Source organism: Hippopotamus amphibius, chromosome 2 (assembly GCF_030028045.1).
Source record: "Hippopotamus amphibius kiboko isolate mHipAmp2 chromosome 2, mHipAmp2.hap2, whole genome shotgun sequence".
In the NCBI taxonomy this organism is placed as follows: Eukaryota; Metazoa; Chordata; class Mammalia; order Artiodactyla; family Hippopotamidae; genus Hippopotamus; species Hippopotamus amphibius.
In genome coordinates, this window is record NC_080187.1 from 119,075,889 (window position 1) to 119,147,977 (window position 72,089).

Consider the following 72,089-nt stretch of genomic DNA (forward strand, 5'->3'; position numbering starts at 1 on the left):
TATGGAAATAAAATCAAGAATAAACAAATGGGACCTAATGAACCTTAAAAGCTTTTGCACAATGAAAGAAACCAGATATACTTTAGAATCTCTCAGTTGACATCCACAAAATAACATGCTGGCATTTTAACAGGGATTGCATTGAAACTATAGATCAAGTTACGAAGAACCAACATCTTGACAAAATTGAGTTTTTCCCATCAATGAACATGAAATATCTCTACACTTTAGTTCTTTTTTATTTGTTTCATCAGAGTTTTGTAGTTTTCCTCATATAGATCTTGTATGTATTTTGTTAGATTTACACCTAAGGATTTAAATTTTTTGAGTGTTAGTGTAAATGGTAATATCTTTTTAATTTAAAATTCTACTTGTTTATTGCTGGGATAAGGAAAGTGTTAACCCTTTGTACATTAACCTCATATCTTGCAAACTTGCTGTAATACCTTAGTTCCAGAAATTTTTTTGTTAATTCTTTTGAATTTTCTGTATAGACAATCATGTCATCTATGAACAAAGATAGTTTTATTTCTTCTTTTCCATTCTGTATAACTTTTACTTCCCTTTTTTGGTGTTATTGAATTATCTAGATCTTCTGGTACGATGTTGAAAAGGAGCGGTGAGAGAGGACATCTGCCCTGTTGCTGCTTTTAGTGGAAAAGCTTAGTTTCTCATCCTTAAGTATAAGGTTTAGCTGTCGATGTTGTGTAGATGTTCTTTATCAAGTTGCGAGTGTTCCCCTCTATTCCTAGTTTGCCAGAAGTTTTGATCAGAATGAGTATTGGATTTTGTCAAATACTTTTTCTGTATCTATTGATTATGATTATGTGATTTTTCTACTTTAGCCTGTTGATGTGATAGATTACATTAATGGATTTCCAAATGGTAAACCAAATTTGCATACCTGGGATAAAGCTCACATGGTCATGGTGTATAATTATTTTTACACACTTTTGGTTTTGATTTGCTAATATTTTGTTGAGGATTTTTGCGTTTGTGCTCATGAGAGATATTAGTCTGTAGTTTTCTTTTAAAGACCATCTGGTTTTGGTTTTAGGGTAGTACTGGCTTCATATAATGAGTTAGGAGGTTTCCCCTCTGCACGTATCTTCTGGAAGAGATTGTATAGAATTGGCATAATTTCTTCCTTAAATGTTTGAATTCACCAGTGAAACTATCTGGACGTGCTGCTTTCTGTTTTGAAATGTTATTAATTATTGATTCAATTTCTTTAATAGATACAGGCCTATTCAGAGTCTTTTTCTGTTTGTGTGAGTTTTGGCAGATGTGTCTTTCAAGGAATTACTCCATTTAATCTAGGTTATCAAATTTGTGGACATAGGGTTGTTCATAGTATTCCTTGACTCTACTTCTAATATCCATGGGATCTGTAGTAATGTCCCTCTTTTATTTTGGGTCTTACTAATTTGTGTTTTCTATCTTTTGTTCTTAGTTAGACTGGCTAGAGGCTTATCAACTCCATTGATCTTTTCAAAGAACTAGTTTTTTTTTTTTTAATTGAAGCATAATTGACCTACAACACTATATTAGTTCCAGGTGCACAACATAGTGATTTGATATCTTTGTACATTAGAAAATGTTTACTATGATATGTCTAGTTATGATATATCACCATACAAAGATATTACAATATTACTGGTTATATTCCTCATGCTGTACATTTCATCCTCATGACTCATTTATATTGTAACTGGAAGTTTATACCTCTTGATCTCCTTTACCTATTTCACTCAAACTACCACTCCCTACCTTATTTCTTCTCACTATTTCTTCTTTGTATCTGAGTCTGTTTCTATTTTGTCCATTTTTTCATTTGCTTTGCTTTTTAGATTCTACATATAAGTTAAAATCTTACATCATTTTTCTTTCTCTGCCTGACTTATTTCATTTAGCATAATAACCTCTAGGTCAATCCATGTTGTCACATCAAAATCTCAAAAGATTTCATTCTTTTTTATGGCTAAGTAATATTCCACTGTGTATACTATACCACATCTTTATCCATTTATCTATCAGCAGACACTTAGGTTGTTTCCATATCTTACCTCTTGTAAGTAATGCTGCAGTAAACACAAGGATGCATATATCTTTTCTAATTAGTGTTTTTGTTTTTAGAAAAATACCCAAAGTGGAATTGCTGGATCATATGGTAGTTCTATTTTTAATTTTTTGAGGAAACTCCACATTGTTTTCCAGTTTGTACCATCAAACAGTGCACAAGGGTTCCCTTTTCTCCACATCCTTACCAACATTTGTTATTTCTTGTCTTTTTGTAATAGCCATTCTGACAGGTGTGAGATGATATCTCATTGTGGTTTTGATTTACATTTCCCTGATATTTAGTCTTTTCATGTATCTATTGGCTGTGTGTATGTCTTTGGGAAAATGTCCATTCAGATCCTCTGCCAATTTTTCAATTGGATTGTTAGTTTTTTTTGGTGTTGGGTTATATGAGTTCTTTGTATATACTAGATATTAACCCCTTATTGGATATTATTTGCAAATACCTTCTCCTATTCAGCATGCTGTTTTTTCATTTTGTTAAAAGTTTCCTTTGCTATACAAAAGCTTTTTGGTTTGATGTAGTCCTGTGTGTTTATTTTTACCTTTGTTTTCCTTGCCTGAAGACACACATCCAAAATAATATTGCTAAGACCAAAGAGTGTACTGACTACGTTTTTCTAGAAGTTTTATGTTTTCAGATCTTACATTTAATCCATTTTGAGTTTTTTTTTATGGTGTGAGAAAGTAGTCCAGTTTGATTCTTTTGCATGGAACTCTCTAGTTTATCCAACACAAATTATTGGAAACACTATCTTTTCCCCACTGTATGTTCTTGCCTACTTTGTCATAGAGTAACTGCTCATAAAAGTGTGTGTTTAGTTCTGGGATCTCTATTCTGTTCTAATGATTTATGTGTCTGTTTTTGTGCCAGTACCATACTGTTTCGATGACTGTAGCTTTGTAATAGTATAGTTTGAGATCAGGGAGCATGATACCTCCAGCTGTTTGTTCTTCTTTATCAAGATTGTTTTGACTATTCTGTGTCTTCTGTGTTTTCATACATATTTTAGAACTATCTATTGCAGTTCTGTGAAAAATGTCTTTGGTATTTTGAAAGAGATTGCACTGAATCTGCAGATTGCCTTGGGTAGTATGGTCATTTTTAACAACATTAATTCTTCCAGTTCATGAACACAGTGTATCTTTCCACACAAAAGAGCTGAATAGCCAAAACAATCCTGATAAAGAAGAGCAAAGTTGGAGGTATCATGGTCCCTGATTTCAAACTATACTAAAAAGCTACCATCATCAAAACAGTATAGTAAAGGATGATCTTTTCAATAAATTGTTCCAGGTCAATTGAATATCCATATGAGAAAATAATGTGACTTGACACTTACCTCATACCATACATAAAAATTAATTCCATATGAATTGCATACCTAAATGTGAAGAAAAAACAATTAGCCTTCTAGAAGAAACATGAGAACCATTTCATGACCCATGCAAAAAAAGATGGAAAAAGCATGTGTTGGCATGAATGTGGAGCAACAGCAAATCTCATACATTCTTGATGTTAGCATAAACTGGTCCAACCACTTTGTTTCGAATACTGTTTGGCAGAGTCTACTAAAGCCAAACACATGCATATCCTATGACCCAGCAATTCTACTCCTACATATATATCTGTCAGAAATGTGTAGATATACTCACCAAAAAACACATGCTAGAATATTCATAGCACTAATCATAATAGTCCCAAGCTGGAAACTAAATACCTGTTAAAAGTGGTGTGGCGGAGCATGGAGGACTGGAGAGAAAAGATGGCGGCGAAGTAGAGAGACGTGGAGTGCATCCCTCTCCACAGATGCATTGGGAATGCACAGAAGGATGCAGTAATAACCACAGAGAACCAGCTGAACACCAGCAGACGGCCTCAGACACCAGAAAGGACCGAGGGGAGCCTGACACAGCCGGTAGGGAGGCATCTACGAAGGCTCAAAGAGGGTGAAGCGGCGGAGCTGTGGCAGACGGGAGGGAGTGAGAAACATACGGAGGGTCCGCAGCGCAGCTCAGCGTTCCCGGACCGAGACATCGATCCGCGGCTGAACAGAGGGTCCGGGAGTGGGAGTGTGGGAACCGGAGAGCTGGTTCAGGGGGAGAAATATTGTTGCCGGTAGGGTGACGGACCGAGAGGACAGGAGGGAGGAGGTCCGCGGAGAGGAGTGCCCGTCCCAGAGAGCTGCCCGGCCATGATGGCGGCTGGAGGCTGCAGGCTCACAGGCAGGGGGGGAGGAGCCGCACGCATAGCCTCTCTCTCTCTTTCGGTGCCTCTGCAACAGGCAGTGGAGAGACGCTCTGTGGGCCACCTAAGGTGCTCAGGGATAACAAGCACCCTCAGGCACTCAGGCAGGGCTAGATTAAAACCCCTTGCAATGCCAGCAGCAAGGAGGCTGATGAGAGAAAACAACAACAACAACAACAGCAACAACAAAAAAAAACCCCGAGAGAGGCCCAACTCTAAGACTTTCTGTTTATGCCTGAGCCACTAGTGTCCCTCTGCAACAGGCACCTCCAAGCCCAACTGAAACAACAGTGCGCCACTGCTCACTCACTCCCAGGAGAAGGAGCCACTATTGTACCCTCTCCCTCCCCACACACTGACGCTTACAGACAAACAATAAAGGAACCTCTGCTGGTCACAGAATAATGCAAAAAAGTGGTGTGGCTAAATAAGATGAGACACAATAAAATACTGTGCAACAATGAGAATCAATTACCTATAACTATATGTAGTATGGATGAATCTTCCAAATACAATATAAAGGAAAATAAAACTATAGTTGACCCATGAACAACATGGGGGTTAACCCATGTATAACTTATAGGTGACCCTCTATATCCATGGTTCCTCTGCATCTGCAGATTCAACCAACCACGGACTGTGTAGTACTATACTATTTACTATTGGAAAATATCTGCATATAAGTTAACCCATAGTTCAAATCAGTGTTGTTCAAGGGTCAACTGTATAATACACCATATAACATACCATATGATTTCATGCATGCAAAGTACAAAAAAAAAAAAAAAAAAAAGCAACACTAATCTATGTTCTCAGATGTCAGGATAGTGATTACCCTGAAAGGTTCAAGACTATAATGAAGCTGAGAGGGCTTTGGGGGTCCCGGCATTGTTCTCTTTCTTGATTGGAATCCTGATTTCATGAGTATGACCAGATCTTGGTATTTCTTTAGGTTTTATGCATGCAATATTGCACTTTTCTGTATGTACACTAGTTGTCAATAGAAAGTTAAAAAAATGTTTTCACAGCATGGATGTGTCATAATTTATTCAAACATTTGTGTATTTATTGGTCATTCAATTTGTTTCAGCTTTTTTCATCTATAAATAATGTTAAATAAACATCTCCATATGTTTTATACATACTGGTCTCCTTTTAAAAAATAAATCCTTCATATATTCAGTGGTTGAAGTCTTCACATTAATATATATTGTGATATTTCTTTCAAAAAAAGCTGTAAAAACTCAGATTTTCATTTTCACTAGCAATGTTTATATTTTTCCTCTTATATTCTTATTAGAATTTTTGTGTCTTTTTTTCACTTTGTATATTGAGTTCTTATCTTCACTTACAATTGATTGTCATTTTGCTTTCCTATATGTTGCAAATACTTTTCCTAATATAGCTACTCTACATTGAATTTGTTTATAGTTAGACTTCTGATAAAATTTATGGTGATTTAAAATATGTCCACAAATACTCCAGTACCATTCCCTTGAAGAGATGGAGTTTAATTCCTCTATCCTTCAGCATGGACTGGACTTTAATGACTTCCTTTTAATGAATAGAATGTGGCAAAGTGACAGTGTATGACTTCTGATACTAGGTTATGAAAGGCATTGCACCCTTCTCTTCCTCTCTTTAATCCTTCACACTGGAGGAAGTCAGCTATCATGTGGTAAGGAAACTCAAGCAGCCCTGTGAAGAGGTCCACATGGTAAGGAGCTGAGGCCCCCAGCCAACAAGCTTGTGTGTCAACTTTCATGGAAGTGGATTTTCTGACCCCAGTCAAGCCATGTGACTATAGTCCCGGCCAATGGCTTGACCTCAAGGCCACCCAGCTAAGACACTCCCAAAACCTGGCCTTCAGAAGATATGTGAGATAAATACTTGCCTACTTAAACTTTTGAATGTTGTGGTAAATATTTTTATAACAGGTAAGTAATACACATTTTAAAAATTTTCATTGTTAAACACAATATGTGCAAAGAGGTAAACAAAACATAGATGTACAATTTAACAAATTATTATAAAGCAAGCATTGATGTAATTACTACCCAGTTTAAGAAATAAAAAGTTACAGATCCCCGAAAAGCACATGAATGTTCTTTCATGATTAAAACCCTCTTGTTCCAGTTTATGTGCAATCACAATCTTGATCTTCATGATGATCATCTCTCTGCTTAGCTTTATGATTTTGTCTCCTATGTTTACATCTCTAAACAATACATTTTAGTTTTGCTTATTTCTGAGCTGCATATAAATGGAATCTATGCCCTAACACCATACACAAAAATAAACTCAAAATGGATTAAAGACCTAAATGTAAGACCTAAATGTAAGAGTTTATAAAAACTCTTAGAGGAAAACATAGGAAGAACACTCAGCAAGATCTTTCCACCTCCTAGAGTAATGGAAATAAAAATAAAAATAAACAAGTGGGACCTAATGAAACTTAAAAGCTTTTACACAGCAAAGGAAACTACAAACAAGATGAAAAGACAATCCTCAGAATGGGAGAAAATATTTGCAAACAAATCAACAGGCAAAGGATTAATCTCCAAAATACATAAACAGTTCATTCAGCTCAATATCAAACAAACAAACAACCCAACCAAAAGATGGGCTAAAGACCTAAATAGGCATTTCTCCAAAGAAGACATACAGGTAGCCAAGAGGCACATGAAAAGCAGCTCAACATCACTAATTATTAGAGAAATGCAAATCAAACTACAGTGAGGTATCACCTGACACCAGTTAGAATGGGCATCATCAGAAAATCTACAAACCATAAATGCTGGAGAGCATGTGGAGAAAAGGGAACCCTCTTGCACTGTTGGTGGAAATGTAAATTGATACAGCCACTATGGAGAACAGTATGGAGGTTCCTTAAAAAACTAAAAATGGAATTACCATATGACCCAACAATCCCATTACTGGGCACATACCCAGAGAAAACCATAATTCAAAAAGATACATGCACTAAATGTTCATTGCAGCACTATTTACAATAGCCAGGTCATGGAAGCAACCTAAATGTCCATCAACAGATGAATGGATAAAGAAAATGTGGTACATATATATAATGGAATATTACTCAGCCATAAAAATGAATGAAATTGGGACATTTGTAGCGACATGGATGGACATAGAGACTGTCATACAGACTGAAGTAAGTCAGAAAGAGAAAAACAAATATATATTAACGCATATATGCAGAATCTAGAAAAATGGTACAGATCAACTGGTTTGCAAGGCAGAAATAGAGACACAGATGTAGAGAGCCAACATATGGACAGCAAGGGGGGAAAGCAGGGGGGTGGGTTGGGGCAGGATGAATTGGGGGATTGGGATTGCCATATATACATTACTAATAAGAAAAAAATATCAAATTGTACACTTTAAATATATGCAGCTTATTGTATGTCAACTATATCTCAATAAATACAATTTTATAAATAAATACTCTATGTCAACTATATCTCAGAAAATGGAATCTCTGGAATCATAGATTTACTTTTTTATGTCTTGCTTCTTCTATTCAAACTTTTGTAACATTCATCAGTGTTGTTACACGTAACTGTAGTTTATTTGCATTGCTGTAGAACATTTCTGCTGTATGACTCTACTGCAGTATATTTATCCATTCTACTACTATGAATACTTGGGGTGTTTTCTAATTTGGGACTACTCTGCTTTCTTTCATGACCAATCTTGTTCATACTGTCATGGTTCTCACGTGCAAGAGCTTCTCAAAGTTATATATTCCTGGGAGTAATGATATGGATATCACCACTTTACCATTTAATAACAACTTGTTTTCCAAAAGGATGGATTAATATGCACTGCCTCCAATGCTGAATGAGTTCTTGTTGTGACATATCCTCAACAACACTCATAACTCTAAAGGTTTTGAATGTTTGCCACTCTGAGGGGATAGAGTGGTATCTCCCCATGGTTTAATATGGACTTCCTTGAATAATAATGATTTTAAGTAAATTTTCATATCATTTTGGCTATTTTTATTTCTTCTATTATGAAGTACCACCTATTTTCTATTCGTTGCCTGCCTTCTTATTGAATCAGAGATTTAAAATTGTATGTTTAAATTTAGAATATATATATGTATATACATTTTAATCTTTTGTTGTTTATATCCTTAGAAAATATTTTCTGACACTCCTTACTTTATCTTTTCAATTTTTAAAGTGTTTTAATGTACAGAACTTTTATATTTTAATGTAGTTAAATTATAAATCTGTTCTTTATGGGTAGTTATTTTATTACTGATTTAAGCAATCATACCACAAAGTGAAAAAAATAAAATAAAATTATATTACTCTATATGTTCCCTCTTCTAAATGTTTTATAGTTTACTTCACACATGTCATGGAATTAATTCTTGCCTATGGTTTGAGGAAGGAATACAGTTTTTCTTCTATAAGCATACCTGATTATCCTTGCACTATTTATTTAAAAAGTTGTCCTTTCCTTGAAATTTTTTAATCTAGTTAAAGGTTTGTAAATTTTATCTTTAAAAATCCCCTCTTAGTTTTATTAATTTTTTGTATTATTTTCTTGCTCTCTATTTCATTTATCTTTGCTCCGACCTCTGTTATTTCCTTCCTTCTGCTAACTTTGGGCTGGTTTGTTCTTTTTCCAGGTCCTTGAGGTGTAAAGTTGGGTTGTTTGAGCTATTTCTTTTTTCTTAATGTAAGTGTAAACCATAACCTCATAAATCTCACTCTTAGAACTACTTATGCTGTATCCCACAAGTTTTGGTATGCTGTTTCCATTCTCATTTGTTTCAAGATACATTTTCATGCTCCTTTTGACTTTGTCTTTGATCCACTGGTTGTTCATTATTATGTTTTTTCATTTCCACATATTTGTGATTTTCTAGTTTTCCTTCTGTTATTGATTTCTAGTTTCATACCACTGTGGCTAGAAAAGATAACTGGTTTGATTTCAGTCTTCTTGAATTTGCCAAGATTTGATTTGTGACTTAACATATGATATATCCTGGAGAATATTCCATGGGCATTTGGGAGAAAGCATATCCTGCTGCTATTGGATGGAATGCTCTGTATATGTCTGTTCCTTCCACTTAGTCTAAAGTATAGGTCAAGTCCCATGTTTCTTTATTGATTCTCTGCCTGGATCATGAATTCTTCGTAGAAAGTAGGGTACTGAATTCCCCTAATATTATTACATTATTGTCTATTTCTCACTTCAGATCTGTTAGGATTTACTTAATTCATTTGGGTGCTCCAGTACTGGGTGCATACATTTACAATTGTTATATTTTCTTGATGAACTGATGCCTTCATTATTATATAATGTCCTTCTTTGTCTCTTGTTACAGCTTTTGAGTGAAAGAGTATTTTGTCTGACATAAGTATAGCTACTGTTGCTTTTTTTTAATTTCTATTGACCTGAAATACTTTTTTCCTTTCCTCACTTGAAATCTATATATCCTTAAAGCTGAAGTGAGTCTCTGGCAGTAGCATAGAGTTGGGTCTTCTTTTTACATCCACTTGGACACTCTATGCCTTTGATTGGATAATTTAATCCATTTACATTTAGAGTAATTGTTGGTAGCTAAGGACTTACTAATGCCATGTTATTAACTTTCTCTGGCTGATTTGTAGTTCCTTTGTTCTTTTCTTCTTCTCTTGCTGTCTTCTTTTGTGAACTGATGATTTTCCATAGCATATGATTTTTGTTCCAAATTTATTTATTTACTTACTTATTTATTTATTTATTTATTTATTTATTTATTTATTTATTTATTATTTTTGGCTGCACTGGGTCTTAGTTGCAGCATGCAGGATCTTTGTTGTGGTGTGCAGGATCTTCTGTTGCAGTGCGTGGGCTCTTGGCTGTGGTGCATGGGCTTCTCTCTAGTTGTGGCATGCAGGTTTTCTCTCTCTTGTTGAGGAGCATGGGCTCAGTAGTTGTGGTGCACAGGCTTAGTTGTCCCATGGCATGTGGGATCTTAGTTCCCTGACCAGGGATGGAACCCGCGTCCCCGGCATTGGAAGGCAGATTCTTAACCCCTGGACAACCAGGGAAGTCCTGCATAAGCTTTGATTTTCTTCTCTTTAGCTTATGTATATCTCTGCAGGTATTTGCTTTGTGGTTATCATGAAGGCCTACATAAAACATCTTATAGATGTAACAATATACTTTCAGCTGGTAACAACTTAAGTTCAAGCACATAGAAAAACTCTACCTTTTATTTCCCCTCTTTTGTTTTTGATGTCACAATTTACCCATTTTTATATTGTGTATTCATTAACAAATTGTTGTAGTTATAGTTATTTTTATTTATTTTAAAAAAATATTTATTTATTTGGCTGCACCAGGTCTCAGTTGCAGCATGTGAGATCTTTTTTTTAGTTGCAGTATGCGGGATATTTGTTGCAATGTGCAGGATCTTTAGTTACGGCATGTGAACTCTTAGTTGCGGCATGCATGCAGCATCTAGTTCCCCGACCAGGGATCGCACCCAGGCCCTCTGCACTGGGAGCATGGAGTCTTACCCACTGCACCACCAGGGAAGTCCCTCTAGTTACTTTTAATATTCTTATCCTTTAACCATTATACTAGATTTAAGTGGTTGTTAACACATTACCATAATACAGTATTAGAGTATTCTGTATTTGACTATACTCTTATTTTTACCAGCGTGTTCATATATTCATATGTTTTCTTATTATTCACTAACATCCTTTCATTTCAGCTTGAAGAACTCCTTTTAGTATTTCTTGTAAGGCAGGTCTAGTGGTGATGAACTCACTTAGCTCTTGTTTGGGAACATCTTTATCCTTCATATCTGAAGGATAATTTTGCTGTATAAAGTAGTGTTGATTGGTAGGTTTTTTTCTTTCAATGCTTTGAATATACTGTCCTACTCTTTACTGGCCTGTAGGTTTCTGAAAAATCTGCTAGTAGCTTTATAGGAGTTCCTTTGTAGGTGATACACTTCTTTTCTCTTTCTTCTGTTAAAATTCTCTTTGTCTTTGATTTTTGACAGTTTTATTATAATGTGTTTGGAGACCTTTTTGAGTTGAATTTGTTTGGGGACCTATGATATTCATGGACTTGAATGGCCAAATCTCTTCCCAAGATTTGGGAAGTTCTCAGCCATTATATTTTTAAATAAGCATTCTGACCCTTTCTCCTTCTCTTCTCCTTCTGGGATTCCAGTAATGCTCAGATGCTTCTCCTGATGGTATCCTATAATTCATGTGTGCTTTCTTCACTCTTTTTTATCTTTTACTTTTACTTGTTCTCCTCTGATTGAATAATTTCAAAGATCCTGTCTTCTCCTTCACAAATCAGATTCTTTCTTCTGCTTGATCTATTTTGTTGTCAGTGTTCTCAATTTCATGTTTCATTTCATTTATTGTATTCTTTAGCCCCAGAATTTTAAAAAAAATTGATTTCTAGCTCCTTGTTAAACTTCTCGTTTTGTTCATGTTGTTTTCTTGATTTCACTGAATTGTCTTTCTGTGTTTTCTTGTAGCTCATAGAGCTTCCTGAAAACAGCTATTTAAAATTATTTATAAGGTAAGTTACAGATCTCCACATTTTTAGAGTCAGTCACTGGAAGATTATTTTGATCCTTTGTTGATATCATGTTTCTTTGATTTTTCATGTTCCTTGAAGTCTTGTATTACTGTCTTCACATTTAAAGTAGCAGCCATGCCTCCAGTCTTTATTGTTTGACTTTGGAAGATAAATAACTTCCATCAGCCCTGCTAGTGTACTGATGTTTTCTCAGACCTTCTGGGATATAGCTGCTCTGCACTTCTTGCTCCCTCATTGTGGCAGAATTCTCAACTTGGGTGACTTCCTTTGATCCTGCAACACACCAGGCTGGGTGTTGATGGCTTCTCTTTTGTTTCCCAAAAGCAGTGCTAAAGCTCTAATTTGTGATGTCTCCCTTGCCCACAGATTTGGGCTGGCTTTCTGCACATGCTTACCAGCTGCCTGTCAAAGTTTGCTTGTTGCCATTGGAAGCTCACACAGGGAGCAAGCCACAGGGTATGGGTGAGATGCATGGTGTGCTGGGGATACTTGTGGGCCAGTCTGGGGGATCCATGGGCAAGGCATTCTCAGTGGCTCAGGGCAGGTTTCTTGCTGGAGTTCACAATGCAGTTAATAGGATCTACATCCCTTTACTGCCCACTGAAAGTCCAGTTTTCCTCTACTAGCCCCCAAGTTATGCAGCTCACTATTCAGTACCCTGAATGGGGCCAGAGAGAAATGGACCTCTTTAGCAGCATCCTGCATAGCTGGAGAAGCCAGGTGCTCACTCATATGCTCCCACTTTCCCCATAGAAGAAATCATGGGCTGAGAAAATCTATCTCGAAACTGAGCTGTGCTGTCTTGGGAGAAGGTTTATGTGAGTAAAATCAATTGGTTCCTCTTACTCTCTCCGATGCACCCAGTCTCAGATTTCTCTTGCTCCAATGGTGTGCTACAACTTCTCCATTGGACTCCTGGACCTCTGCAAGGTCATTAGGGTTCTCCAAGGCCTTCTGTATTATGGCCAAGATGGAGCTGGAGCCAGTTTATGGGCCACTGCAAGATCCATAGGTGGTTCTGAGTTCTGTACTCCTGTTACCTGAGACCACAGTGAGCAAGACTCCTCTCAGGTCCTTTGCATATGGTGCTGGATCCCACAGCAACAACAAGGGTACTTTCGTCCATGAATGGATGTCAAGTTTTTGTTGTGGGAGGGGGTATGTGTAAGAGATATCTTATTCAGCCATTGTGCTGACATCACTCCAGTCTTAGCTCTTTGTATTGGCATATAAATTTTAGAATCAGATTGTCAAGTTCCAGAGAAAAAGTATGTTGAGATTTTGTTGGGATTACATTAAATATAGTTATTTATCTTCACCATTGAGCCTTTTGATCAAAAACAAAACAAATTCTGTATTTACTTAGGTCTTCTTTAATAGATCTAAGTAAAGACTTATAATTTTACCTGAAAAGATTGTACACACTTTGGTACACTTATTTCCAGGTACTTTTAACTTTGTTATTCCATTATAATTAATATCTATTTTATTTTATAAATTGCTGGTATGTAGAAACACAGACTTTTATCTTTTCATTTTTTTATCCAGCAAAGTTGCTAAAATATCTTATCAATGTTAGTAGTTTATTGTAAGCTCATTTTGAATTTAGTACATACATTGTCATCTTATTTCCAAAAAGGATATACTGTTCTTTCATTTGTCCAATCACTATGCATTTATTTTTATTTACCTTATTGCTCAGGCTCAGTTTTCCAATAAAAATGTTAAACAACAGAAGTAATAGTGGATTGTTTTGTTCCTGGTTGCAAAGGGGAAGATTTCAATGTTGCATCAGTAAGGATGCTTTGTGGTAGCTTTTTTTATAGGAACATTTATAAAATTAACAGTTACCTTTTATTTCTTGTTTGCTAAGACTTTCTATCAACATAAATGGATATGAATTCTAGTAAGTCATTTTTCTGGATCTTTTGAGGTCATATGATTTTTATCCTTTTATCCATTAAAGTGGTGACTTACCTTGATAGATTTTCTAATCTTATGCCAACCTTATATTCTTAGGATAAATTTGTCTTGACTATGATATATTGTCTATTTTTAAACTATATTATTGGACTTTCACAATAATTTTGCACCGGTGTCATGAAAACCACTGATAAACCTAAACTAAAATGGGAACGAGAAAGACATACCAACATCATCATCATTGGGCACATAGATTTGGGCAAGTCTACTGCTACTGGCCATCTGATCTACAAATGTGGGATTGACAAAAGAACTATCAGGAAGTTTGAGAAGGAGGCTGCTGAGATAGAGAAGTGCTCCTTCACGTATTCCTGGGACTTGGATAAACTGAAAGCTGAATGTGAGCATGGTGTTACTATTGATATTTCCCTGTGGAAATTTGAGACCAGCAAGTGTTACGTGACCACCACTGACGTCCCAGAACACAGAGACTTTATGAAAAGCATGATTACAGGCACATCTCAGGCTGAGTGTGCTGTCCTGATAGTTGCTGCTGGTGATGGTGAAGTTGAAGCAAGTATCTCCAAGAATGGGCAGACCCATGAGCATGCACTTCTGGCTTACACACTGAGTGAGAAACAATTAATTGTTGGTGTTAACAAAATGGGCTTCCACTGAGCCACCCTACAACCAGAAGAGATATGAGGAAATCATTAAAGATGTCAGCACCTACATAAAGAAAACTGGCTACAATCCTGATACAGCAGCATTTGTCCTAATTTCTGGTTGGAATGGTGACAGGATGCTGGAGACAAATGCTAACATGCCTTAGTTCAAAGGATAGACACTCACATGTAAAGATGGCAATACCAGTGGAACCACACTGCTTAAAGCTCTGGATTGCACTGTCACCAACTCGTCCAACAGACAAGCCCTTGCTTCTGCCCCTCCAGGATGTCTACAAAATTGGTGGTATTGATACCGTTCCTGCAGGCTGAGTGGAGACTGGTGTTCTCAAATCTGGCAACGGTGGTCACCTTTGCTCCAATCAAAATAACAACTAAAGTCAAGTCTGTTGAAATGCACCATGAAGATTTGAGTGAAGCTCTTCCCGGGGACAGTGTGGATTTCAGTGCCAAGGAGATGTCTGTTAAAGATGTTCATCATGGTGGTGCGGCTGATGACACCAAAAATGACCCGCCAATGAAGGCAGCTCAGGTGATTATCCTAAACCATCCAGGTCAAATCAGTGCTGGATATGCACCTGTGCTGGCTTGCCACGCAGCTCACATTGCTTGCAGGTTTGCCAAGCTGAAGGAGAAGATAGATCATTGATCTGGAGAAAAGTTGGAAGATAGCCCCAAATTCTTGAAATGTGGTGACGCTGTCATTGTTGATATGGTTCCTGGCAAGCCCATGTGTGTTGAGAGCTTCTCTGACTATTCCCCGCCCCCAGGCTGTTTTGTTGTTTGTAACATGAGACAGACGATTGCTGTGTGTGTCATCAAAGAAGCGGACAAGAAGGCAGCTGGAGCTGGCAAGGTCACCAGTTGTGCCCAGAAAGGTCAGAAGGCTAAATGAATATTACCCTCAATACTGCTACTTCAGTCTTAATCAGAGGTGAAAGAATGGTCCCAGAACTGTTTGTCTCAATTGGCCATTTAAGTTTAATAGTAAAAGACTGGTTAATGATGACAATGCATTGTAAAGCCTTCAGAAGGAAAAGAGAATGTTTTGTGGACCATTTGTTTTCAACCCATAAGGTTCCCTCATGCCACCATGTATTTGATCCCCTCTCCTTGCCCTCAGACTCAAGAAACCACTGATTTCGTTTCTGTTCCTATAGTTTTGTGTTTTCAATAATGTCCTATACGTGGGATCATAGATATGTAGCCTTTGTGACTGGCTTCTTTCACTTAGCATAATACTTTTAAGATTCATTCATGCTTGCGTGTATCAGAATTTTGTTCCTTTTTATTGTTTCAGTAGTATTCCACTGTGTAGATGAACCACAATTTGTTTATCCACTCCCCAGTTGATACACATTTGGGTTGTTCCTAGTCTCTATTATCAGTAAAGTTTCTATAAACATCCTTGCTCAAGCCTTTGGGTGGATATGGTGGTCATCCTGCAAAGGTATATTTGCCAAGTTTGCTTTGGATGTCGAGACTGATAATGCCACCCATACACCAAGGAAAGACTGAGTACATTATGAGGTTTCCTGGGGAGAGCAGGATAGCTACGAAGCCATTCTAAAAATGGCTTGAAAGACGAAGGAAAGGAGCCAAGCTTGGAGTTTTTATGGTGGTTGTTGGGTGGGGCAAGGGTGAGAGTTCCAAGCATGGGCAGGGGCTTTTGTGGTTTAAGCCTCCCATGATCAAGGGAGAGAGCACCTGAGCTGAGGTCTTGTCTTCTTGCTCAGATGTGGACAGAGGGGAGGAGAGAGGTGTTAGGCTTAAAAGCTATCAAACATCAAAAGAACAACAACAAAAAGTTAGACTCCTACAGTGCATGTATAACTTCATAAGAAACTAGCAAACTCTTTTCCAAAGTGGATGTACCATTTTGCATCCACACCAGCAGTGTATGAGAGTTCCTGTTGTTCTACGTCCTTGTCAACGTTTGTCATTTTGGGGATTTTTTTTTCCTTTAAAATGTTTACCTATATTAGTAGTTGTGGTTTTAATTTTCATTTGCCCAGTGACTAGTGATCCTGAGCATTTTTCATGTGCTTATTTGCCATCTATATATCTTCTCTGCTAATTTTTGTGGAAACTCTCAACTCTGTTCAATTCTGTTTTTAATGAATATAGGACTATTCAAGTTCCCTGTTCCTTTTGGTGGGTAATCCTTTCCTAAGAATTTATCCATGTCATCCAAACTAAAAATTTACTAGCATATAATTATTCATATTTTCTGTTTTTCCTATTATTATAGTATCTTTAATGATGTCCCTTACTTTCCGAAAATTGGCTTTTTGTGATTTTTAAAAAAAAATGTTCATTAATCTTGCTAGGGAGTTGTCAATTTGTTAGTCTTGTCAAAGAACAAAATTTTAACCTTTGTTGTTCATTTTATTATGTACTTTTTCTATTTTATGAACTTATTGTTTTTATGATTTCATTTCCTGTTCTTTTATTATTTATTTTCCTTTTCTTTCTTTTTAACAGTTTTAGATGGATGGAGGCTCATTAATTTTCAGCCTTTTTTTCCCTCTGAATATAGACACATAAGACTATAAAATTTACATAATACTAGTTTAGCTGCATTCTGCAGATTTTGATAATACTTTTTCATCATTTAGTTCAAAAATTATCAAATTTCTCTTTCAGTGTATTCTTAGACATGGTTATTTTGTTGTATGCTTCTTAATTTCAAAACATATGGGAACTTCTGATTATATTTTTGTCATTTACTTCTAAAATAATTTTATTATGGCCAGAGAACATAATTCATGTAATATTAGTTCCTTGACATTTATTGAGAGTTTATTTCCAAGTATATATTTTCTTTTTCTTTCTTTTCTTTTTTCCTTTCTTTCTTGTTTTCCTGTGTACTTGCAAAGAAAATATATTCTGTAGCTGTAGAAGTGATGTCCATGTTGGGATGGAAACTCTGTGTACCTTCTTAGATTCTCTATAACTCCTGCTTCTTTCTCTCTTGGTCAACGACGTACCTGAGATTAATTTCCCCTCTAGTACTTGGATGAAATACAATATCTTGTCATTTTACAAAAAGTAGATGACAGCCACCTTTCAACTTAAGCTATTCTCTGAAAACCAGAGAACCTTATCTTCTGCAGCCACAGGGCAGGTTGCTGAAAATCGGGCTCAGGATCTGATTATAAAAGTGGCAGAGCTGCAAAAGAGACTAAATGTACAGTCTCAGCAGGTCTCATATAAAAATTAGGCCCAGACATGGAAAGAATAAGACTCTAAGATTTGGAGTTGGGATATTTGAGTGAACAATCTGAGAATCTTGAACCCACCCCCAAATTTCCCTGAGCTCTTCCTGATGGCAGAAACAGCCCCTTCCACATTATCAGGGATGATCAGCCTTACCTGAGGTGGATGCCTTGCAAGATGATGTTGGTTCTTCTCAGGGCCTACTCCTCATTACTTCTAGGGTTATATCAAGAGCCAGGTACCAGCAAAGCCCAGACTGAGAAATACAAACCCTGCCTCAGAAAAAAAAAATGCCTTCATAGCAAAATAATTATAGGACCTGCCTAATAATAGGACCTGGGAGCATGCGTAAAAGTGGATCTTGGTGTAGGACAACGGAAGGCAGAATTTAAGACTGGAGATGACACTGACATAGGGCACTCATCTTTGAGGATTCTTAGTGGGGTAAAAACACCTGAAGCCATCCTGGCAAGCTAAGGACCAGCAGGCTTGGAGTGGCAATCAAGGTGGTTTGACCTGCAGGATCTGAAGTGGTGGTTGATACATCACAATTCCCTAAATGGAGAGCCAACTAGGGCGCTAGTATACTTACATAAACAGAGAAAAGTGAGAATGTGTGAACTGTCTTCCACCTCAATGGAAAATTAAGGCCCCACACCCAGTTTCCAGACCTAAATGTACAGATCCAGAGCACCTGATTGAAAAGGTCGTTCCACTTGAGTCAAGTGCCTGTAACTCCATCACAAATATATGCAGTGAATATCCCCGCAATCCTTTCTCACAGGAACAACCTGTGACCATATGCCAGAGTAACCATGCCCCAAGCAAGGTCTAGGGCATGTCAGGATGTTTCCCCTCAGGTGAAGGACACGCTCCTGCACCTCAAATATCTGAACAGTAAAACAAAAACAACAGAAGGCACCTGGTGGGCCTCTTGGGCATTTGAATTTGGAGGAAACAAGTACCAAATTTTGAAATACTTCTCTGATTCAGTTATTGAATAACCCCAAAGGCTGCCAAATTTTTAGGGGCCTAAAGCAAGAGACGGCTGTACAATCAGATCCACAACCAGATCCTCGTTGTGGCACAAGTTTCCCTCTTTCTTGGTCATATAACCCAGCAGGTCAGATGATGCTAGAGATATCTAATGGGAAGGAATCTAGAAAGTTCCAATAGGGGAAAGTTTCAGTAGGGAGCCACAAAAAAGACCGTTATAATTTGGGAGTAAATCTACACCCTCCACAGAAGAAAACCAGTCTTCATTTACAGAACATCTCTTGTGCCCTGGTAGCAACAAACCACCCCGTCACATGACACAAAGTGACAGTTGATACGAGTTATACCTCATGAGCTGGATGTGATCTATTCCAATGAATCATAAGATTTGGTGTGCACCGCAGTGATCTATTGTGCAAAAGTAGTGGCCCATTTGGAGCTGAGCTTGGACAGGACCACACGGCCCAAGTAAATTACCCAGACTCCCACATCACCTGCCTCTGCTGCACTGCTGCCTCTCCCTCGACCAGCACCAGGCCTCATGGCCCTACAACTAGCCAGCACATGAGGAAAGGACTCAGGTGCAGATCCTAACTAGGTCGCCTCATTATGTGGGCTTTTGCTGAAAATGGTTGCCCGCTGCACTGCTGCCTCATCTCAGCACCACTTCGGGATATCCCTGAAAGGCATATAAAAGGAGGTCCTTCACATGGGCCAAAATCAGAGTGGCTCAGTCATTCATTCATATGGAAAGAAAAGTGGTTGGAGGTACAGATATATGCTTTTGGCAGTGGCTAATGGCTTTGGCTTCTCAAGGGCTTGCAAGGATCAAAACTGAAGGTCTGAGGAAGAGGTATGTAAGTGGGTGAACAGTACGCAGATGTATTTTACCTAAAAGATCAACAGAGACCAATGCATTTCAGAGAAAGCTCTCAGTAGTCAGGAGGATGGGATGGTGGTCCTCTGGCTGCTAGGCAGACTCTTCTTACCAACCCAGTCCTTGAGCAAAGGGACCATGGACAGTGTAAAGGGTCACAGCTCAGCATGGACCCAACAACGTCTTCCTCTGTCAACACTGACGTAGTTGCTGACTGATGCTGAGCTCTTGACTTGGCACCATTAATCACAGGACAGTGTTTTGGCCTCATGAACCCTGCCCATACTTCTGCCTGCATCACCCCCCAAACCTGCAGAATGCCTTATCCAGGTATCTTGCACAGTACTGCCTCAGAACAAAAGGACCCATTTTACATCAGAGGTGTGACAATGAGCCCATGACTATGGAATGCATTGACTTTGTCACTTGTCCATCATCAAGTAACTGGCCTGATACAATGGTGGGACGGCCTTACTGAAGGCTCAGCTAAGGTGCTGGCTGGGGGAGACAGCACTCAGTGACGTCTGGACACAATCTTCCAATGCAGGATGTGGTATGTACTCTGAACCAATGACCAATGATCGACAGTGTGACTATAGCTAGAATACACGAGTCTGAGAATCAACAGGTATAGCGGTGGGCCCTTTTATTATTACACCCAGCAGCCCACTTGTTTATTTTTTGTTTCCCATTCATGCCACCTTAGGCTCTCAGTGTTGTAGGCCCTAGTTCCTCTGGAGGTAGGAGTGGAGACAGTTCTTTCAGGAGTCACTGAAATTGTTCCCCTTCAGTGGAAGCTGTGATTACCACCTGAGTACTTTCTGTTCTTTTTCCATGGCCCAACAGGCAAAGAAAGGAATGACTATCATGATTAGGGTTATAACTGACAAACATCAGGGACTAGATTGCTGGTGTGTAATGTGAGTAGGGTGGCGTGTGTCTGGAACTGAGGTAAGTAGCTGGGCTATCTTTCTTATACCCAGAAATGACTTTCAATGAGCACGGGAAACAACCACAACCAACACCTTGGGGATGAAGGGCTGGGGCACCACACCAAGCAAACAACCCAGACTGTCCAAAGCACTCATTTGGGTGGAGGAAATCCAGCAGAGGGGACTCTACCTTGTTTCACTAACACTCTTGTCATAGGCTTCCGGATCAGAAATGGTCACCAGCTTGGGGTCTCTAATCCGACTTGTAGCGTAAGGATGTCTCCATTCTCAATAGAGGGGGCCTGGGGGACAGCAGGCCTCATTACAGTAGGAGGGTTGTATATAATGGGAGGACGTGAGTGGTACAAAGCGTGGACTGAGTTGGGACACAAACTTGTACACTTTCTCAAATTCCCTCAGCCATTCTCCTCTCTCCCTTGGTTGGCACCTCACCTGCACCAGGCTACTCCCACTTCTGGAGTTGGTTGAGGCACACTGCAGGGCAGATACGGTCTTCCCTCAGCCATCGAAGTGTTGGATGCTGCAAACTGGAAGTGCACAGGAGTCAGTCCCACAATGAGCTAGGACCTCAAAGAAGGACCCTCTCAGAATAAAGGCATTTAGTATCTAAACCTACCCCCACTCCGGCCAATTGCAGGGAGTAACAGATAGGCAACCTTGGTGTTGACCAGAGCAGGAAACTGGGTGGGGGCAGAGTGGGGAGCTGAAAAACTGTGACCATGAACATGCACTGGATGGATGTGCACTACTGGAATGGCCAAAGACCTTCAGACTGTGAACAGGGTTGACACAGCCTCCGTCATTAGGGTCCTGTATCCCCATATGCCTGCAAACACTTGGCATCATGCATCTTCCTCTCCCCCGCCCCCATCCCCTGCCGCCAACCTTTTCTAACCAGCCTAATAAAGTGATGGGTCATTATTGTTTTATTTGCTTGTGATTATTAATGATTTTGAACATTTTATCTCATACTTCAGGATCTGGTTTGGTTTGTTCTGTAAATCACATGTCTTGGCAGTTGCTGTCAACATGGATGTATCTCTTTATTCTTTAGAAAAGCTTTGTTTTTTCTCCATAAAGTTTGTTAAAAATTACTCTGGGATATTATAGTTTCTGCTGTCATTGTGAATGGAATACTGTTCCTATCATATTTTCTAATTGTTAGTACACTGATTTTAAGAGGTAGATAACCTCTTCACCAGTCATGCAGAACTGTGCTTACTAATTCTACTGATTTTCTTAGTTTCCTAAAGGAGGTTGTACTGTTTAGAAATTATGGTAAATAAACCTCTTATCCTTTTAGAACTCAGTTTTGTTTTCTAAAAGTATTATATTTATTAGCACTTTCAGGGCGATACTTAATTATGCTGGTGATATCACCCTTACCGTGCTCCTAACACCAGCGAAAGTGTTCCCCATGATCATTATGCATGTTTGCTGTAATTTTTTTAGATTCCTTTATTGAGTTAAGAAAACTATCTTCTATCTCTATTTTATTGAGATTTTTATAATTTCTACTTAATTTGTCAATTATTTTAAATCGTGTGTGTGCACACACGTGTGTGTGTGTGTGTGTGTGTATTCAAAGGGACTCGATTAAAAAGGAATTATTGAATTATGGTTAGCAATTAGTATTTTGCAAATTGTTAAGACTTGACTTGTGGCCAAATACTAGGGAACTTTTTTTCCAATTAATACAGACTATCTTGGGCTACACCAGGAATGCATGGAAGATCTCACAGAGATGTGCCTGCTTCTGAAGGACTCAAGGAGGACCACTTAGGTCCTCACGCTCCTCCAGTGGCACAGTGCCCCCTGCATGCTGGAGAACAAGCCTTCAGGGCTTGGATCTAGAGGCTTGAAAGCATGGCGTACTTTCTAAGGGCCTCTTCCTGCAGCCATGGCACCACACCTCAGCAGGTCATGTTTTCCTAATGACAGCCCATCTGCCAGACTCAGGACTCACCCTCAGCAAGATTCACAAAATCCCCCAGAACTTCCTGTGTTCCCATAAAGACTCCCTTACCAAGACTCTCCACACATCCAAAACAAGGATCCCTAGAGTTGCACATGTTCTCGGGTAGGGCTGCCATCCCCAGACATGACACTCCTCTAATGTTGCAGCTGAGGACAGAGTGCCTGGACCTGATTAGTTGCCTTCCCCTAAGAAATGACCAGAACTGCTTTCCTAGCCATTGTGTCTCCAAGCTTCTCAGGTGGACCCATACACTCAACATTCCTTTGTCTGGTCCCCAATCTCTTGCCAACACCCCAACTCCTCCCCCTGTGTCTTCAGCAAACCTCCCTATATCTCAATTTACCTGAATTTTCCCTTCACCTTCTGAACAGCTATATCCTTTCTTGCTGTGTCGTGTGTGTGTGTGTGTGTGTGTGTGTGTGCATTTATTTCAGCTAATTTCTCATCTCCTTCCCCTTTCCCCACTGCTTTGGAACAGTAAGCAAAACTATGATAGAACTAAAAGAGAGACACACACCCCTAAGAGTTCTGACTTGATGCCAGTTTCCAGAGCTAACAAAGACCTTGAGTTTTCAAATGTATCACAGTCATGCAAGGTTAATACATTATGGGTAAAAGGCATATGGGAATCCTCTGTACTGTCTTTGCAACTTTTCTGTAAATCTAAAATTACTCCAAGGACTTCCTAGGTGGCACAGTGGTTAAGAATCTGCCTGCCAATGTAGGGGACACAGGTTTGATCCCTGCTCCAGGAAGATGCTGAGGAGCAACTAAGCCCATGCACCACAACTATTGAGCCCACATGCCCCAACTACTGAAGCCCAAGAGCCTAGAGCCTGTGCTCTGCAACAAAAGAAGCCACCACAATGAGAAAGCCCATGCACCACAATGAAGAGCAGCCCCGACTCGCCGCAACTAGAGAAAGCCCGTGTGCAGCAATGAAGACCCAATGCAGCCAATAAATAAGGAAATAAATTTATAAAATAAAATAACTCCAAAATAAACCTCACCTCAGACTAAAAAAAAAAAGGAAAGAAAGAAAGAAAAAAGCCTTAGATTTTCTCCTTTGGGGGAAATGACTGCATCTGGAGTTGGCTACGTAGGATATAGATACTGTTAGGCCAAAAAACTGTTGTTAAAAGGCAAATACAGCAAATAGCATATATTGGGTATTGGGCAGCCACAGTATTAGAATGTAATAAAGAGGTTTTTAATCCTTATTTCCTATTTTTGAAGAATTTTTCATTGTGTGAGTCTTGGTTGGCAGTAACTACTATTAGAGCTGAAGGGGCAGACTCTCCCATCCTGGACTTGATGATGTGGGCATGTGACCCAGGTCAGCAAATCACACACACACACACACACACACACACACACACACACACACACACCCCACCCCGCTACAGTGTCAAATAATCACACTTCCTCAGGGGCAGCTGGGAAGTTTCCAGCTGGTGGCAGTGATGCCTGTTCAGTGACAGCGATGGGAGGACAGTGGCAGCAACACGGTGGAGCCAGAGGGGAAATGGTGCTGCGAGCGGCACAGCCAGGGACGGCCTAGGCCAGGCCTCGCTGAAGCAGGCCCTGGTGGCTGCCTGCTGCCCAGCTTCCATTGGTGTCAAGTCTGTTTCTCAAGCCTGCACACTGACCCAGTGCTCTACTCTATTTCTTTCCAATAAATTCCATTTTTGGTGTTAGTGAGCCAGCTTGCTGTTCCTGCTGCCTGCAATTAAGAACTCTAAAGATACATGCACTAAACTAGCCAGGGCTTCCTTGTGGACCAAATCCAGGGGCGCCACTTTCACAAAACACAAAGCGGCATCCCTGCAGCTATGCAACGTGGCGCCACACCACTCACGTGTATGACAGTGAGAACCGTTCACTAGTGTGTGTCTAGGGCACAACAGGGACGAGGAAGATAAAAAAAGGTTTCCTTAGTTACATATTAGGACAACAAAAAACAATTATGTTGCAATCCCAGTACTTTAAACCTGGGCTTTCTAGCACCCAAAGTCTTGCACTCACCCCTCGTGGCTACTTGATATCTGAATAACCTCCGGGCAGCTTGCTTGATAGCTGGAAAATGGAATAACAATGGGTTAACTACTCTTCTGTTATATTTCATGCTCTTTGTCTGAAAAATAGAGACAATAATACCCATTTCGTTGCCTTCTTGCCAGGATTTAAAAATAAAGTCACATCACACAGTGTGTGGCCCATAGTATTTGAGGATTACTACTTCCTTTCCCAATGTTCATGCATTAATTACTTTAGGCTTTGTATGCAGACAAGCTCCTCATCAGATGTCCTGATCATCTTCAGTTGATGCAGTCATCTCAGCCACACTGCACTTTGAAGTAATATGATCTTAGAATACTCGTTCCGATGTTTCTGGCTTCCACGCCGACAATGCTCATACTGTTGCTTTCCACATGAGTAGATCCACTGCGAAGGGAAGGGACATGCTGTGTGTTAACTTGAGAAAAGGACAAATGTTTAAGTGTCAAAGCTTTTACAGGAAGATGGAGTGTAACCTCGTACCTTTTCCACCCAGTCCACCCCATCCGTGTTTACTCTGGGCTCTGACTTGAGGACTTACGTTCATTTGTATGAATTAGCAAAAATCACCACGTACTTGAGCGTGATCAGTTCTAGGTCCTCCTGATAGTAGCTGCCTGAATCACAATGATTCCAGCTACTCTAGAAACGTCTCCTGATACAGGAGTGGAAGGCACCTCATCCAATCTGGGCAAGTCAGAGTCATTTCTCCAGAATTTAGAAGTACTATCATTTCCTAACCAGTCTCAGTGAAGGAGACGTAAATGCAGGAGCCAATGGGGCCCTCATTTTTCCACAAACATACAATGCTGTTCTATTGCACAAGAGAAAAATGAAGCAAGTGTACAGAGAACTGAATCAAACCAACAAACAAAAAAACTAGAGAAGGAACTTCCTGAGTTCCCTACAGAAGCCCAGTTTTTGTCTATAGGTTGCTTCTGAAATATTTCTGCTTTGGCTTTCATGAAATATCTTTCAACGTAAATTCTATGCTGATTTACTGAGTGTCTTTAAGCAGCAACTGAAGTTCTATTCAATTTAGAATTAAACATCAAGACTGGAATACGACAGTTTCCAGACTACGTCAGAAAACTGCAGCATTGGCTGGTCTATGTGGGGCTGAGCAAGAAGCAGGGTGACAGGTGCTCCCTGAGATGGTACGGCAGCCAGAAGTCTCTGTGGTTTGTTAGCACAGAAGGTTGAACTAGTACCTGTCTTCTTTCTTTTTCTCTTTAGAGACTTCGTCTTAGTCTTTCTCCCCCCTCAACTGATTTTTACTAAATTTGCAGAACTGTGTAACTATCACCAAAACCCAGTTTAAGAATATTTCCATCAGCCCAAAAAGATCTGTCATAGTCATTTGCAATAATGGCTCCAAACCCCGGGCAGCCAGTAACTTACCTTCTGTTCCCACAGATTTTCTGGATGTACCACATTAATGGAATCATTCAATATGTGATCTTATACATTTGACTTCTTTCACTGGCACCATGCTTTTGCATTTCACCCATGTCAAGTGTGTGTCAATGCACCATTCCTCTTTATGGCTGAATAACATTCCCCTGTGGGTTTATCCATTCACCTGCTGATGGACATTTGCACTGTCTGCACTTTCGGGGTATTCTGAACAGAGCTGCTAAGAACAGTCAAGTCTTTGTAGCCACATGCAGACATATGTTTTATTTCTCCCAGGGGTACGCTGCTAGGTTGTTGTTAAATTTATGTTTAACACACCCGTTTTCTTTGGAGAATCAGAATACATGTTCACAGATGATAACACTTTAGGAAACCGAAAAGCTCCTAAAAAGTACTCTTTATCTCCTACAGCATTCAATAAGGTGCTGGAAAAGAGAGAGGAAATGCAGTCCATGGCTGCCTGTCTTGCAGGGAACAGCAAGAAGCAAGACTACTGGGTCTATGATTGCCAAATGAAACTCCCAAAGAGAAATTACCACTCATCCAATCAACTAAGGATTTCTCGAGGACTCTGTGATGAATCAGGAAAGAGTGTAATTCAAGACTGTAATCCATTCTAGGGTTCTGATTAAAGCACATTTCTCAGAAGATGCTTCTAAGTGTGCTACTCACATTGAGAACAGTCATTTCAGTGAATGGATGAGTTTACCATCCTATAGTGCAGGTAGTGCAGTTTACAAATACCTGTAAAAAAGAAGTTTCTAACTCTGCTACATGCTCACCACGAGTATAATTTCAGTGAATGAAAGTTTTGCTTTGCATAATGCATGTAGTGCAGTGTTTAAAAACACATGTAAACATATGCTAACTCATATATATGGAACCTAAAAAAATGGTACTGATGAACCCAGTGACAGGGCAAGAATGAAGATGCAGATGTGAAGAAAGGACTTGAGGACATGGGGTGAAGGGGAAGCTGGGACGAAGTGATAGAGTAGCATTGACATATATACACTACCAAATGTAAAACAGATAGCGGGCTGCTGCATAACATAGGGAGAGAAACTTGATGATGGGTGATAACCCAGAGGGCCGGGGTGGGGAGGGTAGGAGGGAGTCGCAGAAGGGAGGGGATATGGGGATAACATGTATAAGTACAGCTGCTTCACTCTGGTGTACCTCAAAGGGTGGCACAGCAGTGTTAAGCAATTATATTCCAATAAAGACCTTTAAAAAAAACAACATGTAAGAAAGAAGTTTCTAGAAGTGCTCCTTCCTTGTTAAGTTGACAAGTGTTACTTCAGTGAAAAGATATTCTAACCATTCAGTAATGATGTAAGAATTCTTTAAAGACATGTATAAAAAAGGAAAGAAAAAAAAAATCACATCTTGGAGGCCAACATCAGCACACAAACCCCTGAAGGGTGAGCTGGCCAGGGCCCTGGCAACCTCTTCAGTGGCCTCTTTCCAGCGGCAACAAGTATCTGCACGGATGTCTCCCTTAGAAGAGGAAAGGTTTTCCTGCCACTGGAGGGAGAAAATCATTACTGAGGAGTCATGAGTGCTTGTGGGGAGTGTAGCCACTGGCCTGAGGGCTTTGCTTCACAAAGGCTGGCCTGTGGCCAAACGCAGAAACAGCCCAGCAAGGCCACCTATCCCGAGTGCAGGGGAGAGTAAGTAGCAACATATCGGGGTGCTAAGTAGGAAAAATACAGCACTTCATGGCCTGCAGTGTGGAGGTGGAGCATTAGGGCTCGCAAACTCAGAAACTAGGTAGGTTTGTTATAGAAATCTTTAATTTTAAAAATATTTAGTTTGGGGCATTGTATTTTTTCATTTAACACTGTGAGATGTTTGTTACGGGAAGCTGAATTTACCCCATACGTCGTGACAAGTAACTGACAGCTGTGAGGTCAGTGGTCTCACCATAACCCAGGGGGAGTATAACATCTGTCAGCCCTGTCCTTACTTTGTAGGACTTACTCTGACAAGAAGGAACATAAGTCATTCCAAAATTCTAATTTTAAACCACAACACAAAAGTGCATTCTTTCTGACTTTTACAATCTTGCCCCCACTGACTCCCCCTGGGTATGGTAAATGGCTCTGGGATTGTGCGGGTTACGGAGGGGAGGTAAGAGCCGGGCTGCAGGGCTGCATCAAAGCCCACCCTGGGCTCCACTATGCATCCCTGTGGGTCTTTGGGCAAAACAGCTACATCTCTGAGCCTCTGTTTCATCTGGGAAATGTGGGTGACGCTAACTGCAGGTGGTGGTTTTGTACATTAAAGGAGATAATGTAGATGATGCACAGCGTAGCTTCTTTCTATAAAACAGTGGATGAATATCAGCAATGACTTGCCTCAGGTCCCCAGATAGTGAGGGGCAGGCTGGGCTAAGACGCCAAGTCCCATTCACATCCTTTCCAATGGCATCCTCCTGCTGGGAGGCCAGGAGAGGCCATCATACAGGTAACATTTTAAAAATCAGAAGCAATTACCTGGCCCATCTGTGCGACCCACCAAGCAAATGATAGCAGCTCTTGAGGACAGGAAATTTATTTTCCTTTTTCCACATGTAGACTCGCAAGGAGAGGTCGAAGGAAGAGGTGACGACTCGACTCTGGTCCTTGAAATGAAAAACCAAGTGAGGCAGGGACGTGGGCTCCAAAGCATGGAGCTGAGAGGCAGGCAGGCGGGCAGGGCACCACACTCACCACCCACGTGGACGTGATAGGCCTCTGGTGGTCCTGAAAGGCTGCCAGCTGCAGGCTGTGTATGGTGAAGAGAACCAGCTCCGATCTGGACACGAGCAGGATCACCTGAAAGCCATGGCCCTTCATGAGGTGAGGAGGCATCATGGTGTCTGGCAGCAGGAAACTTGCGATCTGTTGTACTTTTTGAAATAAAAACACACAGACTGTCACTTCTTAGGAGCAGCTGGGGTCTGGAATAGACACGCCTCACATAAGATGATGTGGCATAATGAAAACAACAACAACTTTGTGGTCCCACCTGCATTCAGTCCGGACCCATGCATTTACTCCCCTACGCCTCCCGGTCATTGCCTCCCGGTCATCGCCTCCTGGTCATCGGCTCTAAACTGCTGATTTTGATGCTGATTACAGCCTCACAGGGGCTGTAAAGGTTCAAGGCCATATGCATGTGAAAGTGACAGTATCTGGCACACAGCGCTATCCAGGGATGAGGCTTCCACCCTGTGTTCTACCCTTCCTCATCTAAAACACGTTGATGTAAGAAATGGCCACATGAGAACTGTGACATTTATGACAAAACTACTGTTGAAGATACTGTCTTTTATACTGTATAGCATTCCCTGTTAAAAAAAAAAAATTGATCATTTCCTCATGGAGTTTAGCAGCAGGAACATAAAATTACCTCTTCTGAAGAATTCATGCATTTTCTCATATCAGACAAGGGATTACAGTACCCATCCCATTTCCCTTTTTTCCTCGGCTGCTGGGAAGCTCAGTGTAAAATTTATGGTTAAATGATGACACAAAAACAAATGAATATAATACCAAAGAAAAAAATGATAAGGACCATAGGAAAGGCCTATCAGGGTGATTTGGGGTTTGGGAAACAGAGGTGGTAGGAAAGGAGAGGGATGTGGGTCTTACTTTCCTACTAGACTAGGAGCTCCTTAGGGAAGAGAGAGTTGTGGCTTTTATTCATCTCTGTATGCACTCAGTGCTGAGAACTGTGACTCTGACATAAAATTGTGAAAGAAGAGATAGGGATGAATGGAAGCAGAGAAGGGAGGAGAGTGGACAGTAGCTAATGTCTGAATCCCAGGGCCATGCAGAGGACCCAACACACAGCAAGTACTCAACCACTCCACCAGTACACAAAATCACAAGAAAACATCTGTGGGGTCACTATGATTCACTGAGAAGAAAGAAAAAGTACCCCAAAGGAAACATGAGGAACCTGTGCTTGAAGCACTATAAGGCAGTGGTGGTGACCATCCTGATATGGGCATCCTCACCCAGAACATCCGCTCTATCCCTGGACTTCTTGGCCCCCAGCTCATAGGTGGTAACAGCCAACTGCACACCGTTGTCACTTATGTATATCACCATTAGCCTGGCTGCCTCTGCGTGTCAGACGGGTGGGAAGAGTGGCGGAGACAGGAGGCTTGTCTTCTGACGGGCAGAGCAAGGAGTGAGTGTGGAGCACCTGGCAAAATAGCACCGCAAGTCTCCTCATTGCCAGTGAGGGAGGGCACTTCTTCAACCCAGGAGCACTCTGAAAGCCCCTTCCACAGACCCACACCCACAGTGACCTTACTGGGTCTTACAGGATGGCCCATGTGGACCCTCCTTTCCTGACCACAATGACCAAGAGGGAGCAAGGTCAACCCCAGCTCACATCTGGCCAAGAGGGAGCAAGGTCAACCCCAGCTCACATCTGGCCCCGCTGGAAACATCTTGGCACACCAGTCCCAGTGAGGTCAGTGTAATGGGTGAATCAAATAAACGGATTTTCTGTTTTTGAGCAGCTGCATTTCACCATCTTGCTTCTGTTTCCCATGTCTTCCTCTGTCTTCCTTTCCTATCTCCTTGCAGTCTGGCTCCAAACACCCCTTCTCAGCCCCCAGAACTGCTCTGTTGCTGCCTGTTGATCCAGTGGCCTCTCTCCTCTGGCTGCCCCCTGACCACTGGCCTCCCCTGGCTACCAGGTCCCAGCACTGCCCATCCTGTCCAGCTCTGCCACTGCTTCTCTTTCTCTATCCTTCCTTGTCTCAAGACCCTCTCCAGCTGCCCACTTTTTACTCTGGTCTAATTTTCAGCCTGGCACCCAGGCTGAGCATCTCTGAGTCCAAGAATCTCTCACAGAGGCAGCCACTCTCCCAGGCCAGCTGTGTGCGGGCCTGCAGGTGACGGACACTATCCCCACGCTGTCAGCACCTCCTCTGTGCCTGACCTGGAAACTCTCTTCCTCACTCCTGTGGAAGCCTGTTCTCAGGCCACCAAATACCTCATGATCATTTCCACCAGGAGGGCCCTAAGGCCCCAAACCTCTTCAGAACTAAACTCTGTCGTCTCCAGCTGGGCAGCTGACCCCTTCCAACCTGTGGGCAACATGGGAGCCTAGAAAGAGTAGAGGCTCCTGGGAGAGGCCAGCACAGCCATCAACCCAGCTGGTGGCCCTGAGAAGGGGTTCACCGCTGTGAACAGCCACGGATGACTCATCTTCATTATCCTCACGGCTATGGGACTTGGTCCTACGTGAGAAGCTGCCCCCAGATGCACCCCACAAGCCTAGGGCACAGGACCCGTCACCCTGTATACATAGAGCCAGGCCCCTCCCTCAGGCAAGGGACACAGCCCACCACTGACCTTCGGGCCCAGGTCTGAGTTCTGGGTTGATGCAAACACCCACTGCCGGTCAGGAGAGCAGAGGAGACTGGTGGGGTTGTTGGGAAACACGTTCACTCTGGAGAGTGGCTGCAGCTGCGGCACCATCAGCGTGTAGAGCGCCCCTTCGGCACAGGCGGCCTGCAAGCAAGAGAACAAAAATGGAATCAAGAACCAAAAAGAATCGAAGAGAAGGTGTCCAAGAAGAGAAGCGAAGATCTAATAAACACATAAGTGAGTTTCGTACAAAGGAAAAGTTAAATAATTAACAGACATTTAAAATTCATGTGCAATGAAATTTTTTGGAAATAAAAGAAATCCTGGGAATTTGAGCTGGGATGGTCATCACAGACATGTCACAATACAACTACTACGCTTTAAATATTTCAAAAAAGTCTTTTAGGCCTTTGATTTAAAAAGTCCAGTGTCTAACAAAAGAAATAAGGATGGCTGTAGACTTTTCAACAGAAATATACACTGTGGAATGATATTTCCACAAAATTCAAGGAAAGCATGAGCCAGGGATTTAGTGCCCAGCCAGGCCATCCTTCAAGCATCAAGGCTACAGAACAGCAGCGTTAAACATGCAAGAACTGCATTCCTGAGCACTTCCTCGGGAACTGACTAGGGGATGGGCTTCATCAAACCACAAGATACAAGGAAAAGGTCACCAAAGAACTGCTGTGGTTATGAAATATATTAAACTGTAGATCAAAGAGCTATTAAATAAAAAAGTGGACACAAGGGAAGAACAGTGTATAAATACTGTATGGTCTCAAAAAAGTTGGAAATATACATCTTAAAAAATGAGAAGAAAGATCAAAATAGAATAATTCAACTACCGTAGGAGTAAAGGAGTGTCATCGAAAGTTAACAAATATAATAGGAGACAGGCCATACCAAGGAAAAAGGAGAGAGACAATGTTAAGATAAAGAAAACCACTACAACAAAAATACAAACCCGCCTATATGACAAAAGATATCACCCCCTAACCCAACACACAGATTAAACAGGAAGAAAACAGATGTGGAGAAAGGAGCCTGGTAATGAACCACATCACATAGCAAACGTGAGATAAAACGCAAGGCGATATCGTGCAGTGTAAATGGCTTAATTCACTTATTCAAATAAAATGATTTTCAGATTGATGAACAAAAGAAAACACAACTATCTATATTTTCTTTTTTTGTGACATCTTTGTCTGGTTTTGGTATCAGAATGATGGTGGCCTCATAGAATGAGTTTGGGAGTGTTTCTCCTTCTGCTATATTTTGGAAGAGTTTGAGAAGAATACCTGTTAGCTTTTCTCTAAATGTTTGATAGAATTCGCCTGTGAAGCCATCTGGCCCTGGGCTTTTGTTTGTTGGAAGATTTTTAATCACAGTTTCAATTTCAGTGCGTGTGATTGGTCTGCTCATATTTTCTATTTCTTCCTGGTTCAGTCTTGGAAGATTGTACTTTTCTAAGAATTTACCCATTTCTTCCAGGTTGTCCAATTTATTGGCGTATAGTTGCTTGTGGTAGTCTCTCATGATCTTCTGTATTTCTGTGGTGTCGGTTGTTACTTCTCCTTTTTCATTTCTAATTCTGTTGTTTTGTGTCTTCTCTCTTTTTTTCCTGATGAGTCTGGCTAATGGTTTATCAATTTTGTTAATCTTCTCAAAGAACCAGCTTTTAGTTTTATTGATCTTTGCTATTGTTTCCTTCATTTCCTTTTCATTTATTTCTGATCTAATCTTTATGATTTGTTTCCTTCTGCTCACTTTGGGGGTTTTTTGTTCTTCTCTCTCTAATTGTTTTAGGTGTAAGGTTAGGTTGCTAATTCGATATTTTTCTTGTTTCTTGAGGTAGGATTGTATTGCTATAAACTTCCCTCTTAGAACTGCTTTTGCTGCATCCCATAGGTTTTGGGTCATTGTGTTTTCATTGTTATTGTTTTCTAGGTATTTTTTTATTTCTTCTTTGATTTTGCACAGCAAAAGAAACCATAAACAAGACAAGAATACAACCCTCAGAATGGGAGAAAATATTCATCAATGAAACAACTGACAAAGGATTAATCTCCAAAATATACAAGCAGCTCATGCAGCTCAATATTGAAAAAACAACCCAATCAAAAAATGGGCGGGAAACCTAAATAGACATTTCTCCAAAGAAGACATGCAGATGGCCAAGAGGCATGTGAAAAGATGCTCAACATCACTTCTCATCAGAGAAATGCAAGTCAAAGCCACAATGAGGTATCACCACACATCAGTCAGAATGGCCATCATCAAGAAATCTAGAAACAATAAATGCTGGAGAGGGTGTGGAGAAAAGAGAACCCTCCTGCACTGTTAGTGGGAATGTAAACTGGTACAGCCACTATGGAAAACAGTTTGGAGGGTCCTTAAAAAGCTAAAAATAGAACTACCAAATGACCCAACAATCCCACTACTGGGCATATACCCTGAGAAAACCATAATTCAAAAAGATACATGTACCATAATGTTCATTGCAGCACTATTTACAATAGCCAGGACATGGAAGCAACCTAAATGCCCATCAACAGATGAATGGATAAAGAAGATGTGGCACATATATACAATGGAATATTACTCAGCCATAAAAAGGAATGAAACTGAGTTATTTGTAGTGAGGTGGCTGGACCTAGAGCCTGTCACACAGAGTGTGTAAGCCGAAAGAGAAAAAGAAATACTGTATGCTAACTCATATATATGGAATCTAAAAAAAATGGTACTGATGAACCCAATGGCAGGGCAAGAATAAAGATGCAGATGTAGAGAATGGACTTGAGGACATGGCGGGGAGGGGAAGCTGGGACGAGGTGAGAGAATAGCAATGACATATATACACTACCAAATGTAAAATAGGTAGCTAGTGGGAAGCTGCTGCCTAACACAGGGAGATCAACTTGATGCTTGGTGATGACCTAGAGGGGTGGGATGAGGAGGGTGGGAGGGAGACTCAAAAGGGAGGGGATATGGTGACATATGTATAAATACAGCTGACTCACTTTGTTGTACAGCAGAAACTGGCACAACAGTGTAAACCAATAATACTCTAATAAAAAAAAATGACTATATTTGGACCTTTGCACCCAATAATGGAGAACACACTGCCCTTGCAAGCACACACGGACATTTACAAAAACTGAATATAGAGTCACAAAGAAAACTTAATAAGTTATGTATGGCAAAGTAATACAAACAATATTCTCTAATCACAGTGATATAAAACTAGAAATCAATAGCAATATTAAATAAAACAGACAAGGCACTAGCTAATATAATCACAAAAAATTGGGAGAAAGGTCTTATATACAAGAAGAAATGACAAGAGGGAAACAAATGTTCAAATAGAGGAAATTTAAAGAAAAAAAACCTTAAGAGAATATCCTAGACAACTGTGTGCATAAAAAATTGAAAACTTGGATATATTGGGCAGTTCCCTAGAAAAATACAATATATCAAAATTGATCCCAGCAGAGACAGAAAGGCTTGAGCAGACCAATTTCCATAGATGAGAGAGAGAAAACTACCGGACAAAAAAGTATCCAGCACCAGATGATGTCAAAGATTAATTCTACCAAACTGAAAAGTATGTAATTTCAATGTAACTTAAATTGTTCCAAAGCATTAAAAAAGAAGAAAAATGTTCATATTTCTTTCATGAAGAAAGCAGAGCCTTTATATGTAACCCTGATAAAGGAAAGTCCCCAAAGAAGAACTACAGAACAATCTCACATACACAGATCCAAAATCCTAATAAAATATCAGCATTTAAAATACATCAGTACATTAAAAGGAAATGCATGGATGACATATTTTAAAAATCCAATATTTCACCATAACAATAGAACTAAGGAGAAAATCCTATATCTCCATGCTGAAAAAGCCTTTCACAAAATTCAACATTCAATCCTGATTTTAAAAAACTAATATTAAGGGACTTCTCTGGTGGCGCAGTGGTTAAGAATCCACCTACCAATGCAGGGGACACAGGTTCGAGCCCTGGTCCGGGAAGATCTCACATGCCACGGAGCAACTAAGCCCATGCGCCACAACTACTAAGCCTGCACTCTAGAGCCCACTAGCCACACCGACTGAGCCCTCATGCCTAGAGCCGGTGCTCCACAACAAGAGAAGCCACCACAATGAGAAGCCTGTGCACCACAACAAAGAACAGCCCCCACTCACCACAACTAGAGAAAACCCACATGCAGCAACAAAGACCCAATGCAGTCAGTAAATAAACAGAGAAAATTTCTTAAAAAAATTTTCAAAAAACAAAATAATTAGTTTGGTGCATTGTATTCTTTCATTGTAAGATGTCTGTCACAGGAGGTTGAATTTACTGCATACCTCGTGAGAAGTAACTGACAGCTGTGAGGTCGGCGGTCTCACCATAACCCAGGAGGAATATAAAATCTGTCAGCCCTGTCCTTACTTTGTAGGACTTACTCTGACAAGAAAAAACATGTCATTCCAAAATTCTAATTTTAAACCACAGCATAAAATCACACTCTTTCCGACTTTACAATCTTGTCCCCCTGACTCCCACTGCCGCCTGGGTTTGGTAAATGGACCTTGTACACAAATAGAATTTAACTTGAAATGAGCCACTGACCTACATGTAGAACAACTTCCAAATAACCCTTGGGACAGAGAAAAAGTCACACAAAGCCGAGTCAAGGTGGCAGGGTGCTGGCTTCTCATTTGGGGGCCCATTCAGGTTGTTGGCAGTTCAGGACATTGTGGCTGCAGAACTGAGGTTTCCCCGCCTGCTAGCTGTTGGCAGAGATTATTCTCATTCCCAGGCCCACTAACAGCCTGGCAGCTAGCACGTAAGGCCCCTGTGCCCTTGCTTCTCTGACTTCCCCTTCTGTGACCAGCCAGAGAAAACTGTCTGCTTTTAAAGTGCTCATGGAATGCGTGTGGGTCCACCCAGATCATCTCTCTTTAGCCAGGTAACAGAAATTTCTCCTCTGCTCATAGCTTTGGCCATTTCTGTTTGAAATTCCACACATTTTTGCTTGATATATATTTTAGGCTATATTTTTGAGGTGCATTAAAAATTAGCCTTGCCAGGGACTTCCCTGGCAGTCCAGTGGTTAGGACTCTGAGCTTCCACTGCAGGGAGCGCAGGTTCAATCCCTGGTCAGGGAACTAAGATCCCATGTGCTGCATGGCATGGCCAAAATAAATAAATAAATAAAACCACCACCAACAAAAACATACACACACACAAAAACAAAACACAACAACAACAACAAAACACAAAAAACAAAAAACAAAACCAAAACCAAAACCAAAATAAACAAAAAAACCTACAAAGCAAAAATTAGCCTTGCTGTATCTTCCTGGGAGGTTGATCTAATTATTATTCTGAAATGACTGCTAAGATATAGTAAAGACTTTTATCATCTCGTCTTCTCATCTAACATTACTAGCTGTGTTAGCTAGCTTCTGATTAGCATCTCCAACGCCCATCATTTTCTCATTCTTTTAATTCCAGACATCCTTAAGTGTTCTCTTTTAGATGAGTCTTGCATTAGTTTCCTAGGAGTGCAGTAACAAAACAAGGTGACTTATAAAAACAAAAATTTATTCTCTCACAGTTCTGGAGGATATAGGTCTGAAATCAAGGTGCCAGCAGGGCTATGCTTCCTCTGAAGGCTCTAGGGCTTTCCTTGGCTTGTAACAGCACATCCCAATGTCTGTAGTGTCTACACATGGCTTCCGTGTGTGTGTGTGTGTGTGTGTGTGTGTGTGTGTGTGTGTGTGTCCGTCCTCTCCTCTTCTTATAAAGATACCACTTGTTAGATTAAGGGCCCAAACTAAATCTAGGATGATTTCATCTTGAGATCCTTAAATATATGGCAAATGCACCATTTCCAAGGAAGGACGAAGAAGGTCACATTTTGAGGCCCTGGGCAGACCTGAATTTTGGGGGAATACTCTTTTCCGTACCCTGTTGGTACATGTGTAGTCAGCAGTCTCCAAAATTTGAGCCAAATTTTGGTTAGGGATTGATCCTGCCCCATCCTCCAACAGGGCAACCTCAAGAAAATCAGTCATTCTGGTATAAAATCTGCCAACCTCGGCCATGCACAACACACGATCAAAGTGAAAGTTATAGTTATATCTGGGCTCTTGTGGTGACAGAGGTGATCACAGGTCCAGAACCCATGACTCTTTGTTGTCAGGTAGGTATTGTGCCTCAGGAGGTGGAGGTAGCATCCTGCAGGCTCTGCAAAGCCACTAAAGCCTCCTTGCTAAGACAGAAATGACACCTTCAGGGTGAAGGCAGGCCTGGTCATCTGGTGCAGGAGGAAGCAGCTTCCCATTGTCCTCAGACCCTTGCCACAGGCAATGACACTAGAGTAGGCCACGCTTTGAGTAGATAAGAAAAGGAATTCTCACACTGTATAGATAGCACTGCCACCACCCCATGCCATGTGATCCACCAGAGCAGTGCTGCTGCCTGTACCTTAACCAGGTATCCCTGATAGAGGAAGGACCCAACAGTCCACACAAATGGTTAACCTCCAGGCAGTCAGCTTAGCCCTCAATGCCCAGCCAACAACCAGCCCTGAACATGCATGTTTACACTCTCAGGCCATGTGGTGTGGCCATGTGGCCAGTGAATGCAGAAACTAAATTCTTATCCAAGGTTTCCCCCTTTGGGATGAAGACCTCAGGACCTCCTGCCCCCCAGACATCCCAAATATTAATGACGGTCACACACGTCTCCACATATACCAGGCACCTCTATCCGCTTTGCAGACCCAGACATTACCTACAGTGACCAAGACTCTCATTTCACACAATACTGAGCTCCTGAGCAAGTCACCCCAAAGAACTTCCCTTCATCTGCCAATTTAACGCAGGCTAATTGGTATGTTTAATCTTGGACAATTTAAGGAGCTTAGACCGTTCAATTCTTCATAAACTGCTCCTAACCTAAATGCTAAAGTCACACATTTTACTTCTATATATAGTTAAAAGTCCATAAGGGATTGTTGTTGCTGTTTTATACAGTTGATACTCATTTAGATTTCCTCATATTTCCCATAGTTTTTGCTCATAAATCTTTCCTGCTTCTCTGAAATTTCATCTGTGGTCACTTTCCCTTTGATTGAAGCAGTTTCATTAGTATTACACTGAAGGTAGTTTTATTTCCTCTTGCTGCTACTAAATAGATTTTTCTTAGTCTTCAATGATCTCAGTTCACTCTGATGGGTCTCTATGCAGATTTATTTTTATTTACCCTGCTTGGGGTTTGTGGGGACTTCCTGATTCCATGGATTAACGTCCTTAGTCTAGTTTGGAAACATATGTACCATCATCTCTTCAAATGTTTCTCATGCCTCCCTGCCTCACCTACTCTTAGGACATCAAAGAAACGAATAGTAGAATTTTTCATGGATCCTTTATGGCCTCACCACTCAAAGTGTGTTCTGTGACCTGATAGCATCAATATTCTCAAGAAGCTTCTAAAAAACTCAAAAATCTCAGGCATCCCCAGGGACCCACCGAATCAGAATCTTCATTTAAACAAGACCCCCCACTGATTCACGTCCCATTCAAGTCTGAGAAACAGTGGTCTCCATCTCTCAGCCTCTCTTCTACATTTACCACTCTTGGTATCCCCATTCCATTCCAGAAAATTACTTTGATAGTCCAGTTCACTATTCTTTTATATTCTTAACTTCTTAATTGATATATATAATACACATGGAAACTTGCACAAAACATAAACGTAAAAAAGCTCAGTAACTTATTACAAAATAAATGTTCATGTTGCTACCAAAGTAAAGAAGTAGAACACTGCCAGTGGCCCACAAGCTCCCCTCACCCTCCCCAGACTTTTGTGTGATTCAACTGTCCTGCTATTAAATTCATCCACTGAGTCCTAACCTTTGTTATTCAGTTCTGCTATGCTAGAATTTCCTTCTACTTGGTTCTTTTGCAAATCTACAACATCATTTTTCATGGCTTTAAGTTCTCTGTTGAAATTTCTCTCCCTGAGCAGAGCAACTATATGCTTGCTAGTGTTTAGAGCTACTAACTGCAATATCTGAAGCCCCTGGGGCTCTACTGACATTGTCTGCTGCTTATCCTGCAGGTCCTAGTTCACATTATCTCCTTTTTTTTTTTAATTTCTATTGGAGTATAGTTGATTTACAATGTTGTGTTAGTTTCTGGTGTAGAGCAAAGTGATTCAGTTATACATATACATATATTCATTCTTTTTTAGATTCTTTCTCATATATGTTATTACAGAATATTGGGTAGAGTTCCCTGTGCTATACAGTAGGTCCTTGTTGGTTATCTATCATATATATAGCAGTTGCATGTGTTCATCCCAAGCTCCTGAGTTATCCCTCCCCACCATTTTCCCCCTTTGGTAACCATAAGTTTGTTTTTGATATCTATTAAGCCTGCTTCTGTTTTGTAACTAAGTTCACTTGTATCTTTTTTTTTTTAATTAGATTCCACATATGAGTGACATCATATGGTATATGTCCTTCTCTGTCTGACACATTTCATTTAGTATGATAATCTCTAGGTCTATTCATGTTGCCGCAAATGGCATTATTTCATTCTTTTTTATGGCTGAGTAATATTTCCTTGTATACATGTACCACATCTTCTTTATCCACTCCTCTGTCAATGGACATTTAGGCTGCTTCCATATCTTGGCTATTGTAAATAGTGCTGCAATGAACATAGGGGTGTGTGCATCCTCTCGGATTATGGTTTTCTCCAGATATATGCCCAGGAGTGGGATTGCTGAGTCATATGGTAGCTCTATTTTAAGTTTTTTAAGGAAGCTCCATTCTGTTTTCCATAGTGGTTGTACCAATTTACATTACCACCAACAGTAGGAGGGTTCTCTTCTCCACAGCCACTACAGCATTTACTGTTTGTAGACTTTTTGATGATGGCCATTCTGACGAGCATGAAGTGATATCTCATTGATGTTTTAGCATCATGATTTGCATTTCTCCGATAACTAGTGATGCTGAGCATCTTTTCATGTGGTTTTTGGCCATCTGTATGCCTTCTTTGGAGAATTGTCTATTTAGATCTTCTGCCCATATTTTGATTGGGTTGTTTGTGGTTTTTTTGACAGAGAATTCCATAAGCTGTTTGTATATTTTGGAGATTAATCCCTTGTCAGTTGCATCACTTGCAAAAATTTCCTCCCATTCTGTGGGTTGTCTTTTCGTTTTATTATAAACAAAAGTTTAATAGGTCCCACATGTTTATTTTGTTTTTATTTCCATTACTCTAGCAGATGGATCATGTGATTTATGTCACAGAGTGTTCTTCCTATATTTTTCTCTATGAGTTTTATAGTGCCTGGCCTTACATTTAAGTCTTTGATCCATTTTGAGTTTATTTTTGTGTATGGTGTTAGAGAATGTTCTAATTTCATTCTTTTACACATAGCTGTCCAGTTTTCCCAGCACCACTTATCAAAGAGACTGTCTTTTCTCCATTGTATATTCTTGTCTCCCTTGTCATAGATTAATTGACCACAGGTGCATGGGTTTATTTCTGGGCTTTCTATCCACTTCCATTGATATGTACTTCTGTTTTTGTGCCTGTACCATACTGTTTTGATGACGGTAGCTTTATAGTATAGTCTGAAGTCAGGGTTTCTGATTCCTTCAGCTCTGTTTTTCTTTCTCAAGATTGCTTTGGCTATTCGGGATCTTTTGTGTTTCCATATAAATTTTAAAACTTTTGCTCTAGTTCTGTGAAAAATGCCATCAGTAGTTTGATAGGGATTGCACTGAATCTGCAGATTGCCTTGGGTAGTTCACATTATCTCATCTCACATGCCTACTCAGCTCTGAGTGCTGAACACTGTATTTGAACAGAGAGGCCTTGGGAGGTGTTAACCTTCTCCAGAAAGGATTTTCACTCACTCCTACCTGGTAACTGGGCAGCTGCAGCCAGTGCAGGGACCGTTTACTTTCAGACCACCCTCACCCTTAGGTTGCAACTTGATAACCTGCCCAAAGTAAGAGACTTCACAGGGCCCCAAACCTTGGTGGCCCTGCACTCCAACTTTTCTCTACTTGGTTATTAAAGCTCTGCTCATCCCCTTAGCATTGAAGTAAACATCTTCAGAACAAAGGCAGACCCAGTGTTAAGCTCAACACTTTGATTTCTGCCACCTTCTAAATCTTGGCTTAGAAACCATTTGTTCTTTTTAACTCTCTGACCTGATATATATTCTAATTTTTCTAATTGTCCTTTACCAACAAGTAAGTGTGAATCATGTGCTCTACCATTCCCAGGAGAGAATCATAGTGGCTTCCTCTTCATCTGTACAATATATTCTCAAATTGCTGTGGAGATGTTAATTACGCTTATTCCAAAGTCTTCTTTAAACAACTATAGAGTTGTTTATATGAAATCTGTTTCATCAGGTCTTACTTTTCTTGTTTACAAGCTTAGTTCATTTACAGAGTTAGTTCTGTTTACATATGAAACTTTTCCTGGATGTCTGTTCATTTTGATATTTGGGATGCCAGCTTGCCCACACTTTCAAAGACCTCCTTCCCTCCAGGAGGAGGATACTGACCCCAGATGGAGGCCACTTCCTCCATCTGACAGCTTATACCCACTTTCACTATTTCTCTGTGGTCAAATGCTCCCTCCCAATGCCTAAGAATCACCTCTAAACCAAATGTCCTGACAACAGGAGGCCTGCATCATCTCAGGCAAATGCTTGCATTCTGTCAAACATGCCTCAATTTTCCTTTGAGTTGGGCCCTCACAGAGACTTGAAAAGGGGGAAAGAAGGGTGAGAATGCAGTAGGGAGAAGGAACTGCAAGGGGAAGAATGACTATGAGCAGGACCAGGAAACAGGAAAGCAGGAGCCCGTGGATAAAAAATCACAGCCAGCCCCCAGGGCAAGGTGCCACCCGGCACAGTGGTCTGGTGCCAGGTCCACAGACCCTGGGAAACAGCAGAGACTCCTGGGAGCCGGGTCACTCACCAGCAGGAGGGGGCCCTCTGGAATGTCACAGGCCTCCAATGAAGACGAGTACGTAGGCAGGGAGAAAGAGGCTTGCTCACACCCTTCCTCTGCTTTCCATACTTTGATCAGTCCCCACTTGTCCACGGTGACAACCAGTTGCAGCTGAGGGTAGGTCACCAAATTCAGCAGAGCCACAGGCTGCAGAAGGCTCGACCAGATCTCCGTGCCCTGGACAACAGCAAGATTAACGTAACAACTCACATAGACCCCATTCATTTCCTAAACATGTATTATTTTCATTCATTCAACCATCACCCAGCTCACACTGGGGAAGTGTAGGTGGAAAGGGTGTGATCCCCATCCTCACAGGATGCACAGCATGGTGGGGAACACAACACAGAAGAAATGTTCCACCACAGAGGAGACAGGTGCATCCGGGAGGAAAGCAGTTGCTGAGCATGGGTGTGGACACTGCCTGGGATTGTGCCATTGCAGGGGGACTGACGGTGGGGTCTTTTGTGAGCATGGGAACAGCATGTCTGAAGCATTCCTGGTGGTTACCTACAACTCAACTGAAGAAGGCTGCACAGGGAGGCAGGACCCAATACTACCCACCCTGCTTGGGACTTGGGCTGTACTCAGAACCAGGGCTGTGCAGGGCTGCATACAGAGAACTCCCACTTGGAGCATCTCACTTGGTCCCCAAGGAGCCCAGGTTTACAGATAAGCACATTCGGGCCTGTGGATGTAAACAGCTTCTGTTGCATATCTGCAGCTGCCTGCTCAGAACACACCCTTCCCAGCAGTGCGCCCAGCAGTGCCACCACGGGCCAGGCCTGGCCAAGGTCCATGCCCTGTCACGGCCATTAGCACAGAGGAAAACAACTGGTCCAAGATGGGCTGATTCCCAGATACACAGTCTCTCTCAGGATTCTGATAGTTAGAAAAATGAGGTAGATTAGGAAGAAAAAAAAAGATGGCGGTGAAGTAGAGGGTGTGGAATGCATCCCTCTCCACAGATGCATTGGGAATGCACCAAAAGACGCAATAATTCCCATAGAGAACCAACTGAACACCAGCACACGACCTCGGACACCAGAAAGGATTGTAAGGATCCTGACATAACCGGTAGGGAGGCATCTACGATGGCTCAAAGAGGGTGAAGCGGCAGAGCTGTGGCAGATGGGAGGGAGTGAGAAACACATGGAGGGTCCACACCGCAGCTCAGCGTTCCTGGACTGAGACGTTGATTCACAGCTGAACAGAGGGTCCAGGAGTGGGAATGTGGGAACTGGAGAGCTGATTCAGAGTGAGAAAAATTGTTACCAGTAAGGTGACGGACTGAGAGGACAGGAGGGAAGAGGCCCACAGCGAGGAGTGCTTGCCCCTGAGAGCTGCCTGGCCACGATGGCTGCTGGATGCTGCAGGCTCATGGGCGGAGGGGAGGAGCTGCGGGCATAGCCTCTCTTTCTCTTTCGGCACCTGCAGCAGGCAGTGGAGGGACCCCCTGTGGGCCACCTAAGGCGCTCAGGAATAAAAAGCACCCTCAGGCACTCGGGCGGGGCTAGATTAAAACCCCTTGGAGCACTGGCAGCAGGGAGGCTGCCGAGAAACAAACAAACCAAAAAACCCTGAGAAAGGCCCAACTCTGAGACTTTCTGTTTACACCTGAGCCACTGGCGTCCGTCTGCAACAGGCACTTCCAAGCCCGACTGAAACAACAGTGCACCACTGCTCACTCACTCCCAGGGGAAGGAGCCACTACTGTACCCTCTCCCTCCCCACACACCAATACTTATAGACGAACAATAAAGGAACCTCTGCTGGTCACAGAATAATACAAAAAACCCAAGGTGAGTAGGAGGACACTTACAGCTGAGACTCTAAAGAAACAGAAATATTAGTATCAATTCTACTGAACTGGTCCATTCTGGGATGAGTTCTGGATTTTTTTTTTCTTTTTCTCTCCCTTTTTTATTTTTCCATTAATAATTACAATCTTAGTCCTAAGGGATCTACAAGTTTTACAACATATTTTCTTAATTCTATTTTTTATTCTATTTTTATATTTTTTGCCTTTTTATATACTTCTATTTCTAGCTAAGTTTTTGGTAGTACGGACAACATATCTCTCATAGCTTCCTTTCATCCTATCTTTTATACATTTCTATTCCTTTCTTTTTATTTGCATATTTCCAGTCACACTACGCTCTTCTGTTCCCCTGTCTTCCATCCATTTTTAGTTTATTTTATCTTAACATACTTATAAGCAACACTATCAATCTGCTCAGACTCCTTGCTCTATTTTCCAGATGACACACCGCCTTGGTGTTTAATGTTAGGTTTTTGTCTTTATCTTAGCTCTTAGTACAATTGTCTAATTTCATTCTAAGAATCTCCATTCTGACTGGTGGTACTCTAGCTCTTTTTTATATTTGATCCTAGCCTACAAAATCTCCCTGGATTAGCGTTTGTATGTGTAAGGTGTTATTTGTTTGTTTGTTTTTGCTTTTGTTTCTGTTTTGTTCTGTTTTGGTTTTGAATTTCCGTGGGGTTTCTCTTTGAATATCTGGTAGCGTACTGGGATTCTTCTGTCAGGTCTTTCCAGAGACTTCTGTCCTAATGGATTCAGTAATTATGTGTCTTATACATGTATGTGTTTCCTAGACTTAGTATTTGTTTAATCCAACACTCGGACATTAGTTTGGGGCATGAACAGTCTTCTATAAACCCCTCTATTGCCGGGACAAGCAACTCTAAAAGTTTGGACTACCATGAGGAAACAAAGAAACACCATGCAGACAAAGGAGCAGGAAAAAAAACCCACAAGACCAAATAAATGAAGAGGAAATACAAAAAATGCCTGAAAAAGAATTCAGAGTAATGATAGTAAAAATGATACAAAATCTCGATAACAAAATAAAGTACAAGAAACAGTTCATAAGAACTCAGAAAAACAAAGAGCAATGGATAACAAAATAACTGAAATTAAAAACACTCTAGATGGTATAACCAGCAGAATGACTGAGGCTGAAGAACGAACAAGTGAGTTGGAAGATAGAATGGGAGAAATAAATGCCACAGAGCGGAAAACGAAAAAAGAATAAAAAGAATAGAAGACAGTCTCAGAGACCTCAGTGATAACATTAAGTGCACCAACATTCGAATTATAGGCATCCCAGAAGAAGAAGAACAAAAGAAAAGGTCTGAGAAAATATTTGAAGAGGTTATACTGGAAAACTTCCCCAACATGGGAAAGGAATTAATTAACAAAGTTCAAGAAGCATGGAGAGTCCCATACAGAATAAACCCAAGCAGAAATACACCAAGGCACATATTAATCAAACTAACGACAATTAAACACAAAGAAAAACTATTAAAAGCAGCAAGAGAAAAGCAACAAATAACATATAAAGGAAAATCCATAAGGATAACATCTGACCTCTCTATAGAAACTCTGCAGGCCAGAAGGGAATGGCAGGATATACTGAAAGTCCTGAAAGAGAGAAACCTACAGCCAAGAAGACTCTACCCAGCAAGAATCTCATTCAGATTTGAGGAAGAAATCAAAAGCTTTCCAGACAACCAAAATTTAAGAGAATTCAGCACCACCAAACCAGCCTTACAACAAGTGCTAAAGGAACTTCTCTAAGTAGGAAACACAAGAAAAGGAAAACACCTACAAATACAAACCCAAAACAATTAAGAAAATGGTAATTGGAACACACATGTCAATAATCACCTTAAATGTAAATGGATTAAATACTCCAACCAAAAGACACAGGCTGGCTGAATGGATACAAAAACAAGACCCTTCTATATGCTGCCTACAAAAAACCCACTTCAGACCAAGGGATACATATAGACTGAAAGGAAAGGGATGGAAAAAGATATTCCATGCAAATGGAAGTCAAAAGAAAGCTGGCATAGCACTACTCATATCAGACAAATTAGACTTTAAAGTAAAGACTATTACAAGAGACAAGGAAGGACACTGTATAATGATCAAGGAATCCATCCAAGAAGAACATATCACAATGGAAAATATATATGCACCCAACACAGGAACACCTCAATACATAGGGCGAATGCTAACAGCCATAAAATGGGAAATCGACAGTAACACAATAACAGTGGGAGACTTGAACACCCCACTTACATCAATGGACAGATCATCCAAACAGAAAATAAAGACACACAAGCTTTAAATGACACATAAGACCATCTCAACTTAATGGATATTTATAGCATATTCCATCCAAAAATGACAGAATACACTTTCTTCTCAAGTGCACACACAACATTTTCTAGGAGAGATCACTTCTTGGGTCACAAATTAAACCTCAGTAAATTCAAGAAAAATGAAATTATATCATGCATCTTCTCAGACCACAACACCATGAGACTAGATATCAATGACAGGAAAAAACTGCAAAAAATGCAAACACATGAAGGCTAAACAATTCACTATTAAACAACCAAGAAATCATTAAAGAAATCAAGGAGGAAATCAAAAAATATCTAGAAACAAATGACAGTGAAAACACAACAACCCAAAACCTATGGGATGCAGCAAAAGCAGTTCTAAGAGGGAAGTTTATAGCAATACAGTTCTACCTTAAGAAACAAGAAAAATATCAAATAAACAACCTAACCTTACACCTAAAACAATTAGAGAAAGAAGAATAAAGAAACCTCAAAGTGAGCAGAAGGAAAGAAATTGTAAAGATCAGATCAGAAATAAATGAAAAATAATGGAAGGAAACAAATTGCAAAAATTAATGAAACTAAAATGTGTTTCTTTGAGAAGATAAACAAAATTGATAAACCATTAGCCAGACTTATCATGTAAAAAAGGGAGAAGATGCAAATCAACAGAATTAGAATTGAAAAGGGAGAAGTAACAGACACTGCAGAAATACAAAAGATCATGAGAGACTACTACAAGCAACTATATGCCAATCAATTGGATAACCTGGAAGAAATGGATACATTCTTAGAAAAATACAAGCTTCCAAGACTGAACCAGGAAGAAATATAAACTATGAACAGAGCAATCACAAGTATGGAAATTGAGGCTGTGATTAACAATCTCCCAACAAAAAAAAGCCCAGGGCCAGATGGAATCACGGGCGAATTCTATCAAACATTTAGAGAAGAGCTAACACCTATCCTTCTCAAATTCTTCCAGAGTATAGCAGAAGGAGGAACACCCCCATACTCATTCTACAAGGCCACCATCACCCTGATACCAAAACCAGGCAAAGATGTCACAAAAAAAGAAAATTACAGACCAATACCACTGATGAATATAGATGCAAAAATCCTCAACAAAATACTAGCTAACAGAATCCAACAGCACATTAAAAAGATCATACACCATGATCAAGTGGGGTTTATGCCTGGGATGCAAGGATTCTTCAATATACACAAATCAATCAATGTGATACATCATATCAACAAATTGAAGGACAAAAACCATATGATCATCTCAATAGATGCAGAAAAATCTTTTGACAAAATTCAACATCCATTTATGATAAAAACTCTCCAGAAATTGGGCATAGAAGGAAATTACCTCAAAATAATGAAAGCTATATATGAGAAACCAAAATCCAACATCATTCTACATGGGGAAAAACTGAAAGAATTCCCTCTAAGAACAGGAACAAGACAAGGGTGTCCACTCTCACCATTATTATTCAACATAATTTTGGAAGTTTTAGCCACGGCAATCAGAGAAGAAAAAGAAATAAAAGGAATCCAAATTGGAAAAGAAGTAAAATTGTCACTCTTTGCAGGTGACATTATATTTTACATAGAAAACCCGAAAGACTAAACCAGAAAACTGCTAGCACTAATTGATGAGTTTAGTAAAGTAGCAGGATAGAAAATTAATGCGCAGAAATCTCTTGCACTACTACACACTAACAACAAAAGAGCAGAAAGAGAAATTAAGGAAACTCTCCCATTCACCATTGCAACAAAAAGAATAAAATACCTAGGAATAAACCTGCCTAAGAAGGCAAAAGATCTGTATGCAGAAATCTTTAAGACATTGGTGAAAGAAATCAAAGATGACACAAACAGATGGAGGGACATAACATGTTCCTGGATTAGAAGAATCAACATCGTGAAAATGAGTGTACTACCCAAAGCAATTTACAGATTCAATGCAATCCTGATCAAATTAGCAATGGCATTTTTCACAGAACTAGAGCAGGAAATCTTACGATTTGTATGGAAATGCAACAGACCCCAAATAGCCAAAGCAATCTTGAGAAGGAAAGACGGAGTTGGTGGAATTAGGCTTCCTGACTTCAAACTATACTACAAGTCCATAGTGAACAAGAGTGTATGGTATTGGCAGAAAAATAGAAATGAAGATCAATGGAACAGAATAGACATCTCAGAGGTAATCCCAAACACATATGGGCACCTTATCTTTGACAAAGGAGGCAAGAATATACAATGGAAAAAAGACAGCCTCTTCAATAAGTGGTGCTGGGAAAATTGGGCAGCTACATGGAAAAGAATGCAATTAGAACACTTCCTAACACCATACACAAAAGTAAACTCAAAATGGATTAAAGACCTACATGGAAGGCCAGACACTATCAAACTCCTAGAGGAAAACATAGGCAGAACACTCTATGACATCCATCAAAGCAAGATCCTCTTTGACCCACCTCCTAGAATAACAGAAATAAAATCAAGAATAAACAAATGGGACCTCAGGAAACTTAAAATCTTTTGCACAGCCAAAGAAACCATAAACAAGACAAGAAGGCAACCCTCAGAATGGGAGAAAACAGTTGCCATCGAAGCAACGGACAAAGGATTAACCTCCAAAATATACAAGCAGCTCATGCAGCTTAATACCAAAAAAGCAAATAACCCAATCCACAAATGGGCAGAAGACCTAAATAGACATTTCTCCAAAGAAGACATACAGATGGCCAACAAACACATGAAAAGATGCTCAACATCACTCATCATCAGAGAAATGCAAGTCAAATCCACAATGAGGTATCACCTCACACCGGTCAGAATGACCATCATCAAAAATCTAGAAACAAAAAATGCTAGAGAGGATGTGGAGAAAAGGGAACTCTCTTGCACTGTTGGTGGGAATGTAAGTTGGCACAGCCACTATGGAAAACAGTTTGGAGGTTCCTTAAAAAAATAAAAATAGAACTACCATATGACCCAGTAATCCCACTATTGGGCTTATACCCAGAGAAAACCATAATCCAAAAAGAAACATCTACCATAATGTTCACTGCAGCACTATTTACAATAGCCAGGACATGGAAGCAGCTTAAATGCCCATCAACAAATGAATGGATGAAGAAGATGTGTCATATATATACAATGGAATATTACTCAGCTAAAAAAGAGAATGAGATGGAGCTCTATGTAATGAGGTGGATAGACCTAGAGTCTGTCAGACAGAGTAAAGTAAGCCAGAAAGAGAAAAACAAACATTGCTTGCTAACTCATATATATGGAATCTAAAAAAAAGAAAAAAAAATGGTAGTGATGAACCCAGTGACAAGACAAGAATAAGGATGCAGATGCAGAGAATGGACTGGAGGACATGAGGTTGGGGGGGGGGAGGGGGTGAAGGGGAAGCTGGGATGAAGTGATAAAGTAGCATAGACATATATATACTACCAACTGTAAAATAGATAGCCATTGGAAAGTTGCTATATAAGAAAGTGAGATCAACTCTATGATGGATGATGCCTTAGAGGGCCAGGATAGGGAGGGAGGGAGGGAGTCATGGGAGGAAGGGGATATGGTGATATATATATAAATAGAACTGAGTGAGTCTGGTGTACCTCAAAAACTGGTCAGCCATGAGACGAAGCGAGAGAGTAGCACAGACATATATATACTACCAACTGTAAAATAGTCAGTGGGAAGTTGTTGTATAACAAAGGGAGTCCAACTCGAGGATGGAAGATGCCTTAGAGGACTGGGGCGGGGAGGGTGGGGGGGACTCGAGGAGGGGGGAGTCAAGGAAGGGAGGGAATACGGGGATATATGTATAAAAACAGATGATTGAACCTGGTGTACCCCCCCAAAAAAAAGAAAAAACAAAAACAAAAGAAAACTGGTCAGCCATATAGATCTAGATCTTGAACTTCCAAACTTGAGGTTCAAATAACCCTAACTCTAGCCCTAGTCCCAGCGCTACCAATAACACTAATGTTAACCTTAACCCTAACATTGGCTTCTATCCTAGTGCTAGGTTTAGCCTCAGACCTTATCTTAATCTTAACCATAACCTTAACTTCAAACACATACCTAACTCTAAGCCTAAGTCTAGCCCTAAGCCTAATTTTAAATATGTCACAATGAGATGGTTAGAGTTCAACGTGTGAGAAGGGGCCAATTTTCCTTAAAAAAGGATTCCAAATAATGGATGGATATTCCTATGTCTAGGAGATGGAATTTAATTCCCTTCCCCTTATGTGTAGGTTTGACTTAGTAACTCAATTCCAGAGAGTATGGAAAGAGGAAAATAGCAAATTTACAGTGGAGAAACTTGGTGGGAGAAAGCTTACCCAAATGTTCAAAGTTAACATCACCAGCAATGGCATGTTGCTATCACGTATTCCTCATGTGTGATTAAAAGGGGACTATACTTCTGTGGAATTCTTCCGCCAAGCTCATAACTCAAATATAATCATAATAAAGTATCATGAAAACCCAAATTTAAGGACTTTCTACAAAATACGTCATTAGTACTCTTCAAGGTGGAGTCTAAAGTTTATGAGAAAAAAAGGAAAGACTGGAACAATGTTACAGATCAGAGGAGGCTAAAGAAATATGGTGACTAAATATAATGTGGTGTACTGGATAGAATCCTGAAACAGAAAAAGGACATCAGTGAAAAAATTGTGAAACCTAAATAAAACCTATACTTTACTTAACAACATTGCACCAAGGTTAATTTCATAGTTTTGACAAATGTACCCTAGCTATGAAAGATGCTAACTTTAGGGGTAACTGCGTGAAGGGAACACTTTGTACTATCTGTGCAACTTTTCTATGAATCTAAAATTGTTCCCCACAAAATGTTAAGGGAATTATTAAGCTTTTATACCTATTAATTATAATTGTAATTATATAATTATATAATTACAATTATATAGTTATAGAATATATATTATATATTTCACATATTATTAGTTATCTATATATAATATAATATATTTTATTATATTATTATCATATATAATTACTATTATTAATATATAAATTATTATATATTATTAATATATAAAATATATATTATATTTATAATAATATATCATGTATTAATATATTTAATTTTAATGTATATATAACATATATTTACATATAAATTTAATATATAGTAATAATTTTAATAATATAATATTATTAATTATATATAATTAATTTAGTAATTATTAATAATTAATTATTAATATAGTGATTATTATTGGCTATTGATATGTTAATAAATATATAATTGATATATTATTAGTATATAATATGTTAACATATGTCAATGTGTTAATATATATAGAATGTTGTTTTAATGTTAACATATTAATATATTAATAGAATTATATATATTAATTATAGCTATTAATAACTGTGTAAGAGAGTAACTACAGAGATCAAATTGATGAATAACTGCTCTTTTGTATACATAAAAACTAAAACTAGAAACAATGACTGAATTATAAATTCACTGCTGTGCATCTAATGGAATAACTATTTCAAGCAATATCATTAAAAGAAAGTTTAATATTTTCACAAATATTATCATGGATTAACACTTTTCTTTACATAAATCATATAGTAAAGGAACAAAACAAACCAGGGGAGGGAAGGAAAATAATGTAGATCTTTTAGAATGTATTTGAACTTAAATGACTACCAGATTAAAACAGGAAGATGTAGGTATAGATGAACATGGTAATTCCATAGCAATTACAAATCAAAAACTGACAGTAGACACAAAAACCAGAGAAAAAGGAATGCAAGTATCCCATTAAAGAAAATGATCAAATCACAGTGAAGAAGCTCAAAGAAAAAGAAAAGAACAGAGAAGATTTACAAAATGACCAGAAAACAAGTAATAAAATCACAATAAGTACGTACCTATTAATAATCATTTTAAATGTAAATAGAGTAAATGTTCCAATCAAAAGATTTAGGGTGCCTGTATTTCAAAAAAGACCGATCTATATGCTGCTTGCCGTTGACTTACTTCAGAGCTAAAGAGATGGAAAAAATGTTTCATGCAAATGGAAACAACAGGAAAGCTGGGGTTGCAATACTCACATCAAACAGAAGAATCAAAATAGCCTTTAAAATAAAGTCTGAAACAAAAGCCAAATAATTGTATTATATAATGATAAAAAGATCAATACTAAAAGAGGATATAGCATTTGTTAACATACATGCACCGAACATAAGAGGACCTAAATATATACAGCAAATATTAACGGACATAGAAAAAGAAATTGATAATAATGGAATAACAGCAGAGGACTTTAACACCCCACTCACATGAATGGACAGATAATTCAGACAGAAAATCAGTAGGGAAATTGTGGTCTTAAACCACATATACCACCTGGACTTGATAGCTATAGAACATTCCATCCAAAACAGCAGAACATTCTTTTCAAGGGCACAAGATTTCAATTTCAAGATTGAAATTATATCTTTTTTTTACCACAACAGTATACAACTAGAAATTAATTACAAGAAAAAATAGAAAAAACAAACATATGGAGACTAAACAACACGCTACTTTGAAACCAACGGGTCAATGAAGAAATCAAAGAGGAAATCAGAAAATAACTTGAGACAAATGTAAATAAGGCCAAACCTCCCAAAACCTATGGGACACAGCAAAGGCAGTATTTAGAGGGAAGATTATAGGAATTCAGGCCTTCTCAAGAAACAAGAAAAATGTCAAATAAACAACCTATCCTACCCTTTATGGACATTAGAGAGAAAAAAAAAGTTAAAAATAAAGATCAGAGAGGAAAGAAGTGAGAGAGACCAAAAATTTGATAGAAAAGATCAAGGAAACTAAGAGCTAGGTTTTTGTAAAGATACACATAACTCATATGCCAGGTTCATCAAGAAAAAACGAGAAAGGACACAAATGAACAAAATAAGAAATGAAAGAAGAGAAATTATAACCGATATCACAGAGCTTAAAATATCCTAGACAATACTACAAACAGCTATGTGCCAACAAATCAGACGGTGAGAAAAAATGGATAAATTTCTAGAAACATACAATCTTCCAAGACTGAATCAGGAAGAAAGGGACAACTTGAACAGACTGATCACTAGTAGTGTAATTGAAATAGTAATCAAAACACTCCCATGAAACAAAAGTCCAGGACTAGATGGCTTCATAGGGAATTCTATCAAACAACGTAAATTGTAATGTCAATCAGTGCAGCCACTATGCAGAAGGGTATGGAGATTCCTCAAAAAATTTAAAACATAACTACCATATGATCCAGCAATTTCATTCCTGGGCATTTACCTGAAGAAAACAAAAAACACTAATTCAAAAAGTTATGTGCACCTCTATGTTCATTGCAGCAGTATTTACAATAGCTGAGATATGGAAGCAACCTAAGTGCCCACCAATAGATGAATGAATAAAGAAGTTGTGGTATGTGTATATATATATATATATATTGCAATTCCACACATATTGCAACAACATGGATGGACCTAGGGGGTATTATGCTAAGTGAAATAAGTCAAAGAGAGAAAGACAATAGTTTATGCTCTCATTTATACATGGAATCTAAAAAACAAACATCACAAAATAGAAACACAGTTATAGGTACAGAGAACAAAGAGCTGGTTGCCAGAGGGGAAGAGGGTTGGGAAAGGGGAGAACTAGGTGAGGGTACAAACTTCCAGTTGCAAAAAAAGTCATAGGTATGAAATGTACACTGGGGGGAATACAGTTAATAACTAGGTGATATCTCTGTATGGTGACAGGTTGTAACTAGACTTATCATTGAGATCATTTTGAAATATGCAGATGTATCAAAACACTGTTTCGTGTAACAGGAACTAACATAGTGTTCAGGTCAACTCATACTTCAAGAAACCAACATTAAAATCTCATAGAAAAAGAGATCAGATTTGCAATTACCAGAGGTGGGCAGTGGGTGGAGGGGGAGTTGGATGAAGGCAGTTAATAGGTACAAACTTCCAGTTACAAGATAAGTAAGTAGTATGGATGTAATTATAATATGATAAATATAATTAACACTGCTGCATATTGTATATGAAAGTTATTAAGAGAGCAGTCTTAAGAGGGACTTCCCTGGTGGCACTGTGGTTAAGAATCCACTTGCCAATGCAGGGGACACAGGTCCAATGCCCGCTCCAGGCTCCATGAAGATCCCACATGCTGTGGAGCAACTAAGCCCATGCACCAAAACTACTGAACATGTGCTCTAGAGCTCGTGAGCCACAACTATTGAGCCCATGTGCCACAACCACTGAAGCCTGCAAGCCTAGAGCCCATGCTCTGCAGCAAGAGAAGCCCCCGCAAAAAGAAGCCCGCGCACTGCAACGAAGAGTAGCCCACGCTCACTGCGACTAGAGAAAGCCTGTGCGCAATAACGAAGACCCAAAGCAGTCAATAAATAAATAAATAAATAAATTTATTTTAAAAAAGAGAGAGAGTAGTCTTGAGTTCTCATCACAAAGGAAAAAATTATCTATTTGTTTAGTTATTATCTATAATATATGAGGTGATGGATGGTCACTAAAATTTATGGTCATCATTTCATGATGTATGTAAATCAAACCATTATGTTGTACAGCTTAAACTTATACAGTGCTGTATGTCAACTATATCCCAATAAAACTGGAAGAAAAAAAGGAAAAAAATGGATGGAACTCTAAAAAAAGAAAAAAGAAAGATGGGTTATGCCTGGAATTCAATACATAAAAATAAAAAGAAATAAATTATTTGGGCAGAGATATCTATGGTATATAATTTCAAGTCTAGTGTTCAATAGTAAGTTATAAGACGTGAAAAGAAACATAAAAATGTGTTCATACTAGGGTGAAAATAAAACAATAGAAATTGTCTTTAAGTATTCTCAGATATTGTATTTTTCAAACAAAGAATTCAAAGCAGCCTTAAGGGACACCGTCGAGTGGATCAACAATATGCAATATAGTGGTCCCAGGAGAAGAGGCAGAGAAAGGGACAGAAAGTTTATTCAAAGAAATAATACCCAGCAAATTTGTCCTTCAGAACTGGAAGGAGAGAGAGAGTTTTCCAGAGAAGCAAAAGCTGAAGGAGTTCATTACCACTCGATCAGTCTTACAAGAAATGTTCAAGGGAGCTCTACAAGCTGAAATGAAGAGATGCTAACTAGTAAAAGGAAAATATACCAAAGTATAAAACAACTCCCTGGGACAGGTAAGTATACAGTTAAATTCAGAGTACTCTGATGTTGTAACGGTGGTGAGTAAGGCATTTATATAACATATCCCTTAAAACTCATATAGTATATCAATTATAATTCCAGTGTTAGGCCAAAAGATAAAAGTATTAAAAATAACTATAACTACAAAAGAACTAAGGGAGCCATGTTTGAAGAATTAGATGAAAATATAAGTCAACAGAGAAACTCAATAAAGAGCTACAAATTGTGAAATAAGAAAGCAAATATAAATTCTGAAATTGAAAACTACAATAAAGAAAATGAAAAGTTGGTTAGAGGGGTTCAACAGTATATTTGAGATGGAAGAAGGAAGAATCCGTAAACTTGAAGGTAGATTAATAGATTTTAATGTAAAAACAAAGAGAAAAGATTTGGAGGAGTGTGAGTTATGGCCCCCATTAAGTACAACAGCATGTGTGGAGTGAGTCTCAGAAACAAGGGAGAGAAAGGAGAGGAAAAAAAAATAACTGTAGGCATAATGGCTGAAAACTTACCAAATTTGATGGGAAACATTACAGATTTAGTGAATACCCCTAGTAAAATGAAAGCAAGCAGATCCACTTTAAGACACATCAGAGTCAAAGTGTGGAAAATCCAAGGAAAAATCTTGAAAATGGCAAGAGAGAAACTTTCTCCATGTATGAGGGGACCACAGTAAGATTAGTCACTGACTTCCAATCAGAAACAGTAGAGGGAAGGCTGTGAGATGACATATTCAGAGAGCTGAAAGAAATAAAATTGTCAACCAAGGATTCAATGTCTAGAAATCCTATCCTCCAAAAAAGAAAGCAAAATAAAAATATTCCCAGATAAACAAAGACCGGGAGAATTGGCTGCTAGAAGTCCAACTTACAGCAATTACTGAAGGAAGACTTCTGAACTGAAAAAACAAAAACAAAAACAAAAAACTTCCTTCCTAGATTTGAAAATGCTGGAATCATTTGTTAAAAGATGTGTTTATCTGTACAGAATGTTCCAAAAGTTTTTGTCCAGTTTATTGATTTCAGAAGCAAGGATGCTGCAAACATGAAAAATTTACTCTGGAGGTTTCACTATTTCAATATGATTTATATTTCATAGCTTTGAAAAATTTGAATAACTATTGATTTAATGTTTAAGTCCCTGCAGCTGAATAGAGTGAAAATTAATTTTTTTAATTTCTTAAATATTTTGAAACTCACATAGCTAAAGAAGTATGCGAGAAGTTTAAATTCTGTGTCTGGGCTAATGCAATGCAGAAACACACTTTGTGTAAACCTTAGAGCTACAGACAAGGGCATCCTGTGAATACAAATTCCTGGGATTCACTGAAATTCCAGGGACAACTCCAGAATTGTAAAAGGTATTGATGGGGTTCAAGTAGAAATCTCAAAGGAACCAAGTATTATCTGAGTTCCAGGTGGAATGAATCAAAGCTTAACTAAGTCTATGTCTAGCAGGATGAGGAGGTAGTTGGGGAAGGCTCAGAGAAGGTAGATGAATGGAGCTGTGGGGCTGGAAGGTTGGGGAGGGGCCAGGGTCCAGGCTTCTCCTCTAATACTCCCTCCCCACCCTCAGGAGCCCTTTGTGACCAGACCACAGCTCTGTGATGTGGGCCTAGGACTTTAGTCCCCAAGTACACACGCTGTGCTCAGTTGCCTGAGAGCAGCAGTGTGATTCACAGGATGGAGAATCTTCTCTTTTCCCTGAAAAGCACTTTTGATACTTGGATGAACTCTAGTTCCACTTCTTGGGCAACTGACATCATCCTTGCCTTGCTGTGTGGACTGGGGCTCTTTTTCCTGTTACTTCCCTACCTTCCCTCCCTACCTCCCTACCACCTCCTAGGAAACATGGAAACATCAGGAAGGTTAGGAACATTTGTCCCAGGACCACGAGCACATGACTCCCTCTTCTTTTCTATTATTATTTCCACTTCTCTGAATCAACTAGAGAGACTCCTGAGATGGGAAAGAATAGGACACCTATTTTCAAGAAAGAACAGAACATCTCCCCTCTATGGACAAGCCAGCCTGGGCAGGGACAGAGGAAACACTAGGATTTCCATCCAAAAATCTCAGACCATTTGTCCAGGTGTGGCCGAGGACTCCAGGGCAAGTCCCAAACTCAGTGACCAGAGGCCCAGGACTGGACACTGAGTTCAATCTCAGCCAGAGGACAGGCCCCTGAGCACTGGGTCACCAGCCATGAACAAGGGTCTCGGATGAGGGCTGATCTGCTGGCAGTGCTGAGGCCATGAGAGCCTCGTGCGGGGGCTGGAGGGGGACCCTGGCTTCCAGAAGCAGAGACCGACCTGATGGAGCTCACATTGTAACAGAGCACTGCATGGGCAGCCCTTAGCCCTGGCCATTGCTGCTCCCTGTTCCCCTGCACCCAGGTACCAGGCAATGGTTGCTGGGAGACTATTAATGCAGGAGGGTTAGAGCTTGTTAGAGGTCCTGCTCAGCCACTGCTCAGTGCCATAGTGGGCCCCTCCCCCAGCAAGCAACTCTCAATGAACAGCTGTTACTTGGCAGATTCAGCCAATGGTCCCCAGGGAGGTGGTCTTCAGGGGGAGAGCGAGGTAAGAGGAGACCGCGGCCTGCTCCACCCGGGCCCTATAGCTCACCCGGCCACCTGCGAGGTGAGCTGGGCTGCCCAGCAAACATGCTGGGTGTTGTGTCCAGCATGGTTCTAGAGCCCTTGCCAAAGCCACCCCCTGGCCAGGCCCAGGCCTGGAGGCGACAGGGAACCTCTCCCCTCTCCCCGCCTCTGTGACCTGATGGCAGCAGCTGTCTGCCTGGCACCCAAGCTGCAGGATCTGACCCCGCCATTTGGGTGGCCTGAGGAACCTGAGGGACAGTTGGGTCCTGGGTACCCAGCTCCCTCAGCAGTGACAGGGGGTAGGTTGTGGGGACCTGGCCCTGAGGGAGCTGCCAACTGAGATCTGCCTCTCCAGCCAGGACCTGGACCTTGGAGGCTGAGAGTTGTGCCTTGGGACCTTGCCCTTTCTTGTCACAACAGAGAATACCATTTGTCTGTTGGAGATTTATAGGAACATCTTACCTGACCATGACCTGAGTTTAACAACAAAGGATCTGACACCAAGAAGTCTGCAACCACTAACCACATCCCTCCCTCACTTTTCTTGTAAGTAGGCTTTGCTGAAAGCTTTCAGGGAGTTTGGGGTTTTTCAGGCATGAGCCACCCACCTTGCACGGCACTGTAGTAAAACTTTCTCTGTTCCGAACTGCAATGTTCTGGTATTGTTGGGCCTCACTGGGCGATGGGTACACGAACTGTTGTTTTGGTAATGAAATGAGCCCATAGGTCTGAGAATGTGTGCTTCTTGAGCAGATGAACAGTGATGAAAGAAATCCAGGGTGAATCTCACTTTGAAAATCCTTCTTTATGTTCTTCAAAGAGGAAAACAGACAATATTTTTATCTGCTTTAAAAATGAGTGAAAGGAAACAAAAAATATGGAACTCTATTAGTTAAATGTAGAAAGTCATACTATATATGGACAGAGTGTCTGATGCTTCTTTAGACAGGGCACAGTGAGAATAGGGTCCCAGGTCCTCATTTTTTTCTCTCTCGCAGCATCAAATTGAGCTGAGGGTGAGAAGCAGGCACAGAAAGAAAAATGGATCTTTGAAAGGGAAGTTCTGCGGTTCAGCCCTGTGTGCCCCGAGCATGTGCCCACCTCTCCCGGCCCTGAGGGCCCAGCTCTATGGGCTCCAGTGGCAGGGCCTGTCCCTCAGGAAACAGAACCCCAGGGAGGCTCCTGGGAAGGAGAGCAGAACCCAGATACATCCCAGATTTCAGGTGCAGAGTGAAGCCACGAGGGGCCTGGAAAAGGGTGAGGCCCAGCAGAGGCATGTGGGCTGCAATGGACCCAAAGCTTCTGGACTGGGAGGTGGGACCTCCAGGTCTGACCACGGACAAGTTGCGTAGCTTTACCGAGATACCTCCATGAGGTGAGCCCTGCCCACTCTCTCCCACAGTGAGGTTGTGAGCGCAGCAAGGGGTAATGGATAAGGAAGCACTTTGTAAATGAGAAACCCTTTCATGAGCTTGGCCATCACTGTCAGGGACCATATGGACCTGGAAGCTGGTGCTTGGCCTCCAAACTCCCAATGGTGTCCCCTAAAGGGACCCTGCATTCAGCCTCCTGTTAAGACCCCTAGGTGCCTGCCTTCCCCACCATGACCCAGTCTGCTGATTTCCAGCTTGCAGAGATTGCCTGGAGGAGCTGGAGGAGTTTGAGGAGCTTCTGGACCTCATGGCACTTCTGCAAAGGTAAAGAATCTTCTCCTCCTCTCCTGGGTTCTTCTTCCTCCCAGAGCCTATGATGTCACCCAGGGCTGCAGGCAGCCTGGGGCTGAGCTGGGAGGGGAGCCCTGGGGGCAGGGTATGGCTAAAGCCCTGGGGATAGGGACCGCAGGAGCACTGTGAAGTCAGCATGGGGGCCCTGGAGGGCAGTGGGCTGAAGGTGTCCACCCCTGCCTGGCTGGCCCAGCCCTCCTGGCTGCAGCTTGTGCCTCCTGTCTCCTGCAGCCACATGGGAAGGCTCCCGGACAAGGGCCGCTTTCAACAGCTCTCCTGTCAAGAATCCCAGCAAGGTGTGCAAAGCAGCGGCCACTGCAGCCCACCAGCCATGCAGGGGAGAGACAGCTCCTCTGACTGAGTGGCCTCTACCTCGGGCCTCCACTCTTTCTCTAGGCTCAGTGACCTCCTCAGGTTCTGGTCATAAACACTTATCCCTGAGAACCTCTCATCCACCTGAGTCTTTCCTTCCCCTGGATGGCCTTTCACCCCGGCCACTGGCTCTTTCCCCTTCCCCGCCATGCCCCCCAGATGCAGGGCCCTGCCCTCCACCTCTCACAGCCTCCTCTGCCCCACCCCCACCAGGCTCCATGCTGAGCCTCACTCAGGGTGACTCCACGACACTCCCCCTGGGCACCATCCCACCCACCTCATCTCCACGCTCCCCTCCAAGACTGGCCATCTCAGGCCTTGTCCGTTCAAGCTGTCCAACTTCAGCCCCATCTCGGGGGCAGGTGGCTGCAAAATCTTGGAGCCCTGCCACCTTGACACACTTCGAGTCCTGGCAAGAGCACCTTCTCCACCACCCACCAGAGGCCTCGTTTTTGAGAGACCCCACAAACAGGCAGGGAGAGCCTGGTAGCCTCTCTTTTGCCAACCCAGAGGTGCACAAGCTGCTGGAGATACTCATCACCAAGAGGGTAGAACTGAAGCTTTGGAAGGAGAAGGAAAAGGATGAGTCAGGCTACCACCTTAATTCTTTGGGGAAGAGCATCAAATCTCTGGGTGACAAGCAGGACACCTTGGGTCATCAACACTTCTGGAGCATAAACAGCAAACCAGAACAGCTGCTTGGTCCCAGGAAGCCCCCATACCCTGACACTTTGGGGGACCATCTACAGAAGACATGCATGCAGCTCTTCTGGGGTCTCCCCTTTCTGCACAGCGAGTCTCTGGTGGCTACAGCCACGGTAGCTGGTTCCCCTCTAGAGTTACGCTCTGTTGCTTTCAATGAAGACACTAATGCAGTACCATTCCATTTTCAAGATAAAGTAACATCACGACTGTCATTGGCTCAGCCCTTGAACCACCCTGGTGCCCAGGCTCCATCTCAATCCTTGACTCCAACAATTCCCCAATGTCAACCACCACCTCAGGCTCACATGGAAACCGAGGCCCGACCCCAACCCTTGATGCCAACCATGCCTCAGTGTCAGCTCACACCTGTGGCTCAGTTGGAGACCACTGCCCATCTCACACTCTGTTTCCCAATCCGTCCATTTTTGTCTCAACCTCAGATTGGGTCCCATGACATATCTTGCCCTACCGTTCAAAATAAGGCACAATCTTGCTTCCCCAAAACATTTCATGATCTGGAAAATCACTTCTTGAAAAAGAAAATAGAAAGTGGGAGAACTTTAGCTTCTATGGTGAAGAGATCTCAGGAAATCTTTAGCCAAATCACTCCCAACCTTCCCCAGAACAGCAAGTCTTCCCAGGCCCAGAACTCTGTCTCCGTCCTTCCTGGGGATTTGATCAGCCCTGAGGTTCGGGAGAAATTGGAGCACCACACTTCAAAAAGGTTCATCCAGCAACAAAGTGGCCTGCCTCACAGAATTCAAGCATCTCAGACACTGATGCAGCCTCAGGATGAATTCCCAAAGCCTTGTCAGGCACAGGACAAAAAGGAGCCCTCAAGGCCCTTGGCAGGTACAGGCAAAAGCAGCCAGGATGCACAGAAGATGGGGGCCAGGTGCCCAGCAAGGATCCCGGGAGGGAAAGACCTGAGCCAGGCTGTAGGGCAGAGTGTGGGCAGGATCCTAAAAGATCTGTACATGGCCTCAGCCAGCCCCCCAGAAAAGGTTCCAAGAGTGAAGCCTGAGTCAGAAAGAGAATTGGGCCCAGGTAGGAAGCCTCCAGAAGAAGGCTCGGGAGTCCCTGTGGGCAGGAAGGCAGAGCAGACCCAGGAGAGTCAGATCCGTATGCATGTCCACCATCCGGGGCTTGCTGCCTCCCATGTCTTAGACTTTCTTGGAGAGTCACATGCTCATAAGCAAACGGAAGAGTCCTCTCAGGATGGCGGAGCCTCCATGGACACCTCCCACGGGTCTCTTGTCCTCAGTCCTTATATGCAACAGGAGCTGGAAGCACATATTGTAAAGTTTGGGTGAGGCACAGGTGGAGCCTAACCCTCAAGGTCCTCAAGTTCATATGTACCTTGAAGTTGGAAAAGGCTCACCCCATACCCCTTCCAGGGGCCACACTGGAATCTGTGGACCACTCAACAGCCCGGTTAACTGAGGACTTAGAAAAACCTCCTCAGCCCCAACTGGGAGAGAAAGTGATAACAATAGAGGCAGTTCCCCCCCTGGAGAGTCCCTTCCCTGTCCCCTCACAGGCAAGTGAGGAAACCCCGGCGGGCCTGGGAGGACCTCCTCCTGGCAACGTCCATAAACCCTCAGAGGCCCCTGTGACTCAACAGGAGGACAAGCCACTATCTCAGACCCCCTCCTACAACTTTGTGGGCAGAATCTGGCATGATGGGTTTGTTGTGGGGGCTGACAAAGGCAGCCTGGAGCCCAGTCCACGTGCAGCAATGGCCAGGAATGAGCCACAGGAGGAGGCTGGGGGACAGGCCTCCCCAGACTCTTGCTCTAGCGTGACTGTGGTGGATCTCAATGCAGGGTCCCAATCTGCCAGGGCCCAAGAGGCCCTCCATGGAGGGAGACCCTGCTTCAAAAGTCACCTTTGGACTGAGTACACTCATCAAATCCCAAATCATTAAGGATTTGAGGAGCTCACGATCTCCAAGGGCCAATAAAAGCCTCTCATCAAATATAAAGATTTTTGGCTCAAATCCAGAGAATTTATACTCTGAGGCACAGTTTCATAAACTTGAGGTCCAAGGGTTCACAGACCAGCAGAAACAAGCCCCAGGCTGGGCCACCAGCATGCTGCTTCACAACTGTGCCACAGACATGGTTCTCAAAGACTGGTGCTCAAACATATTCACTGCCACAGACATCTTGGCTTCTCAGGAAACTCGGTCCTGTTCCCAGACCTGCTCCAGTGAAGACATGTCCATTTCCCAGATAGTCTCTGCTCTTACAACCAGTGGAGAGAGCAGCCAGAGGCAGCAGGAGGACCTGAGACAGCAGCCCCAATATAAAAACCAGAGCAGGAAATCTGCCCCCATTAATGGGATAGAGAATTAGAGGAAGCCCAAACTAGGACGGCGCAGAAAAGGGGTTGGCAGAACGAAGGGCCTACCAGGCCCGTGGGATGATCCATCCTGGCCAGAAAAAGGAATCCGCAGAGTCCCTAGGAAGCAACTTCCACCAGTTAATCATGAAGAACGGCCAGGTTCCTTCAGAAAGCCACTTCAGACAAAGGATTAAGCACCTTCTGCAGTGGATGTTCCCCAATCAAGGCAAAGGACCAGATGCACCCCTGCAAAAGGGCAAGCCTGCAGCAGCCGCTGCCCAGAGCCAGGCACCCGTCAAAAGCAGGTTGTCTAAGGACAGCAGGGCTGCTGAGGCCCAGGCTCTCATGACAGCTGTTGGACGGATGGCAGGGGAGACGGTGGCACTTCACCATGGACTTCATGCCTCCCAGTTACATTGGTGCAAAGGGGAACTCTGGGACCCATTAGGTCCACACTCCTGCTACCATAGGTTTCTCTCCTGGCAAGAGCAAAGGAGAGTGATGAGAGATACAGCCCATGAACACCAAGCTACCCCCATGGGCCACAGCTGTCCTCAAAAGAGGGAGTGGACCCGTCCCAGGGAGAGCAAGTGGGCCTTCCCACCCAGGGAGCCAGGTCCCCCCCATGGGAGGGCCTGCCAGCATGGAGCAAGAGCGGCACGTGTCCCAGGCCATCCCATGTACTGTCCAGGGCACTGTATCCTTGACAAATACACCTCTTCTGCTCCAACAGAACATGCCTGTCACAGCTTTCCTGGTAGGAAAATGCTTCTCCAAAAAAAATGCATACCGTGCAGAAAAAGGCTTTGTTCTCTCATGTTAGCACATCCTCTCTGTGCTAATGGGTTCTTCCCAGCACAATCTTTATTGTTTCCTGAAATAAATGTTCTTTCTCATGAGACATGGTGACCTCTGTCTGTTCCCCGCTGGGGGGAGGGGATGGGATCAGGGTCCACTCTTCCCAGGTGCCTGCTTTGGCTTCCAGGTGGGATGGGAGGGAATTTGAGCCCAGCATGGAATACTAAGCCTCACGCCAATTCCCTAACTGTACCTTAAGTATCTATCATAGCAGCACTACAAAAACAAGTAACAGCATTCAGGATGTGTCAAGGTGAACTAACCCTAATGACCTCCCCTCTCAGGATCTGGCTCAGTCCTTTCCTGCTCTCTCTCTACCTTGAACTTGTGTGGCTGCTAGGGGAGGGCTTTGCAGAGGCTGACATTGCCCTCAGGCTCCAGAAAGTGTCAGAGACAAGTTCATCTGTCAGAACAAGGAGGGGAGTTTGGGGGCAGTGCTGACCCCAAGTCCAGTGGTGGGAGAAAGCCTGCCCCCATGTCTCAGTGGGGATAGCTGATGTCTGCCCTGAAAGCCCCTCCTCTCCCCATGGAGCTGGGATTGAGATGGGCCGGGAATGTCACCCTCCCTCTGCCTCTCTCTCCCTGGAGCAGTGGGGAGGCTGAGGACCATGCAGTCCCAGCGCTGAGGGTGTGAGGTGGGGAGTATAGAGGCCCCCAAGGGCCGGTCTATCCCTACTCCGGAGGAGAAGACAGCGCTGTTCACAGCACCCACTTCCCGCCTGGGGGCTGAGCAGGGGCGTGGCTGTGTGTGCAGTCACCTCACTGTCTGACATGTGCCCCTAGGGTGGGATGCAGGGGAAGAAGGCAAGTGGCAGGGGTGCCCATAAGTGGTGCAGTGACCAAAAAGCCCCTGGGGTCCCACCACCATCTATAGTCTCAGAGGAAAGAAGTTCGGGCCTGGTGGTTCCACCCCAGTGTCTCCCCCACTCCAGCTCCCAGAGCCCAGACAGGTGGAGGCTATCTGGAGATCCCAGGGGACAGGTGGGACATTACAGGCCCAGGGACTGTGCTGGGGTCATAGCACATCTCACCTGCTAGCAGCGTTGCTCACCCCAGAGCCCGGCGAGGAAAGAGGCCAGCAGACAGGCTGTGTCACCCAGAGGCCGGGAAGTGACCTGTAGGGAATGAGGGTGCTGTCAGCTTTCCTCCATGGCCCCGTCCACGTGGGAAAGTGGGTAGATAGGAGCAATTCTCTAGAGAGATGCGGGCCTCTGTGCACCAGTCAGTCCCGAGGGGGAGAGTCCTGCTCCAGGAGGGGCCCTGATCCAGGGGCAGCATTAATGGCCCTGCCCCCATGCCTGTCAGGACCCAAACATGGAGGACCAGGACCTGGGTTTGGGGGGGCACTGGACAGAGGTCTGCTCCTGCCGCAGTTTCTCCCTGGAGCCAGGTCCCCTCTCTGGGCCCCATCCTCCAGGGTGGGCACAGCAGTGGGGGCACAGCCAGGGCCCCTGGGAGGGGTGGGACCCAGGGCACAGAGCGCCCTCCAGAGCTCAGTAGAGGCTAGCACAGAGCAGAAACCCTAAGCCTGGCTGCTGCCTGGTCCTCTCAGGGGCACCAAGAGGGGAGGACTGGGGTGGGGGGAGCTGGACCCCTATGGTATCTGTCAGGGGAAGTGACAGAGAAGGGACCTGACAGAACAGCAAGGAACAGCAAGGGGCAAGTCCCTTTGCTCTTCTCCTGCCATGAGGGGCAGTAAGGCCATCAATGGAGGGCCCCCCACTGAGTCCCCACACAGGGGCCCACACTGACCCCCCCCCCCCGGCAACCTCCCACAGACCCACACTGACCCCACACAGAAACTGTGATAGACCCACACTTAACCCCCACATGGACCTCTCACCACCCAACACTGACCCCACACAGAGATGATCCTCACACCCTCTCTTACCCACACAGGGACCACCCACTGACCCACACCGACCCTAGACAGGATAACAGACATAAACACAGTGACCCCACACACAACCTCTGACAGACACACACTGAACTTACCCAGCTGCCTTCTGCAGACCCACAGGGAATCCACACAGTGATCTCTGAGTGTGTCACCCTGACCCCACAGGGGGACCTCCTACAGACCCACACTCACCCCACAGAGACCCTCTGACAGATCCACACTCTGACCCCACCCAGGGACCCCCCACATACTCACACTCAACCCACACAGGCATCTCCTCACACACACACTGAGTCATCTCACCCAGAGACCTCTAGATCATCCCACAGAGACCTCTCCCTGTGACCACCCGCAGAGACGTCACAGGCATTCTTTAGGTTATGAGTAAACACCCATTGATAGGTCCTTCATGGTAGGTCTGATGTCACTTAACACACTGGCTACACAAGAGAAGGACCAGTGACCGTTCCCTGATGCCCCAGAACTCCAAGGCCCCCAGACATTGTCAGCTTTGCCCCAAACGGGGTTCTTTGTTTGGAGAAGTGCTCATGAAACTTTGTCCTTTTCTAACCCTTGCCTCTGAACCGAAGAATTACAGCATTCCAAGTGCAGACCTGAAAAGGTCTTTCCTCCCCAGGTCTTCATTAGCTTGAGCTCTGACCCAGGCCTTAGAGAATACAAACTTTAAATATGAGTAAAATGCTGCCAACCTCTAATGGGAGAATATATCTTATTTGTGCCATTTTAGTCCTCTTCCAGTCAGAAGGTGTCAATATTATACTGTTTTTATTTCCTTGGGGAAACTATCTGACCTCAAGATGGTATTTTTCTTTACTTTGGAAACAAGGTAAAGGCCGGCAGAAAATGGGCTCTAGGAATAAAATAAACCAGCAAAAAGGCATGTTGGGTCTCACCCACCTCCCAGGGGGCTGTGCAACTGACACATTGTATTGCACATCACAGCTTGGGTCAGATGTGTGGGTTTTGCTTTGTTTTTAAATGAAACAGGCTTAAAGTATGTGAAGATGTTTCAAATGAATCATATATCTGGAAATATTCCTTTTTTGTCCTCTGTGGTAAGGCCCTCAAATGGTATTATACATATTTCCATGATATGTCAAAATCTTAATGTCTAGGTAACATAGCTTAAAGTGATGAGCTATTTAGGAAGATTCCTTGATCAAAGTGCACATTAACATACACAAAGTGTACATTCACCATCATACTCCTCACATTGTAGAATCTGCCCTTTCCAAAGGGGAGCTTTCCTGATACTACATGCGTATTTCTCATTGCTCATAACAACTAGTTTTCCTTGCCTTGTTAAAAGCTACTTTAATGATGGCTGTCAACTGTTTATCATTGGTTAAGTCAGATTATCCATTAGGATAACAGTATCATGATCCTTCCTCTAAGAGAAGCAGAGAAGACATGAGGGCTCTTTTGGCCTATTTATTTCAACAACAAAAAACATCCCCTTCCTGTATTCTCCATGATTTACAACGTTATAACTAAGTTTCTACCTTAATTCCTTACAATCTTCCTTGCAATTACCACTGAATGACACCATGATGGAATGTGGTCATGGGTGCCCTATAGTGTTCTATTGGAGGGTATTTGTTTGTAGTGAAAGCTATGCAGGTACGTTTCATGATCATAACAAAATGGGACCAATCAGGAAAAATTCCACATGGGAAGTATTTACAAAGTGTATTATTTCCTTTTCAAGTTGACTATCTTAACAGTATTAGACTGATTGTTATTCAGTCCTTTGAATTTAAGTTGAACAAACTTAAAAACTGAAAACATAGACAAATGTCCATGATAGTTTATTGTGATGACATGTGAATGTGATTGTCCCTCATGAGCAATTCATTGTTCAATAAACTGTGCAAAACTGCAATAAACAATGTGCAGTACAGCAGCATTCCCCCTGGTAATTGCACGTGCATCTGTCATATGTTGCCTCAGATGATATGTGCGTCCAATTTCCATGGCATAAATGTGCATGTTTGCATTAGATGAAACTATCAAGGAGATTCCACCTATTTTTAAAACATTGTCAGGATTCCCAGACTTTATAGTCACCAGTATTTTATTTCATTTTTTATTTATTTATTTTTATTTATTATTTTTTTGAGGTACACCAAGTTCAACCAACTGTTTTTATACACATATCCCTGTATTCCCTACCTCCCTCAACTCCCCTCACACTCCCTGACCCAGTCCTCTAAGGCATCATCCATCCTCGAGTAGAAATCCCTTTATTATACAGCAACTTCCCAATGGCTATCTACTTTACAGTTGGTAGTATATATATGTCTGTGCTACTCTCTTGCTTCGTCTCAGCTTCCTCTTCACCTCCCGCACCCCAAAACCTCAAGTTCTCCAGTCCATTCTCTGCATCTGCGTCCTTGTTCTTGTCTTGTCACTGAGTTCATCAGTACCATTTTTAGATTCCATATATATGAGTTAGCATACAATATTTGTCCTTCTCTTTCTGACTTACCTCACTCTGTATGACAGACCCTAGGTCTATCAACCTCATTACATATAGCTCCATCTCATCCCTTTTTATAGCTGAGTAATATTCCATTGTATATATATGCCACATCTTCTTTATCCATTCATTTGATGATGGGCATTTAGGTTGCTTCCATGTCCTGGCTATTGTAAATAGTGCTGCAGTAAACATTATGGGAAATGTTCCTTTTCGGATTATGGTTTACTTTGGGTATATGCCCAGTAGTGGGATTACTGGATCATATGGTAGTTCTATTTTTATTTTATTAAGGAACCTCCAAACTGTTTTCCATAGTGGCTGTACCAACTTACATTCCCACCAACAGTGCAGGAGAGATCCCTTTCTCCACATCCTCTCCAACATTTGCTTTTTCCAGATTTTGTGATGATGGCCATTCTGATCGGTGTGAGGTGATACCTCATTGTGGCTTTGACTTGCATTTCTCTGATAATTAGTGATGCTGAGCATCTTTTCATGTGTTTGTTGGCCATCTGTATGTCTTCCTTGGAGAAATGTCTATTTAGGTCTTCTGCCCATTCGTTGATTGGGTTATTTGCTTTTTTGGTATGAAGCTTCATGAGCTGCTTGTATATTTTGGAGGTTAATCTTTGGCCGTTGCTTCGATGGCAACTATTTTCTCCCATTCTGAGGGTTGCCTTCTAGTCTTGTTTATGGTTTCTTTCACTGTGCAAAAGCTTTTAAGTTTCATGAGGTCCCATTTGTTTATTCTTGATTTGATTTCCATGATTCTAGGAGGTGGGTCACAAAGGATCTTGCTTTGATGGATGTCATAGAGTGTTCTGCCTATGTTTTCCTCTAGGAGTTTGATAGTGTCTGGCCTTACATGTAGGTCTTTAATCCATTTGGAGTTTATTTTTGTGTATGGTGTTAGGAAGTGTTCTAATTGCATTCTTTTACACGTAGCTGTCCAACTTTCCCAGTACCACTTATTGAAGAGGCTGTCTTTTTTCCATTGTATATTCGTGCCTCCTTTGTCAAAGGTAAGGTGCCCATATGTGTTTGGGCTTACTTCTGAGTTCTCTATTCTATTCCATTGATCTTCCTTTCTATTTTTGTGCCAGTACCATACTGTCTTGATCACTATGGCCTTGTAGTATAGTTTGAAGTCAGGAAGCCTGATTCCACCAACTCCATTTTTCCTTCTCAAGATTGCTTTGGCTATTTGGGGTCTTCTGCATTTCCATACAAATCGTAAGATTTCCTGCTCTAGTTCTGAAAAATGCCATTGGTAATTTGATCAGGATTGCATTGAATCTGTAAATTGCTTTGGGTAGTACACTCATTTTCACGATGTTGATTCTTCCAATCCAGGAACATGGTATGTCCCTCCATCTGTTTGTGTCATCTTTGATTTCTTCCATCAGTGTCTTAAAGTTTTCTGCATAAACATTTTTTACCTCTTTAGGCAGGTTTATTCCTAGGTACTTTATTCTTTTTGTTGCAATGGTGAATAGGAGAGTTTCCTTAATTTCTCTTTCTGCTCTTCTGTTGTTAGTGTATAGGAATGCAGGAGATTTCTGGGCATTAATTTTCTCTCCTGCTACTTTATTAAACTCATCAATTAGTGCTAGCAGTTTTCTGGTAGTCTTTAGGGTTTTCTATATATAATTTCATGTCATCTGTGAAGAGTGACAATTTTACTTCTTTTCCAATTTGGATTCCTTTTATTTCTTTTTCTTCTCTGATTGCTGTGGCTAAAACTTCCAAAACTATGTTGAATAATAATGGTGAGAGTGGACACCCTTGTCTTGTTCCTGTTCTTAGAGGGAATTCTTTCAGTTTTTCCCCATTTAGAATGATGTTGTCTTCTGGTTTCTCATATATGGCTGTTATTGTGTTGAGGTAATTTCCTTCTATGCCCATTTTCTGGAGAGTTTTTATCATAAATGGTGTTGAATATTGTCAAAAGCTTCTTCTGCATCTTTTGAGATGATCATATGGTTTTTATCCTTCAATTTGTTGATATGATGTATCACGTTGATTGATTTGCGTATATTGAAGAATCCTTGCATCCCAGGGATAAACCCCACTTGATCATGGTGTATGATTTTTTTAACATGCTGTTCGATTCCGTTAGCTAGTATTTTGTTGAGGAATTTTGCATCTATATTCATCAGTGGTATTGGTCTGTAATTTTCTTTTTTTTTTGTGACATCTTTGCCTGGTTTAGGTATGAGGGTGATGGTGGCCTCGTGGAATGAGTTTGGGAGTGTTCCTCCTTCTGCTATATTTTGCAAGAGTTTGAGAAGGGTAGGTGTTAGCTCTTCTTGAAATGTTTGATAGAATTTGCCCATGAATCCATCTGGCCCTGGGCATTTGTTTGTTGAGAGATTGTTAATCACTGCCTCAATTTCCGTACTTGTCATTGGTCTGTTCACATTTTCTATTTCTTCCTGGTTCAGTCTTGGAAGATTGTATTTTTCTAAGAATGTATCCATTTCTTCCAGGTTATCCAATTGATTGGCATATAGTTGCTTGTAGTAGTCTCTCATGATCTTTTGTATTTCTGCAGTGTCTGTTGTTACTTCTCCTTTTTCATTTCTAATTCTGTTGATTTGCATCTTCTTTTTTTCTTGATAAGGCTGGCTAATGGTTTATCAATTTTGTTGATCTTCTCAAAGAACCAGTTTTTAGTTTTATTAATTTTTGCTATTGCTTCCTTCCTTTCTTTTTCATTTATTTCTGCTCTGATATTTATGATTTCTTTCCTTCTGCTCACTTTGGGGTTTCTTTATTCTTCTTTTTCTAATTGTTTTAGGTGTAAGGTTAGGTTGTTTTCTCGACATTTTTCTCATTTCTTAAGGTAGGACTGTATTGCTATAAACTTCCCTCTTAGAACTGCTTTTGCTGCATGCCATAGGTTTTGGGTTGTTGTGTTTTCATTGTCGTTTGTTTCTAGATATTTTTTGATTTCCTCCTTGATTTCTTTAATGATTTCTTGGTTGTTTAATAGTGAATTGTTTAGCCTCCATGTGTTGTATTTTTTGCAGTTTTTTCCTGTCATTGATATCTAGTCTCATGGTGTTGTGGTCTGAGAAGATGCTTGATATAATTTCAATTTTCTTGAATTTGCTGAGGTTTGATTTGCAACCCAAGATTTGATCTATCCTTGAAAATGTTCTGTGTGCACTTAAGAAGAAGGTGTAT

General features: G+C 41.5%; 2 pseudogenes; one reads left to right on the forward strand and one right to left on the reverse strand.

Annotated features, from left to right (window-relative positions):
- Positions 1 to 14,026: 14,026 nt before the first annotated feature.
- LOC130844471 (elongation factor 1-alpha 1-like) lies at positions 14,027 to 15,430 on the forward strand (annotated as a pseudogene).
- Positions 15,431 to 24,617: 9,187 nt separating this feature from the next.
- Positions 24,618 to 43,267, reverse strand: LOC130844472 (F-box/WD repeat-containing protein 12-like; annotated as a pseudogene).
- Positions 43,268 to 72,089: the final 28,822 nt, after the last annotated feature.